This window comes from Eumetopias jubatus, unplaced genomic scaffold (genome assembly GCF_037043125.1).
Source record: "Eumetopias jubatus isolate StellerSeaLion01/CBP00866 unplaced genomic scaffold, mEumJub1_p1.0 scaffold_160, whole genome shotgun sequence".
Taxonomy (NCBI): domain Eukaryota; kingdom Metazoa; phylum Chordata; class Mammalia; order Carnivora; family Otariidae; genus Eumetopias; species Eumetopias jubatus.
In genome coordinates this window covers 165,424-236,415 of record NW_028274966.1, presented here as the reverse complement: position 1 = coordinate 236,415, position 70,992 = coordinate 165,424, and the positions used below count along the sequence as shown (strand labels likewise).

The 70,992-nt window shown below is 39.3% G+C and overlaps 7 protein-coding genes across 8 annotated transcripts; all 7 read right to left on the bottom strand.

Annotated features, from left to right (window-relative positions):
• Positions 1–7,880: 7,880 nt before the first annotated feature.
• On the bottom strand, positions 7,881–13,463 carry KRT40 (keratin 40). Its single transcript, XM_028089901.2, has 7 exons — positions 13,017–13,463; positions 12,217–12,299; positions 11,802–11,958; positions 10,241–10,402; positions 10,037–10,162; positions 8,500–8,720; positions 7,881–7,980 (listed from the first exon to the last, which is right to left on the bottom strand). Exons 1-7 carry the CDS (start codon positions 13,461–13,463, stop codon positions 7,881–7,883), a joined length of 1,296 nt encoding a protein of 431 aa, XP_027945702.2.
• Positions 13,464–25,515: 12,052 nt separating this feature from the next.
• Positions 25,516–25,812, bottom strand: LOC148161555 (keratin-associated protein 3-3). The gene has a single exon (XM_088020776.1). It carries the CDS (start codon positions 25,810–25,812, stop codon positions 25,516–25,518), a length of 297 nt encoding a protein of 98 aa, XP_087876902.1.
• Positions 25,813–32,343: 6,531 nt separating this feature from the next.
• LOC114198377 (keratin-associated protein 3-3) lies at positions 32,344–32,640 on the bottom strand. Its single transcript, XM_028089766.1, has one exon. It carries the CDS (start codon positions 32,638–32,640, stop codon positions 32,344–32,346), a length of 297 nt encoding a protein of 98 aa, XP_027945567.1.
• Positions 32,641–35,248: 2,608 nt separating this feature from the next.
• On the bottom strand, positions 35,249–35,548 carry LOC114198423 (keratin-associated protein 3-1-like). Its single transcript, XM_088020775.1, has one exon. It carries the CDS (start codon positions 35,546–35,548, stop codon positions 35,249–35,251), a length of 300 nt encoding a protein of 99 aa, XP_087876901.1.
• Positions 35,549–40,589: 5,041 nt separating this feature from the next.
• LOC114198512 (keratin-associated protein 3-1) lies at positions 40,590–40,883 on the bottom strand. Its single transcript, XM_028089958.2, has one exon. It carries the CDS (start codon positions 40,881–40,883, stop codon positions 40,590–40,592), a length of 294 nt encoding a protein of 97 aa, XP_027945759.1.
• Positions 40,884–56,675: 15,792 nt separating this feature from the next.
• Positions 56,676–57,101, bottom strand: LOC148161554 (keratin-associated protein 9-3-like). Its single transcript, XM_088020785.1, has one exon. The coding sequence runs from the start codon at positions 57,099–57,101 to the stop codon at positions 56,676–56,678; it is 426 nt and encodes a 141-aa protein (XP_087876911.1).
• Positions 57,102–59,321: 2,220 nt separating this feature from the next.
• LOC114198462 (keratin-associated protein 9-3-like) lies at positions 59,322–59,789 on the bottom strand. 2 transcript variants are annotated; one of them, XM_088020784.1, is made up of 2 exons: positions 59,683–59,789; positions 59,322–59,592 (listed from the first exon to the last, which is right to left on the bottom strand). In XM_088020784.1, exons 1-2 carry the CDS (start codon positions 59,787–59,789, stop codon positions 59,322–59,324), a joined length of 378 nt encoding a protein of 125 aa, XP_087876910.1. The 2 variants fall into 2 exon arrangements, with proteins under 2 accessions (XP_087876910.1, XP_027945686.2); XM_028089885.2 differs by having other exon boundaries at positions 59,322–59,789.
• Positions 59,790–70,992: the final 11,203 nt, after the last annotated feature.

Here is a 70,992-nt window from a genome sequence, read left to right as displayed (position 1 = left end):
TACCTCACACTATATATAAAAATTAATTCAAGACGGATTAAACACTTAAATGTGAAGGTTATAGGTACGGAGTTTTTAGAAGGAAACATGGAAGAATATCTTCATAAATTTGTGCTGAGCAAAGACTTCTAGCACACGGACAACACTAAACATAAAACAATGGATTAGACTTCATCATAGTTAAAATCTTTTGTTGATTAAAATATACCACTAAGAAAAAAATATATATATACCACTAAGAAAGTGAAAGGGCAAGTCATTTGCTGGGTGAAAAGAGTCACTATTTTATAAAGGACCTTCCTTTTGACCCAGCCGTTTCACGACTAGTTTTGTGCCCAAGAGAATTGAGTGTGTGTGTGTATATATATATATATATATATATATACAAAAAAAAAGACTTGTATAAAAGTGCTTGTAGCATTTTTATTCTTAATAGCATCCAAACTGGAAACAACCCAACTGCTCACAGGCAGGACAATGGATCAACAAACTGGTATGTTCATAGAATAGATTGGTACTCAGTAACAAAAAGGAATGAACTATTGGTATTTATGGTGACATGGAAGAACTTCAAAAACATTATGTCAGCCTGAGGAAGTCAGGCACAAAAGGGTACAAACAGTACAATTATATTTATATTAACTTCAAGAACAGGCAAAACTCCTCTATGGCATTATATATCAGAATAGTGATTGTCTCCTTGTGACGGAGGTGAGCTGACTGGGAAGGGGCATGAAGAAACTCTCAAGGTTGATATTTTACATCTCGATATGCTAGGCTATATCTTGATCTGGATGATTACATGACAGTGTATGTTTTCAGATTTCATGGAACTGCATACTTTCCATCGATGCATTTTATTATATGAAAATTAAATCCCAATAAAGTATGGTTAACATAAAAATTTAAGATTTGATACAGTTAAGTCGCTCTAGTAATGCTCACTACTTTATTCATATACCTGAATTACAAATGGATCATAGATTCTCTTGTGAAAAATGGAAGTCATAGATGTGCTAAGAGGAAATATAAGAGAATTCTTTTATAAAATAAGAGTGCGAAATGCCTTTATAACAATGACTCAAAATCAAGAAACCACAAAAAATGGATAAATTTGACTCTAAAAATAACAGCATTTGAAATAGTAATAATTTTAAAAACATATAAAAAAGGACCAGAAGGAAAGATATCTAAATGTTAAGAGTGGACTTCTTTGAATTTTGTAACTATTGATGAATGTTATTTTCTTCTTTATGTTTTTGTACACATTCCACAACTTGGATGTATCACTTTCAGAATCAGAAAGAGAGTTTGATAATTATTTTGTATTTTTGTTTTTGTACCCTTTTCCCCATCTTATTACTTTTCTTCTCTTGTGTGTCTCAGGCAGTTTTTCCTTCCTTGCATGGCTGACTGCTTTATTTGTGCTCTGGAGCTGATTCCTCTTTGATTTCTTCAGTATCACATTTCATCAATTATACTCCTCCTTTCTTGCATCTTGCACATCTTCGGTTCTGCCTGATCAATTTTCCTTTCCCTGTAAGCATGTTTGTTACTTGATCCAAAAATATGTCTTACTGATAACTGTATAGCCCTTCAGGCATGAAGGCAGCTTCTTCCTTCCTTCCTTTTTTTTTTTAAGATTTTATTTATTTATTTATTTGACAGAGAGACACAGCGAGAGAGGGAACACAAGCAGGGGGAGTGGGAGAGGGAGAAGCAGGCTCCCTGCTGAGCAAGGAGCCCGATGTGGGGCTCGATCCCAGCACCCTGGGATCATGACCTGAGCTTAAGGCAGATGCTTAACTGACTGGGCCACCCAGGGACCCCTTCTTCCTTCTTTCATTACCATTTTTTTTTTTTTTGAGACAGCATTGGGTGTCTGTCATTTTCATTTGCTACCACCAGCTCAGTTGTTAACTTTTGGCAATCTGGCTAACCTGTAAACATTGTACGATATAGTCTACCTTGAAGAGCTTCTTTATCTGCCTTAACATAGCACCATTTTCCAGTGCAGAAATGCTTCCTACAAAGCAAGGTGCAAATTCTTGATTGCCTGGCAATTAAGACACTCCACAGTCTTGACCCAGCTGACTCTACCTCATATCCCTTGACTCCTGTACCCACCGCTTACACTCTAGCCAAACTGTATCCCTTGCCATTCTTTAAGCTCTCCTTGCTTTGTTGCGCCAGAACATGTTTACTGTTGAGGGTTCCTCCACCTTTCTTCATCTAGGTGTTTCAAGGCTGCTCTGGGAGAGAATTCAGCACTCACCCATATTTGGTTCTCTTCTCCTTTGGGGCACATGGGAAGATGACTCTTTCTTGTCCCCTTGCATTTAGGAGTAACCAGGCCTTTAATCTCTAGCTCAAGACCCTCAGGCAGTCTCTTTCCCTGCCCCAGGGGCTGGGGAGGCAGCATGTTCCAGATGCTGGAAGAGCAAGTCTGAGAGTGATAGAAAGGAGTTCCCTTCACAGCGTTGTCTTGGCTGGAGGCTTCTGGGAAAGAGGCTGTGCAGGAGAGAGGAAGGATTGGCTTTAGGTCCAGCCTGAGATCAGTAGCTGAGAAGGAAATATCACTTCCATAGGGCCAGCAAGGAATCCATGAGTTGTAAATACCGAATATACACTATGAGGAGCCTGAGTCCTTGAGTCATGAATGCTTCTTGCATTTAGAGCAGGCAAATTTTGAGGTCATTGTTTTATGGTGTGGGCTATACATAGAACCTAGAATGCAAGGCTTTTTTGCTGGTTCTTATAGATGAGTGATGCATTATATTTTAGATTATAATTTTCATGCAACACTAAGTGCTAAAATTACTGGTATCTTGTTTAGTGCATTATTAAAGCTACAAAGATATTATATTCTTTTTTAAAAAATTTTTTATTGTTATGTTAATCACCATATATTACATCATTTGTTTTGGTGTAGTGTTCCATGATTCATTGTTTGTTCATAACACCCAGTGCTCCACGCAGAATGTGCCCTCTTTAATACCCATCACCAGGCTAACCCATCCCCCTACCCTCCTCCCCTCTAGAAACCTCAGTTTGTTTTTCAGAGTCCATCATCTCTCCTGGTTCGTCTCCCCCTCTGACTTACTCCCCTTCATTCTTCCTCTCCTGCTATCTTCTTCTTTTTCTTTTTTCTTAAAATATGTTGCGTTATTTGTTTCAGAAGTACAGATCTGTGATTCAACAGTCTTGCACAATTCACAGCGCTCACTGTAGCACATACCCTCCCCAATGTCTAAGATATTATATTCTTAACTAAAAATTAAGACCCAACTAGATTTTACCGAGGAAGGTCTTATTGTTTCATCCAAAAGTAACATGGACATTTCAGTGCTTGACAACCCAGGGGAATGCCTACTGCATATGAGGTCCACGTGGAAAAGGATGGAATTCCTACATTTTGGAGGAAGGCTTCTCAGTGCTGTTTTAGGATGTCAGAGTTTTCAATGATGGAAATCTTTGCTTTTTGTGTATAATTCAGTCACTTGTGAGTATTTATCATCATCATTAGCAATTAATTTGTTGTGGGTTGTTTGGTTAACTATAGAGTACATAATGATCCAGATTTGTAACATGATAATTTTGGTTTATACTTTTCCAATAACTGAATTTAAAAACATATTTATTGCCATGCAAATATAAATCTATTACGCTACTCCAAAGTAGACATATATTTAATGCTGCTAGGACTTTAGAAGTTTTTATCATTGTTGGAAGATAGAAAGGAAAGGACATTTGGCCAGTACCTGTGCGATATGGTAAAAAAAAAAAAAAAAGCTTGAGGCCTCCCATCCTAGCACCATTTGGAACAGGGTGGCCAACCCAAGAAGAGGTCAGATCTAGAATTAACCTATGTCTTTTTTTTTTTAAGATTTTATTTATATATTTGACAGAGAGAGAGAGACAGCGAGAGAGCGAACACAAGCCGGGGGAGTGAGAGAGGGAGAAGCAGGAAGCCTGCTGAGCAGGGAGTCCGATGCGAGGCTCGATCCCAGGACCCCCGGATCATGACCTGAGCCGAAGGCAGACACTTAACGACTGAGCCACCCAGGTGCCCCTAGAATTAACCTATGTCTTTAACATAATGTTTAGTGCAATAATATGCAAAACTGTAAAAGCAATTGTGATAAGGCTTCAGGTAACATGAGAGCCCCCAAGGCGGCCATTCTATCTTAAAGATATTTTCCTACTTCAGTTCCACTTTGATTTTGCATTAAGCCAGACTGAAAATATTTTTAACTCAGAAAATACAAATAGATGAATGAATCCATGCAAAAATGTTGTAGATCATGGAAGGTAGTTGTGTATTTTTCTGAAAGGAAATTGGATATAGCTCATAGGAAATTATTACAGATGCTGAAGAAACTATTAAATAAATATATACTATTTATATATTCATATAAACTATCAAATAAACAAATATATTTATATTTATAATAAATAAGATATAAGATATATTTATATACAAATATCTATAATAAATATATGTTATATATTTATTTGTTTGTTTATTTATTTGGGTTTTTTTCCCTACAGTTTTGACCAAGGCAGAAAAGAAACCATGGGAAAGGCCGAGAATAGGCGGATGCAGACAGAGATTGATACGGTGGAAACCTCCGGGTGGCTGAGATTTATGATGACACTACAGTATTAGATTTCTTCCTGATTTCATTATCCAGAAGAATAATGGGGTTTGACAAATATTTGTTGGGTTTACTCATCTGTAAAATATTTTAGTTTGAGCATTTTCACTACTTTTTATTGTTAAAATCAAGAAAGTTATTAACACTTTATTAATTAACACTTCTAACATAAATTAATAAACACTTCTAAAATTTTAGGTCTGCAACTTGACTTTTCTTTAATCCTACCCTGGATTGATGATTATTATATGCTTTATTTCTGAGTGTTCACAAAATAGAAAAGTGAAGAGGAGAACTTCCCTCCAGTTTTCCACTATATGTTTTTAAAAAGAACATTTGCATTTTGAAAATTATAGATCCATATATAATGTTATATATATACATATATGTATATATAATATGTAAAATTACAGATCCGCAGGAAGTTGCAAAGATAGTGCAGAGAGATCCCATGTGTCCTAGCTTTCTCCTGTGGTTTTATCTTCCTTGATCAAATATAGTTCAGTTGTAAAGTCAGGATATTGACATGGATACAATGTGTATATAATACACGATGTAGATGTGTATATTTCTTTCACATATGTAGATTCATGTAACCACCACAGTACTCAAAATATGCAACTATTCAGGGGCGCCTGGGTGGCTCAGTTGGTTGGGCAACTGCCTTCGGCTCAGGTCATGATCCTGGAGTCCCTGGATCGAGTCCCGCATCGGGCTCCCTGCTCAGCGGGGAGTCTGCTTCTCCCTCTGACCCTCCTCCCTCTCATGCTGTCTCTCATTCTCTCTCTCGCAAATAAAAAATAAAATCTTAAAAAAAAAGATATGCAACTATTCAATCACCATAAAGAGTCATCATGCTATGCCTGATTTGTTCTCTATCTCTGTAATCTTGTCATTTCAAGAATGTCATATAAGTACAATCATATAATATATGACCCTTCAAGATTGCCTTTTTTTAAAGATTATTTATTTATTTATTTATTCATGAGAGACAGAGACAGAGAGAGAGAGAGAGAGAGGCAGAGGGAGAAGCAGGCTCCCAAGGAGCAGGGAGCCTGATGTGGGGCTCGATCCCAGGACCCTGGGATCATGACCTGAGCCGAAGGCAGATGCTTAACCATCTGAGCCACCCAGGCGCCCAAGATTGCCTTTTTTCACTCAGCATAATGGCCTTGAATCTTGAGAACATTTTGGTTGTTTCCAGTTTTTGGCTATTACAAATAAAGCTGCTATGAATAAGTGTGTATTTTTTTTTCAATACTTTACTTTCAGCCTCCCTGTATCATTGTATTTGAACTGAGCTTCTTGTTGAGAGCATGTAATCATGCTCTTTTTATCCACTCTGCCACCTCTCTCCTTTAATTAGTGTATAGAGACTGTTTCCATTTGCTATAATTATTGATATGGTGGGGCTTAAGTCTATGTTTTATTTTTTGTTTTCTGTTTATTCCTTCTGTTTTCTCATCTCTCTGTCCTATTTTCCTGCCTTCCAGTGGATTCCTTGAATATATTTTAGAATTCCACTTTGATTTATATATAGTGTTTTAAGTGTATTTTTTTGCATAGTTTTTTAAGTAGTTGCTTAAGGTATTACATTATATATATACACACACATATATACCTTATCATGCTCTATTGGTGTTGACATCACTGCAGGTGAATATAGAAACCTTACCTCCCTTCATGTCCCTTGACTATCCTCTTCGTGGAGATTTTTTTTTCTGTTTGCATCTGCTGGTGTTTATGGGTTGTTGGTTTCTCCAGCTCCCAACACAGGATATATGAGGCCAAAAGAAAACCTAGGGAACTTGCCACCATGCTGTTCCTTGGATATGATTCTAGTTGGTTTGGCTTCTTCAACCTTTCAGAGTCAGCTTATATTTGTTTTATATGTAATTTCTCAGGTTTTTAGTCAAACTTAGGAAGAGGAATGAGGAAATATACATCTATTTCATTTTCTGGAGGTGGAGTTCTCTGTTTTGCTTTTTAAATGTGTGTGAATAATTATTCTTATACCCCAAAATGTCCAATAACAGACCAATGTACCTTATGGTATTTTATTTATTTATTTTTATTAAAAATTTTTCTTAAAGGATTTCATTTATTTATTTGTCAGAGAGAGAGAGAGAGAGAGAGCACAAGCAGGGGGAGCGGCAGGCAGAGGGAAGAGCAGGCTCCCTTTTGAGCAAGGAGCCCAGTGCAGAACCTGAGCCAACGCAGATGCTTAACTGACTGAGCCACCCAGGCGTCCCTACCTTATGGTATTTTATGCAGCCACTAAAATAATGGTTACAAGACAATCTTATATGTTTATTGGGATTGAAAATATTTACATGACATAGTGAAAAAATAGGTTACTCAACTATGTGCATATGTAAATATGATTACCACCATATGGAAAAACCTCTTATAAGAAAGAAAGCTAGGGGCGCCTGGGTAGCTCAGTTGTTGAGCGTCTGCCTTTGGCTCAGGTCATGATCCCAGGGTCCTGGGATCGAGCCCCGCATTGGGCTCCCCTGCTCTGCGGGAAGCCTGCTTCTCCCTCTCCCACTCCCCCTGCTTGTGTTCCCTTTCTCACTGTCTGTCAAATAAATAAATAAAATCTTTAAAAAAGAAAGAAAGAAAGCTGGAAGCTCCCAAAATACTGACAAGGATGTTTGGGGTGTGGAATTGTAACTGACTTTTTTCCCCTTTCATGTGCCAAATTGAAAAAAGAAAGAATCCTGTACTTTTATAATTACAAATAAAATAACATATATTCCTAAATTTCCTCTCAGAAAGATACATACAACTGTCTTCCAAGATATATGACATTTTGCATGGATTAGTTAATCTATTTGTATTTGAGGAGTTAAAAATTATTTTCAGCTTCAGTTTGTGCAAAAGGAAACTATTACCATGGGTTTAGGCCATTACCTTGACATCACATGATATTATATCCACAGTTATAAGTCACAAAGCTGTATTTACCATGCTAAAGGAATGAAACACATTTTATTTGGAGATTAGCAAGAAAGTTTTATAGACTCCTAGAATATCACAAATAAGCAGGCAGGAGAGGAAATGATAAAGCAGAAATAGAGTGAGGATGTTTAGAGGTCAATTTTAGGATAGAAATGCCTTCTTGACTTTCAGGCTTGGATGTCTGTGATTGAAGCCACATCTCCTTTCCGGGACACTGTGGCTTTGATTCCTCCATCTGCTGCGCAGGGGGGTTAGGATTCATGTACAGCAGTTTTCGACTGTGCAAATCACATACACCGAGCATGGCTCACAAGTGTTGCTTGATGTGCTTACGGCAGGACACGGGTTACAGGGAAGCCTGTGGAAATTTTGAACTAAGCTTAACAAGGGAAAGCGAGATAAAATTTCAACTCAAGAAAGATCATGCCAAAATTTGCCCTGCAGATGATGTTCTGCACACTCTTTGCCGAGTAACATTTGACTTTAGCCTATTTCAGGCCTGCGCCCAGCATTGCCACTTCATGCGCACGGCAGCCGTGCTAGCTGAATACAGTTTTATGTGTTTACTTCACTTTGCAAATGTCGTCTTATGCATGTTCCTGACTTCCCTTTGGCGGAAGGCAGGAACAAAGGGAGACCCCCCAGCATGGAATCTTACATACGATTCTTGATCTGCTTTAGAACTTAGAATACTTTTAAACACTTCTACTGTCATGTGATTAGCCTCAGCCGTTTTTGTTTGTTTTTTACTCTTGTAAGGAGATTCTTTAATGCATTAGGGATGTTTCACCTCGGGCAGATCTTGAGGAAGCAGGATTCTCCTGCATGAGCCTCTTTGTGACTTGGGGGATTTTGAGAATAATCGTGTGGAGCTTGCCTGCTGTCCTCACTCTCAAGGAGACCCCGGTACGTGTTGATCTCACACTCCAGCCGGGCTTTTGTGTCGAGCAGCAGCTCGCACTCCTGGTTCTGCCGCTCCAGGTCACACCTGATCTCAGCCAGCTGGGCCTCCACATGATCAATCAGGCACTGCATCTGGGCCAGCTGGGAGCTGTACTGGGCCTCCGTCTCTGCCACGGTGCATTCCAGAGATTCTGTCTGCAGAAGGAAAAGAGTGTATTCAGAAGGGCTGTGTCTCATAGTCCGTGGGGCCAGAGTGCCTGTTTTCAAATCCTGGCTCTACCCTAGTGCTGCCATGTGACTTTGAGAAAATGACTTAGCTTCTCTGAGCCTCTGTTTTATTCTATAAAAAATGGGCAATGCAAAGTACCTAACTCATAGGATGGTTGTGAGGATTAAAGGAATTCATATGTGTAAGGCACTTTGAACAGTGCCTGGAAAAAATTTTAAAAGCTGTATAAGGGTTAGTTATTACTACCATCACTATGCCCACTGCAACCTGCAACATACTGGTGTAGCTTAAGGAGGATCAACAGCATTTGAGAGGAGAAACTGAGAATGGGCTTGAGGCAGGGAGGAGCTGTGTAGAAAAGAGGCTCTGGGATTGAACCAGCTGGATCCAGCTTCCACTTTTGCCTCTTAACAACTGCATGACCCCTGCTACTTAATCTGAATCTCAGTCTTCCTCATCTGTATAATGGGGTTAATAAGGGGATTTACCCCATAAAGTTATTGTGAGGCTTTTAAGGCTCTCACAAGATGAAAGTGCAGCTATTATTCACCCACATAGTCTCTATAGGCCCTAACGTGGCACAGACAGTGGTGTTCGACTGAAACTGGCTAGGGTGATCTTCAAAGCATGGTATTCTTTTTTTCTTAAGTTGTTTATTTATTTTAAGTAATCTTTACGCCCAATGTAGGGCTTGAACTCATGACCCCGAGATCAAGAGTCACGTGCACCTCTGATTGAGCCAGCCAGGCACCCCCAATGCATGGTATTCTTGTTGCTTGGTGGAGTGGGGTGCAATGAGGGGTCTGGTTGAGGTGTGGATCCTGGGAAAGTTTAGGGTAATGGTAGAATGCAAAGTTTGAATACCATTCTTTTATATGATGATGAGCTTGGGAAATTGGCCTGAATCCAAAGAGAGTTAAAACCCACCAGAATGCTTGAGTGCCTTTGGCTCAGAGGTTCCGCTCTCATTCTGCTCCTGCTCTCCTGCTCTCTCTCTCTCTCCCTCTGTCTCTGGAAGGTGCTGCAGGATCGTGCTCAAGCCCAGGAGGGAAGGTCAGGGCATCCCGTTGGGGCAGTACAAGCTGTTGACCTATCACTTCTGCTTCTAGTTAGGTAAACAGCAGTATTTGGGAAAGGCAAGGAAATATAATCGTTGCAAATCAGAAATTCAGACTTTCTGCCATGTGAACTGTGGGTCTCTCCTTGGGGTTACGAAAGAGGGGTTAGCATCTCAGGGTCTGATTCTTCAGTGAGAAAAACAGAGCTGTCTTTCCTTCCATACCAGGCTTTGCTGTGCTTGGAGCTCAATTTCCAGAGCATTGGCTGTGCGTTTCAGTTCCAGGATCTCTGTCTGGCAGCCCTGCAGCTGCTTCGCGCTGCACAACTGCTGCTGATTCAGCTCCTCGGTCTGAAACACAGGTATGATTAGAGAATGCAAAGAAGGCAGAAGCCTGGAAGCCTGTCATTTCTTGCTCTGGGTGCTGACCTGAACAGCGAACCATTCTTCCACGTCTCTGCGGTTGTTGGCGAGCACTGTTTCATACTGACAACGCATCTCATCCAGGACCCTGTTGAGGTCGATGGTGGGGGCAGTGTCCAGCTCCACACTGAGTCGGTCACCCAGCTGTCCATGAAGCAAGTTGACCTCCTGGAAGAGGGAATGGAGTAAAGAAAGTCACAGAAGGGTGGGGAAAAAAATCTACTTTGACATCCCAAGGGCATCCCATTTCCGGAGAAGTGAGTAAAAGTGTGGGATTTAGATTCAGATTGCTTAGGTTGAATCTTTTTTCATCACTCAGTTTCTGCATCTGCAAAATGGGTATAATAATTTTGCCTTCCCCAGAGAGTTATTGTGAGAGATATGAGTTAATGTTCATATAAAGCACTTATGAAAGTCCTTGGCACATAGGAAGATCTCAGTAAATGCTATTATGATCAACACATGCTCAAAGGGAAAATATACTGTTACATCATTTAACTACTCACTTTGTAGCTTCATCAACATGAGATAATCATATCCTCATATTTTATGATTTTAAAAAGTTTATAGATGTAGAATATTTTAAAATACTGGTCCAAATATTGCATAAGATGTTATCGCCTTTCTGAAATGGCCTTCACACTCTGTGTTTGTCAGCCTGATTTTCATACCTTATGAATTAGAGTTACATGTGGCATAATGCCTCTAAGGAAGGCCATTTGTAAAGTTACCTCCTTCACAAAAGCAATGGCAGGTGAACAGTTTGGTTCTTTCATGTGATACTGGCCGGGGCCCATTTCACATGTACATCCAAAGCTATGCCAGAGTGATCAAGCTGAACAACATTAGTGCTGTTAGAGGTTAATTGGACGCTTGGCCAGGGTCCCTAATAAGAAAACAGGGAGCTGGGACAGCTAAGACAAAACTACACTAGCATCCTGTTTTATAGCATAGACAAGGCCACAATAGCATCCCATCTAGCAGCCTCTGCAGGAGTGACTTTTGCAAAACATCCTGAAACATAACAATTAACCATAAAACATTGGTCACTATCACAAGTTGAGGCAGTTAGTCTCCAGATGTCAGCCCCAAAGACCAGCAACGTGTGAACAATAACCCTATAGGTAGACAGGTGCATGATCAAAGCCCTGGTTGGCACACCTTAACAGCCAATCCACAGGTGACCCACACTCAGGATGTTCAAGACAGTTCCTCGAAAGAGCTTATAAAAACCGCTAGATTTGAACACCAAAACGGCCACCCCTCTCAGGTCCCCTCCCACTCTGGGAGCTTTATACTATCACTCAATAAACTTTGCTTTGCTGCCCACCACTCTTAGTCTGGCTTACTTCTTCATTCTTTGAAGCGGTGTGACCAAGAACGGTGGGCACTAAGGGCACAAAAATCCTACAGGATTTTTGTTGAGGTGAAGTTACTCAGTGCCTTGAGTAATTTCGTTCCAGCTTTAGCAATATCCGCCCAGTTCAATTTATATACACAACACGAAATCTATCAGTTTGACTTTGTCACTTCTACATTCGTTCAGCAATTTTACCACTTTCCTCACCTCTTGGTGGTTTTTCTTAAGGCAAAGGAGATCTTCCTTCAGAGATTCCACATGGGCCTCCAGATCAGCTTTGCACAGAGTCAGCTCACGCAGGATCCCACGCAGGCCGCCAATGTCTGTCTCTACCAGCTGGCGAAGAGATAGTTCCGATTCGTACCTTTCACAGCAAAAGAGATGCAGACTGTGCTTACTTTGCTAGACACTGTGCACAGTGCTGGGCATGCTGGTGAGTGACACAAGGACTCAGGGAAGCCATATCCCAAATAATAAATGTGAGCTTTGGGAGCATTCTTAGCTTAAAATAAATCTTATATAGAGAATATTTGTGGTATGTGCACACACACGTGTGTGAGAGAGACAGAGAGAGAGAGAGAGAGGCAACCATTAATTATTTTCAAATTCAAATTTAACTTACTTTGACCTAAAGTCATCGGCAGCCAGTCTGCAGTTGTCAAGCTGAACGGCAAGTCTAGAATTCTCTGCCTTCGTGCACAAGATCTGGTGAGTAAGTTAGTTATATGTAATAGAGGGCTCTTTGAAAGAAACCTAAATATCTATTTATTTAATAACTATGCCATTATTTATCTTTTAAAAGTCTTTATAAGAAAGTATAAAATAGCGTTCAGCCTATTTTTCTTATTAACCATGTCGCTTCAGTGAAGAAAAAAGCAGGACCAATTTATAAAAGAAATATAGAAAAAAAAGCGTTCGTTTTTCAGTGGCCTAAGGCATTTTGCAATATTCCTTGGCAGTTGAACTCGGATTTTTCTCCATAGGTAGTTTGTATTATGACTCTGTCCCCATCCATGATGATAAAAATTCATCAGTAAGAAAAGAAAACGATTACTAGGGTGACATTACATGATTAAAAAGATGAAATATCAATATCTGTGTTAAAGATGGAAATATAAATGTCCAGCGTTACATACAGCAAAAACTTTAGGTGTAATGCAGTTTTTTCTCATACTCTGGATGATAGTCTAGATGTGAGTGAGTTTATTTTGGCCACTCAATGATTACTGGCAGCCCGGCAGGTAATACTGATGTTTGCTGACTCTCAGCCCACCACCTGTTGCTCTACATCACACTACCTCTTGGAAGACCCCTTTCCCTGGGAGACTTCCATAGAACAGCCTTTTTTTTTTTTTTTTTGTATAAAGATAAAGCAAATCACAGATTGGGAGGGTGGAGCATCAGGGCAATGAAACACCAGACCTTTTTCTGGAGCTCTTCGATGGTGTCGAAGTAACGCTGATAATCGGGGCACACCAGTGGGATAGCCTCTTCACATTGTTCTCGGATCCTGCATTCCAGCTCTGCATTCATCTCCTCCAGGCCATGCACCTTCTCCAGATAGCTGGCGAGTCTGCCATTCAGGAACTGCATCGTCTCCTTCTCATTGCTGTTGAACACCCCATCCTCACACCAAGCACAGTTCCCCACCAAGCACGGAGTATTACAACTCCCAGCAAAGTAGCATGGTGTGAGGCAACCAGCTGGCAAGCGAGACCTGGGTAGGAAGCTAGGAGTCTGGCGTCTGGATGTAGCAGGGGTGCTGGGGAGGCAAGTGGTTTCCATGGAGCAGGTTGGAGCAAAGGCACATTCAGAAGCCCTGGCACAGGATTCAGAAGAGCAGCACGTGGGGGAACACTCAGAAGTCATCCTGTTAGAAGCGGAGAACAAAGACGAGTTGCAAAACTCCAGCTGACTGGCTCCCAAAGTCTCTTTCCCTCCTGAGACTTTTATACAGCCCGCAAAATGGGTATTTACAGAATGTACCGGATGTTCTGCTTATCATTGTTGGTGCCAGTTTTCATATGAACATTTATTAGTGTTGTTTGTTTGCTGAGAAGAGTTTTATGCCTCATAAAAGAGGCATAACTTCAGGTTACTAAGGAAGGGCCTATTTCCATGTGCCAGTAGGATAAAATGCTTGGTTCAGAAAATCTTCATAGGAAGCATTATCTTTTTTTGGTAGAATACGGAAAAGGCAGAGAAAATTTGGCCACTCAGTAGTTACAGATACAACTGATTACAAATAACGAAAATAATATTCCCACAGATTTTGCTCCTATGTATTGGAAATGGTTTATATATCCTTTTAAAATTCATATTACATCTCATTAAATGCCATTTATTTGTTTGTGCCACCATCATAAAAATGTTCCATGTAGTTAGCAATCTTTGCAATGCTTTTTATGGTCTTGCTGTGCTCATGTGGTAGAGGAGTGAGGTGTATACTGGGTTTAAAGTGTGTGTGTATGGGCGTGTGTGTGTGTGTGTGTGTGTGTGTGTGTGTGTGTGTGTGTGTGTATGAACCATGTCTACCTGTGTGCAAATTGAAAAGTCATTTTATATAACTGATGGGCATAATTTGTACCCTCCAGGCCAAAATACAAATTGGTTATCAAGATCTGGAGCTGTGATCTTCGATCTCCTGAAACTTGCTTTCTCCACATTTCCTATGCCTCATTTTTAGATTAAGGGTACTAAGGCTGGGGATACTATTTTTCACCTGTAATAATAATAAGAGTGAAATACAATTTTTTAAAGATTTTATTTATTTTTTTGAGACAGAGAGAGAGTGCATGCAGGGAGGAGAGAGGAGAGTGAGAAGCCGACTCCCCTGCTGAGCAGGGAGCCTGACGTGGGGTTCGATCCCAGGACCCTGGGATCATGACCTGAGCTGAAGGCAGACGCTTAATGACTGAGCCACCCAGGCGCCCCGAGTGAAATACAATTCCTAAGTTACAGTCTTTTAGTCTCTTGGGAAACTAAACCCTCATGGGTTACACTTCAGAATAGGGGCAAAGAAGCTACAGAAATCTTCTTTTCTGAGATGGAATCTGTTTTCTCTTATTTACTTATTTTTTAAGGCCACAATTTCATAAACATTTGAAACACTGGGACTGGGGAATAAAATTTTATAATGTGAGTTTCAGACCAGCAGTTCCATTGGCTGAAATCCCTGGTGCAATACTGAATGGATAGGGATTTGAGATAACTTTTTTGGATTCTGTCTTGAATTTCATCTCCATTTGTAGCATAATCTCTTTCACTTTGCTTGGCATAATTGTGGTATTTATTTCATTTTCAAAGGTGGGCAAAGAAGATTGCCTCCAGAATCTTTAAGTTTTGGAAAGAAAACACTATGCTGACAAAGTCAAAATTTTCATGATCCAGAAAAAAAACTTAATTTTTTTTCTAACTCTGAACACTTCTTCCTAGGTAGCTGATAATGGAAAAACCAAAACCAAAAACAAACCAAAAGATCTTGAATAGGTGGATGCAAATAGCCTCTTAGGATTTCCTACTCTCCCATCCAAGTAATAACTAGGCCTGACTCTGCTTAGATTCCAAGATTAGAAAGGATTGGACACTTTCAGGGTGGTATGGTTGTAGACTCTTAGGATTTATTATTCATTAAGTGGAGTTGGGTTTGATTTTAGTGACTCTCTTTATAATTCAACACTTAATGCTAAATGCTCTTTTTTTTTCCTTTCAATATTTTATTTAAATTCAAGTTAGTTCACACATGGTGTAGTGTTAGATTCAGGAGTAGAATTTAGTGATTCATCAGTTGCATATAACACCCAGGGCTAATTACATCACGTGCCCTCCTTAATGCCCATCACCCAGTTACCCCATCCCCCCCCCACCTCCCCTCCAGCAACCCTTAGTTTGTTCCCTATCTTTAAGAGTCTCTTATGATTTGCCTCCCTCTCTTTCTTTATCTTATTTTATTTTTCCTTCTGTTCTCCTATGTTCATCTGTTTTGTTTCTTAAATTCCACATATGAATGAAATCATATAGTATTTGTCTTTCTCTGACTGACTTACTTCACTTAGCACAATACACTGTAGTTCCATTCACGTTGTTGCAAATGGCAAGTTTTTTGATGGCTGAGTAATATTCCATTGAATATATACACCACATCTTTTCCAGAGTGGCTGCACCAGCTGGCATTCCCACCAACAGTGTAAGAGGATCCCCCTTTCTCCATATCCTCACCAACATCTGTTGTTTTCTGAGTTGTTAATTTTAGCCATTCTGACTGGTGTGAGGTCCTATCTCATTGAGGTTTTGATTTGTATTTCCCTGATGCAAGTGATCTTGAACATTTTTTCATGTGTCTGTTGGCCATTTGTATGTCTTCTTAGGAGAAATGTCTGTTCTTGTCTTCTGTCCATTTCACGTTCTTGGAGTGCTGATGCTATATTGATACTGTTTTGGAGAGGACATGAGTTCAAGGATTCAAAAACATATTTGAAAATCGGAAATTACAAATCTCTGGAGAAAATTCTAATTTCCACAGTAACCTAATGAATCAAAGGAAGAATTTCTTTGAAGAGAATCCATGTCTTGGTTGTCTATCATAGGTTCCAATTAATTAAAATGCAGCAATATGTCATTATTTTAAAGTAACTGCAGGTAAAAATAAGAAATATTTCCTTGTATCTTGAGCTAATTCTTTTTGTAAAATGTTGATATATGGAAAGAATGAGAGGAGAGAGAGAGAAAAGCAGTGAGAGCACCAAGACACAGGACTATTTTATTTTGGGCTTGATTAATTAGGTAGTGTTGTATGACCATCGATAGCTTTAGTTCCCGTCTTAGAATATTGAAATTGCTGGGGTGCCTGGGTGGCTCAGTTGGTTAAGTGTCTGGCCCTTGTTCTTGGCTCAGGTCTTGATCTCAGGGTCTTGAGTTCAAGGCCCTGTTGGGCTCCATGCTGGGTGTGGAGCCTACTTAAAAAACAAAAACAAAACAACAACAAAAAAGAATATTGAAATTGCCCAGAATTCCTTTTTATGGCAGATCATCCTCAAAAGAAGGGAACATCGGGAATAGAGAAAATAAATAGATACCGTTAAAGGTCATGATAAAATGACATCATTGTTTCTTCTTGTAATGTGCCCGTACCTCAGAATATCCACTTACTGCTGCTGGACTCACTTTAGTAAAATACAAATCTATTTTTTGCCACTTTCCACCTAAAAAAATCTGAACTTCCTGGCTTGGCAAATAACCTTTTCCAATCTGGTGCCAATTTACCCTTCTAGGCTAATTGCCTGATACTTTGTCTCACAAACCCCAGACTGCAGCCATCCTTCAAGCTTTGTAGGTGGTGTTTCCTTGGTCCGCTGCTCTCCTGCCACCCCAGATGAACCCACCTGTTAAGACAGCTGAAATGGCATTCAACTGCCCCACGTTGTGATGGAGGTGTTTCCCATTGCACTCTGCACACACCTCCACTATAGCAATTGTCACATGTCTTAATATTCTCAGTATTTTTATGTTTACTGGTCTTTTTCCTTTTTGGAAAATGTCTCTTTTAAGACTGGCATACCTTATTTGGCTTATCCTCAGCACTTGGGACATAATATAATAGGCCCTTAATAAATGTTTGCTAAAAATATAACCACTTGGCTCAGTAGAGGTTTCTGTTTTGACACATAATTGCTTATGAAAGAAACTGAATGGTGCAGGACAAGGAAGACTGGCAGAGGACAAAGAGCAATGTCCTCCTGGTCATGTCTACATTCTCATTCCAGTGCTGTTACTAACTAGCTGCATTGTCTTCATCTAGTCATGCAACTCCTTTGGGACTTAGTTAGTACTCGCTGCGGGGAAAAATAATAACCTGTCACTTCTACATCGAGTTGTCAAGGCATAAACAATATGGATATCTTTCACTTTATAAATAGTAAAATTTAATGCCAATGTACAGTCTCTAGCTGATCAATCTTGGTCCCCATTAACTCCCTAATTGCCAAATACATATTCTTTTTTTCTTCCAAAATTTTTAAATTGAGATGAAATTTACATATATTGAAATGCAGTTTTGACAAATGCATATACCTATGTAACCTTCACCCCAGTCAAGATATCTACATCTCCACGACACCAGAATGTTCCCATGTATCCTTTTTCACTACCTCCCAAAGGTAAAAACTCCTCTGATTTCTGGCTACCAGAGAGATTGGTATTCTCTCTTTCTGAGTTTAACAAATCACAGAGTGTGCATACTTTTTAATTTGATTTCTTTGGCTCAATGTCATAGTTTTTATTTCATCCATGTTGTCCCTTATACCAGCAGTACAGTATTTCCTTCCTTCCCTCCCTCCCTCCTTCCTTCCTTTGCTTGCTTGATTCCTTCCTCCCTCCCTTCCCCCTTCCTTCCCTCCCCTTCCTTCTTTCCTTCCTTCCTTCCTTCCTTCCTTCCTTCCTTCCTTCCTTCCTTCCTCCTCCGTCCCTCCCTCCTCCTTCCGTTACTTCCTTCCATTCTCTCTTTTTTTCTTTCCTTCTTTCAAAAAAAAAAAAAACCCCACAAAAAACCCACAAAGTTGCTGAGGAGTATTTCATTGTATGAATATGCTACAATATGTCAATTCTCCTTTGGATGAACGTTTGGAGTATTTCTTATTTGGGGCTGTTAATGAATAAAACTCCCATAGATATTCTTGTACAGATATTTTTATGGATATGTATTTCATTTCTTTCTGGTAAATATTTAGGAGTAGAAAGTTGTGTCATACAGTAGGTATATGTTTCTTTTTATAAGAAACCATCAGACCTTTTTCCAAAGTGATTATACCCTTTTATACTCTTACCAATAATGTAGGAGAGGTTTAATTCCTCTATAACTTCACCAACATTTGGTGTTGTCAGATATTTTAATTATAAATATTTTAGTCAGTGTGAAGTGTTCTCTCATGGTTTAATTTACATCTCTCTGATGACTGATGTTGAGCAAATTTCATGCCTTTATTAGCCATTTCGATATCTTTTTCTGTGAAGCAACTATTCAAGTCTTTTGCCTATTTTTCTTGGTTTGTTTATCCAGGAGAAAGTATATGCCCCTTGGCAACACATTCTCTATTATCCCTCTAAATTTACCATTTCCAGTGTTCTTTAATGCTTCCTGTGGTCTGAGATTCCATCTGGTAAAGTTACTATTTTAAACCAAAAGGACTTCCTTCAGTGTTTCCCACATCATAGAGAAAACATTTTATAATCCAAGCCAATCAATTTCAGTGGATGAAAATACCATTAGGGTAAATGCACAGGAGCTACAAAATAAAGTGCCAAGAACATCATTATTTTGCTTAAGATTATCAAAAAGTAAAAATTAAAAGAAAACTTTCTAAAGTGGTTATTACATGCTATAGCATAAATGAAAGTTTTTTCTGGAAGTACTTTGTCTTAGTTGTTTTTCTTCAACTCCCATCTCTTTATAACAGAATATTATTCTTCTGAATTAAAACGAAATTTAAAGCATTTAAGGATTACTGTAGATAATATTTAACTGTGTTAGCATCATGCTGATTATGGGCTAAGACAATTGAAAAAATGGTATTGGTAAAGTTTATTGATGGCTTTTCTACTGTCAGATCATGACAAAAATATATGCTTTTTTATTAGAAGATATGATATTGTCTTTGTTGATTATAATTTTTATTCTGGATTATAAACTTCAAGATGTATTTATTTAGTTATTTCTGTTATATTAAAAAGTGATTTATTTATTTTTAAAATTCAGTTTATTTAAACTAAAGAAACAAAACAGTTCACCCATTTCTTCTACTCCCCACTTCCCTGCCTCTGGCAACCAATCTGTTCTCCATAACTATCAAATTGGTTTTATTTGTTTGTTTGTTTGTTTTTGATGCCACATATGAGAGATCATACGGCATTTATCTTTCTCCATCTGACTTATTTTACTTAGCATAATGCTCTCAAGGTCTATCCATGTTATTTCAATGGGAAGATTTCATTCTTTTTTATGGCTGAATAATATTCCACATATGTATATAGGTCGTTTCTACATCTTGGCTATTGTAAATAATGTTGCAATTAACATGGGAGTGCATATATCTTTTTTTTTTTAAGATTTTAATTTGAGAGAGAGAGAGTGAGAAAGAGTGAGCATGAGCGGGAGGAGAGGTGCAGAGGAAGAGGGAGAAGCAGGCTCCCTGCTGAGCAGGGAGCCTCACGTGGGCTCAATCCCAGGACCCTGGGATCATGACCTGAGCCGAAGGCAGTTGCTTAACTGACTGAGCCACCCAGGAGCCCCTGGGAGTGCATATATCTTTCTGAGTTAGTATTTTCATTTTCTTCAGACAAATACACAGAGGAGGAATTTCTGGATCATATCGTAGTTCTATTTTTAATTTTTGAGGAACCTCCATACTCTTTTCCATAGTGTCTGCACCAATTTATACTCCCACTAACAGTGCACAAGGGTTCCCTTTTCTCCACATCTTGCCACCACTTATTTCTTATTGTTTTGATACTAGCCATTCTGAATGATGAGATGGTATCTCATTGTGGTACTGATTTGCATTTCCCTGACGATTAATGATGTAAACATCTTTTCATGTACCTATTGGCCATTTGTATGTCTTCTTTGGAAAAATGTCTATTCAAAACTTCTGCCCATTTTTAAATTGGATTGTGTTTTTGGTATGGAGCTATATGAGTTCTTTATATATTTTGGACATTTGTGCTTTATCAGATATATGATTTGTAAATATTTTCTCCCACTCAATAGGTTGCCTTTTCATTGTGTTGATGATTTCTTTTGCTGTGCAGAAGCTTTTTAGTTTGATGTAGTACCACTTGTTTGCTTTTGTTGCTTTTGCTTTGGGGATCAAATTTAAAAAATCATAGTCAAGACCTATATCCAGGAGCTTACTGCTTATGTTTTCTTCTAGGAGTTTTATGGTTTCAGGTCTTACGTTCCAGTCTTTAATTCATTTTATTTTTATCTTATTCTTTCATTTGGAAGATATTCCTCTGTTTCTTCATCTTGCTTGACTGTCGGTATTGGTTTCTATGCAGGAGATGAAAGAACCACCTCTCCCAGTCTTGAAGGAGTGACCTTACGTAGGGATAAACCTTGTTGTTCAGCTCTGCTGTGGCTCTTGATTGTGTTTCAAACCCCTGTGCTTGTCCAAGTAGCCTGTTATATTTTTAATAGCTCCCAGCAGTTAAGGCTGTCCCAAGACCTGTCAGTGCCCCAAAGGGGAGGATCTTAGTCAGCATCTAGACTCAGGGTGACTGGGAACCAGACTCCTAGGCATTAGCTTTTTAAAGTATGCAAATATATACTGTGGGACCCTAAGCATAAGTCCCACTGGCCAGCAAAGCCAGGTGATCTGGAGGTGTCCTCTGAGCAGCGGTCACAAAAACTCAAGATGAGTGTATAAGCCCTTTTCTGGGTTATACCACTGAGCTGGAGCAAGGCAGAGAGAGAGCGCCAAAATGGTGTCCACGGTCCCTTGAGAGAAGCTCAACACTAAATGTGTGCTGGGTCTGGAGCCCTCCCTGCAGGCCAAAGCTCCGGGACAAGGAAGAGGTCTCTTCTTCACAGAAAGAGGAGGGGGTGGGGGTGGGGGGGAAATGCATTATTTATGTAGTTCTTTTGGGGTGGCAGCCTGCCAAGAACTGTCTACCCAGTTGCCACAGTCCTGTGGAACCCCAAAGTGCAAAGTAAACAAGGAGTGTCCCTTGGGCACCAGAAAAAAAACAGGGCACCAGATGTATGTAAAGTTCCCTTTCAGGGGACACTGGTGCTCTGAAGTGCTGCAGAGGGTGAAGGTGAAGATAGCGCCCACCGCCGAAGTCTCTAGAAAGGATTACAGTTGTATGTTTAATTGGAAATCTGCCCCTCAGGTGCAGCCATGATGATTAGCTAAAGGCCTCTTGGAAAGACCAAGCTCCTGGGTAAGAACTCTTTCTCCCTTGGTTACAGTCCTCTGGGACACATGAACATAAGCTCCAATGGCCACAATAGGTGTCCCCTTGTAGCACTCCCAAAAATCGGGGTGCCACACAGGGTCCTGAGCTCCTTCCTGGGTGACACGGATTATTACAGTCTCATGGGACCAGGAACACAAGCTCCTCTGGCTTCCAGAGCCAGGTGATCAAGACGTATCGGCTAGGCAGCTGTGGCTGCAAAACCCCGGGCACCAGCTGAGTATAATAAACGCTCGGTTTAGGGAAACCCTGCAGCCGGGGAGCACGAGCGGGAGAACGCCAAGGTGGCGCCCAGCAGCCTCGGTCCGTGCTGTCCCTGAGGTGTGTGTGGAGTAGTGACAGCCCTCAGCCACCCACGCTTTACTATAAGCAGGAGCGCCTCCTCCGCTTGAAGTCTGGGGACCTCGGCTGCCTTGAGCTGGGCCCGGCACCGGTGAGTCCAAGCGCGAGCCCCTTAAGAGCCCTTTCTCAGATCGCTGTCTCGTGGGGCTTGGGGTTCGAGCCCCCGTTGGTGTTCAGGACTGGTTGTTTTGGGGGTTTGTCTTTCAAGTGCGTGTCTGAAAGTTGGGATGCCCGATGTGGGGTTTGAGCTTAGCTGCTCGGGGAGAGGCTCCGGGTTTTGAGTTCTCTCCTGGTTGCGGGTCACCCCTCACCCCCAGAGGTGGGGGGCGGGTGGGTAAGGGGGCTGTTGGCCAGGTTGTGCCAGGGCCTCTCCTACCCGCTTCGGTGGCCTGGTGTGTCGCTCAGCCAGCCGTTAGGTTTCTGTAAGAGAAAGTGGTTCTAAATGTAGCCGTAGACCAGCGTCTCTGGGGGAGGAGGGGCGTTCAGGAGCTGCTCAGTCGTCCTCGTGAACCAGAACTCGAACGTGGTATTTCAGGTGGACACTTCTTATTAGCTTTATCTAGACGTGTTTTCATTTTCCTTCCATTTTGAAAGTGGTTTTTACAAACTATAAAACTCTGAGTTAATAGATTTTTTTATTATTATTTCCAGGACCTTTAAAACGAGATTTGATTGTCCTCTGGCCTCCATTTTTTTTTTCTTTTCTAAATACAAGGCAGACGTTCTTTTTCTCTTCGCTGCCCTCTATTTAATGTGTATTTACTCCTCTTCTTTTAAGGTGTGCTACTGATCTTTTTTTATTCAACCGTTTGTGGTATAGCTAGGTGGTGTGTGTGTGTGTGTGTGTGTGTGTGTGTGTGTGTGTAGGTTGGTTGTGTTACCTATTTGGGATTTGTTGAGAGTCTTCAACTTGCAGTTCAATAAGTTATATCATTAAATTGGGAAAAAATTCAGCCCTTTTCTACCCAATTTTCTGCCCCACTTTCCTATCATTCTGGAACTCCTATTTCATAATTGTTGGGTCACTTGGTGCTGTCCCACAGGAGGCTGCTCAGGTTCTATTCATTTTTTTCAATCCCTTTCTCTGTTTTAGTTTTTTTTTTTTAAAGATTTTTATTTATTTATTTGACAGAGATAGAGAGAGAGCACAAGTAGGCAGAGCGGCAGACAGAGGGAGAGGGAGAAGCAGGCTTCCTGCTGAGCAGGGAGCCCGATGTGGGGCTCGATCCCAGGACCCTGGGATCATGACCTGAGCCGAAAGCAGCCGCTTAACTGACTGAGCCACTCAGGCGCCCCTCTGTTTTAGTTTTGATAATTTTTATCTATCTTACGATTATTTTGAGTTATCTTAATTCACTGAACTCACTCCTAATTGGCAATTTCCAATCTGCTTTTAAGGCCATCTATTGAATTCTTTATTTCAGATTGTACCCTTTAGTTCTATAATTTTTATTTGCTTTTCATTTAATTTAAATAATTTAAATTTAATTTAGCTTGTTACTAATTTGTTAAAAGTTTAAAATTTCACTTTTCTGATGAGTTTCTTCATCTTGTTCACTGTTTTCCTTTCACATTGCGTTCATCTTTCCCTAAGTCCAAGAAAATACTTACAATAACTTTTATAGTAATTGTTATAAAATTCTTGTCTGTTAATTCTAATATCTGTGTGTCTATGGACCTGTTTTTATTGGCTGATTTTTTTTCTTTATTATGGATGACATTTTCCTGCTTCATATGTCTGGCAAATTTTGTGGGGTTTTTTTGGTTTTTTTTTTTTTTTAGAGTTATTAGAGTGAGCATGCCTGTGAGTTGGGGGAGGGGAAGAGGGAGAGGAAGCAGACACCCCACTGAGTGTGGAGCCCACAACCTGAGACCACAACCAAGCCAAAACCAAGAGTCAGTTGCTTAACCGACTGAGACACCTAGGCACCCCTGTCTGGCAATTTTTAAGTATATGTTGTTGATTCTGGATGATGTATTTTAGGAAGTCTTGATATGTTATAGAGTGCAGCGTGTTGAGTTTTGTTCTGACAAGAAGTTAAATCACTGGAAGATTCTCTTGATTCTCTCAGACTTGGTTTTAGACTTTCCTAGAGCAAGTATAATTTGGTGTGTTCTTTACTCAAGGTTGTGATTTTTCCTCTTTTGGTGTGTCCTTCTGGAACATCAGTTGAATGCCAGAGGTACTGAGAGCTTTGTCATCTCTGGATGTGCTGGAACTTCGGTGTCTGTTAGTATTGACTGACTGCTGGTATCCCCATTCAGCTCTTTATTCCCCAGTAGCCACTCTGTTAGCCTCATGGAATTTTATCCTGCATGCATACAACCCAGCCCATTGCAAGTACTTGATAAGAACTTTTGCACAGACTTGTGCACCTTCCCTCATATTCCTCTCTAGAACACTGTTGTGCAAATTTTAGCTCACTAACCTCCCATTTAGATGCAGAATTGTGCCTCAAACTTGACAGATCTAGAGCAGAATACAAATTTCCTTCTTTAATTCTCTTTTCCTTCTCTGCTCCGTTGGTGACATAACCCCACTGCCTAATCTCTCTTTGACACCTTCCTCTCTTTCATATCCCTTTGACACCAGCTCTAGTTAGTCTTTGACTATGTCTTTCTCCTGTTTATCACTATGGCAACAATCTTAATTTCTTAATTGTCCTCAATTTTATGGTATCACAGCACTTTACTAATACTACTAGTAGAACACTTATATTTTTTATTATAATACAGTGCCCAGCATTCAATAAATAATTGTTAATTGTACAAAGGAATGAATGGGTATTGTGTTTGTATCTGCCTGACCTGCTAAGACAGTCTACTCATTTTGACCAGGGACAATAAAATATAGGGCACATAATTAGGTATTGAATAAATGTTTACTGAATGAATAATGACATTATAAAGTTACTATTTTTTTTTGCATAAACCCATCAAGTCATTGGGACTTGTTATGTTATGTCTTCATATCATGTTCAGTTCTTCCCAATTTACCTTAAACCGTTTTTTGGGAGGACAAGTCAGGGAAAGTCTATTTGCAAGTATGCTGATATAGCAGACCTTCTTATATGCAAAGCCATTTAGTTTTCTTTAAAAAACAAGAACAATAAATGCAAGAAACATTTGTACAGTCACTATTTTTAGTTTTGCAGATGTTCTCAGTTCTTAAAATGCTGACTTTTGGAGGTAAGTACATTTAATGAATTGATAGGAATAAACAAACATAATTGTAGACATTTGTGCTATGCCAGAGATGGAAAATTTATTAGTATGATCATGAAGAAGCTCCTCAGTTTCCAGAAAGTTACCACCCAGCACTGGAAACAGAATTCCCAAAGCACCCAAAGAAAGATAAACTTTAATAGGGTGGAAATGAAAAACTTCGGAAGGCAATAGCATCCTCCTATTCAAATTGCCCTTGATCACTACTATCTACCACGTGGCCATTGAAAGTCTCTTGGTTTCTTTTTGAGCCAGAGTTGTCAGGGATAACGTCATCCTTGTTTCAACTTGGAAAGCAGAGGCAATTAGTTGCAGGTACTGAAATAGGTGAACGCTAAACCTTCCGGGTCCTTCATTGTCAGGCACGGAGCAAAGCAGCCATCATTCAGCAGGAGCTTGGGATGCAGGGCTCACAGGAGGGCTGAGTGAAGGTTGTGAGGTTGATGGTCTCCAGGCCTGGGGTGGGGTGGCTGGAGTTGAGCAGGAAGCAGGTGGGCACACAGGGCTGAGGAATGTGGCAGGGTGGGGGGCAGTTGTCACAGCAGGTTGGCTCCAGTAACCAAGTCGTGTGTGGGCAGGTGCTGGGCAGGCAGACTCCACACCGGCAGCATTTGTCAGAGGAACAGATGGTGGTGGCGGGGCCGGTGGGGACGCTGCAGCAGCAGGGCACACAGCAAGCCATGACGTTGGGAATCTGTGTTTTTAATTGCTTTGGTTGTAACAACAGATGAGGCTTCTAAGGTGTGAATGTCTCCTCTTGCTTTGAGGCTCTTATATACCCTCCCCAGTGGGTGTTGGTCCAACCAGAAGGCTTCTTTCCTGGTTCTTGTTTATATTAGTGTACCCATAATCCTTTGATTGGTTTGACATTTAGATGCTTGTAAAGAGTCTCTATTCTCCTAATTAACATTTATTTGAGTTCCTTGCTAAATCTGAACTGATTACTCTTGCTATTTGTGACTGGAACACAAGCTTTATGACGTATCACCAAAAGCTTCTATTATAATTCCAACACCAGAATTTCTGGGGAATATTGCACAGTAATATACCTGTAGTCATAGGTCTTATCTCTAGTGCTGGTCTAATGTTTAGTCTCTTTGCCTTTATCTATATCAGTTGACCTGATGATATATTCTTGTTTGAAAAAGTTGAACTTAAGTTTAGTAACTTTCTTTTAGCTTTGGGACTTTAAAAAAATTAATTTTTTGTTGAGATATAATCGACATGTAACATTGTATTAAGTCTTGGGACTTTTGAAGATCACACCTACATTAATATGGAGAAATACGCTATTGAGAAACATGGGCAGAGTTTTAAAAGAGACCTATTATTCCATTTTTGACTATAAATATTATATACTTAAAAATTTGGGGTAAATACCCAGGAGTGCAATTGCTGGGTCGTACAGTAGCTGTATTTTCAACTTTTTGAGGAAGCTCCATACTGTTTTCCAGAGTGGCTGCACCAGCTTGCATTCCCACCAACAATGTAGGAGGGCTCCCCTTTCTCTGCACCCTCATCAACATCTGTTGTTTCCCGACTTGTTAATTTTAGCCATTCTGACTGGTGTGAAAAAAAAATTTGGACAAAAGAAGTATAAAGAAAACTCACTTGTAATCTTATCATCAAGAGAAATTCTCTATGAATATTTGTGTATATCCCTGTAGTCATTTTTCTATACATTTGTTTATTATTTTTTATGTTCCTGGAATCATACCTACTCTTCTATAACTTGCCTTTTTGCCTAAAATATATATTTTCATTATCTTGTATTCTGAAGTATATTTGATAATGTTATTCTTAATGTTTCCTAGCATTCATCAGTTACTTTAAAATTTTATATGATTAACCATTTAGGTTATTTGCATGGTGGTAATTGTGGCAGTAGTAACAACTGTGGATGGAAATCTTGATGCACATTTCTGATCATCTCAGGAACAGACATAATTATTGGGTAGAATTATTGGAACAATATTTTAAGGCCTTTGGTATTCATTACCATACTACGCTTCAGAATGGTTCTTTTTGCCTCTATTTATGTATTCCCACCAGCTGTATTTGAGAATTGCCATTTCCCTATTCTTTTTGGTGGCTGTTTTAAGTGTTTTGCCAATTTAATGAGTGAAAAATGAAATTTTGTTGTATTTGTATTTCTTTTATAACTAGTTGAGACATTCCTTCATGTGTGTATTGGCTGTTTATCTCTCTATTGAGAACTAGCTTGCTTTGTTTCCTTCATTCACTGCTAAGTATGAGAAAGTTGAATTTGTAGCTTATGTCTACATGCTAAGTAAAAGAATAATTCAAGACCACGCTACTAATATTCACATGAAATTACTACAAATAGAAAGTGAAGTTAAGGGCCTAAGCTAATCTGTATACATTTGATTTTATTCTGTTTTTTTTTTTTTCCCAATGTAGTGCATTTTCTCCCCAAATCAAATGTATCTGTAGTAGAAAGGACCTGGACTCTTTAGTCCCAATACACCATTTAGGCTTCAGGCATGGTTCATATTTAAGAGGGAACACAGAGTGGGCTTCTGTGCAGGATCATTCTGACCTTCACACCATTTCCAACTCAACTTTGACTCACTCACTCTTCAAGCCATGATTCTTCTCGCTTGCTTCCCACCTCCTCCTTCAAGTATACCTGTGTATCTGTGCATGGTGGGGGAGCATGTCTGTGTGGTTTTCCTGGAAGGCTTTCCTGTAGATTCAAGAGGACCACATTAGGAGTCAGAAAGCTCTTTACTGGTCCCAGTCCTGCTCATTGCCTTCCTTGTTACGGCAGCTCATTCACATTTTAGAGCTTCATCTTTCTCCTCTGCAAATAAGGATCATAATATCTACATTCTTCTACTTGGAAGGTTATTGTCCATAGACAATCATAAAGTGCTACGCAAAGATAATCATTATCCAAGTAAGTTGCAGATAAAATTCAAAGTAAGGAAAAGGGAAAATAAACAGTCTAAAGAAGAAAAAATACAGCTGCAGATAAGTAAAAGAACAACCTTATAGGAAACAGCAAGCATTTATCTGAAGGTTCATACCTACAGTTAGAGAAAACAGCTGACACAGAAATTCATAAACTTCAAATTTTAAAAAAGTTCTTTATGACTCTGCTTGGAAGAAAGGATTTGTAATCTCTGCTGATGTCCCTGGACTTCAAACAGATTTATCTTTGAGTGAATACCTGCCAAATTGCTCACTCTTTTATTTAGGACTGATTAACATTTTCAGTATTTTAAAAATAATTTAATAGACATTTATTGAGCAGTTGCCATGTGCCAAGCACTGTGATAAATTTTGGATATACAGCAGTGAACAAAATAGACCTTGTTTTTGCTTTCGTGCAACGTGGAGTCTGATGGAAGGTTTATCATGCACATATTATTATAAGTTGCTGTTATTATACGTTATGATAGGAAGGGTTATAAGAGCATAAAAATGATAAGCAGAAGGAAATTATTTTGACATTTTAAGAAAAACCGTATAAAGGGGTTTGCAGATTCTCACAGGATTTCATGGCAGAAAGAGATCGCTCTCTTATTTAGAATGCAGTGTTACTTTGAGTCAAGCTTATAAGGATAAAGAAATTGTTACTGTTCTGTGTAGAATGTTTCCATAATTATAAATAATATTTAGTTATATATTAGAAACAGTTGTAAAGTAATAAGTTTATCATAGTAAACTCGTCTTTTATTGAAAAGACTTGTGGTACTTTATTAAAAATTTTTCTTTTCATGGTCTAAGAGACCTGGCAATAACTCTCCTTTGTTTGTAAATTAGGACAGTGAATCCTAGAGAGGTGAGCTAATTTGCCTTAGTTGGCCTGGTGACTGACTTGTTATAAACTAAATATAGGACCTATTGAGATTGTGCTACCTCTTTTGTGGTTTAACATGCAAGTTTAACGTATGTGTCAGATACTAAACGTTTTATTTTTAGAAACAAAGGTAACTTTTTCCTTTAAACAAATGCAGGAAAAACATGGTGATTCTGATTAGATGGTAGATTTTCAAATTGCTGAAAATACATACACACACATGCATGCACACACACAAGAACTTGCCTAGCTTTAATTATACCATCTGTAGTCAATGGGGGTGTGGGGAAGGAAAAATTCTTCCTCTCCCCTTGAGGGTCTTCCAGCTGGCCTAAGAATTAAATCTGACATGAGACAGATTAACAGGAGAAAACACCAAAGTTTTATTATGTGCACGTGGAAGGCCAATAATGAAATTGAGACCTAAAGAAATGACCAAGGCAGGCAGTTTTTATACTTCTGAGGCAAAGAGAGAGTATGTGAGGAATTGGCAGGTCAAAGAAGACTTAACTTTGGGAGCTTCAGATAGTAAGGAATTGTAAATGGAATTTGGGCTGTGGTAGTAAATTAGTAAAAGGTAGCAAGGTTTGTTTATACCTCCTTCTCAGCTCTACATTCCCTATCTCTGGTGATAATGAGGATGTGTCTTTACCGCCTAATACAGGGAGGGTACCTTTCACATTGGAGATTTATTTTCAGCTCTCATAGGGACAGAAGAGGGTCTGAATGTCCTTGCATAGGCTGTCTCTTAAGTAATTTTTATTTAAAATAATCAGTATGATAAAAAAATTAGTATGCCAAAGTGACACATATTGGGGTGGCCTGCCCTTGGCCCTACAGGGGTATCTGTGACAGTGAAGACATAAATGTTGATAATAAAAAGAGACAAAATAGAATTGTTATTTTCTTGCTTCAAATCTCTCTTGGTTTGGAGGTTTCGGTCTTAAAACCCTTTGCTTAGGGAGTCCCAGCGTCAGGGTCTTTGCATTTCTTCTCTCCTCCTTCCCTCACCTCTTCTCCCCATCTTCAATGCATTCAATCCATGGGTTAATAAGTTGCTGTTGTGTGTGGAACAGCTTCTCTCCACCTCTCCTGCCTTGTCATCTTTTAACGCTTAGCCTGAATAGCGTGGAGGCTTTCCATAACTATCCCTCACCCTGACACTGAATCACCAAATCTGGGTTTTAGTTCCTCTGTGTACCTGCATGCCATGCTGCTCACATCTGCCCGCAGGAACCACATGCATTATAAATATATTCATAGCTGTGTGTAGACCACATGTATTGTGATTATAATAGCTTGTCTGGCTCAGTTGGTTGAGTATCCGACTCCTGGTTTTGGCTCAGGTCATGGTCTCCTGGGTCATGAGATTGAGCGTATATTGGGCTCTGCACTCAGCAGGGAGTCTTCTTGAAGTTTCTCTCCCTCTGCCCCTCCCCCCACACTCTCTCGCTCTCTCTCAAATAAATAAATAATTAAAAAAAATAACTTGTCTGTCTCCCTCACCAGATCCGAGAGAAACTTGAGAGCACTCTAGGTAATAACATTTCTTTTATCTTTATAATCTTAGCACAGATATGGTGCCTGGCACAGGGGGAGCCCTCATGAAATACTGGCCAAATGAATGAGTGAATGGACTAAATCCCTTGTTGGCAGTGTTGCAGGTTGTTATGCATGTACCCCATGGCTGCTAAGTTCTGTTCATTCAAACCACTAATAAGCCTGTGAGATCGTCTGAGAAATCCCTCTCTGGGGAGACTGGCAGGCACGCTAAGGACATTGAGAAACATGTTTATTCAAAGGCATTTACTTCTTCCCTTCCTTGCCCTGCCTTTTTCTTTTTTGCCTATATTCTTTTGGTTTTGGCTCAATGCTTTTCAAATTCTGACTTGTGCCTTTGTATATGAATGACACATAGATACATTATAACATGTATTGTACATGTATACTTCATGATATGTATTATATATGTATTCTCTCTTTAAGGCTTGTAAAGGATAATCTCAAGATAAAATTAAGTAGGTTGGTAAAAACAAGTAAAATTAAGCCATAGATTAAATCATTTTTTAAAAGATTTTATTTATTTGACACAGAGAGAGAGAGAGAGAGCACAAGCAAGGGGAAGGGCAGAGGGAGAGGGAGAAGCAGGCTCCCTGCCGAGCAAGGAGCCCAATGTCAGGCTTGATCCCAGGACCCCCGAGCTGAAGGCAGATGCTTAACCGATTGAACCATGCAGGTGCCCCATTACGTCGTGTTTAATCAAGACTTTAGCTCTAGTTCACAGCTCATCATCTGAAGAGTTTTGGCATTCTGTTGATCACTGGAGTTGAATTTCTGTGCTAAGGACGGTGGCAAGTAGAGATATATTCCTAGTGCCCTGCTTCTAGAGTTGACCACTTGAGTTCTCTTTAAGGGAAAATGAAGTTGAAATTGGTAGGCCCACTAAATGACCCAGATCTTAGAACTGAATACCTGCCACTTTTAATCTGTGAGCCAATAGATCCTTTTCTATTACAATTGGATGTGATGATTTTGTTAAAGATTCTTACATTTTTTTCTCTTGCACGTTTGAAGTTGGTGTCATAACTGTTCACTCAGCTTCTGGCTCTTAGTATTGGAGCCTCTGTCATATGGTAGAAAGAATTGGGCTTTAAAGTCAGACATATGAGGAGCTGAATTCTGGGTTTCTTACTAAGTAACTTTGGGAATGTTGAATAATTCTTGAAGCTTAATTTTCCTCATCTATGAATGATATTTTAAGGATTATGTGAGTTAATAATGTGATTTACCCAGCAAAGTGTAGGTAAATAAATATTGGCTCACCTCCAAATTGTATTTGGCTGAGGAAAAGGAGAGAACATAAAAGATAACCAATTTGAAGTTAGCAAGCCTAGGAAGCTAGCTAGTTCCAAGCATTCTTCTAATAGATTCTTTTTTTTTAATAAAATAATCATCTTATCTTTACCTTTTTTTAAATTAAAGAAATATACCTGAAACTCTAACATACACAAACAACATAGCTTGCCAGAGAAATGACGTTTATTGGAAAACCCATCAAGAATTTTTTTCCTCTATGAAAATATCCAATATAAGAAATGGGATCCAAGAAGCAACGTGACCAGAAAATATAGTCTGAGCTCTTAGAGATTCCAACAGTATTTTGATAATAGATGATGTTCACCTGCCCAAATGAACCAAATGGTTATTCAGCCAAATAACCATAAAAAATGTCTTGATTTTTTTTTCTTTCCATTAAAACGAAAGGTAGGTTTTCAGATCTGGGCCATCTGGTCTGCCTCAACATCTGATAAACTGCTGAGGCAAGTGAATACTGAATAGACGCTTCTGGGTCCTTCATTGTCAGGCACGGAGCAAAGCAGCCATCATTCAGCAGGAGCTTGGGATGCAGGGCTCACAGGAGGGCTGAGTGAAGGTTGTGAGGTTGATGGTCTCCAGGCCTGGGGTGGGGTGGCTGGAGTTGAGCAGGAAGCAGGTGGGCACACAGGGCTGAGGAATGTGGCAGGGTGGGGGGCAGTTGTCACAGCAGGTTGGCTCCAGTAACCAAGTCGTGTGTGGGCAGGTGCTGGGCAGGCAGACTCCACACCGGCAGCATTTGTCAGAGGAACAGATGGTGGTGGCGGGGCCGGTGGGGACGCTGCAGCAGCAGGGCACACAGCAAGCCATGACGTTGGGAATCTGTGTTTGCTCTTGGTTTCTTGGAAAGATGAGGTTTCTGAGGTACAAATGTCTCCTCTTGCTTTGAAGCTCTTATATACCCTCCCCAGTGGGTGTTGTTCCAACCAGAAGGCGTCCTCCAATTTTTGTTTACCCCACCCCTCCTCACTAAGATTCTCTAATCAGTTTGGTATTTACTTGTCCATTAAGAGTCCTGCCCTTATTAAGGTAAATCATGTTTTTGACTCATCATGTCATTTTTGTCATAAGATGATTACATTTTATCTTCACAGGGTCCTGGAATGCCAAACCTTATATGAATTAAGGATAATCAGTGTGAGAGACAATTTAGCTATAGTCTCAGAGGCTATATTCATGTCCTTGTTTTTCTCCCCCTTAATTTAAAATAATATGCATAATGTACAATTTTTAATTACTAATTTCAGTATATATAACTCATAGTTAATTGGACCATTCTCTCAATAAAGTCAACAAGGACATGGCTACTTATAGATGAATGTTGCATATGGCTATATGCATCTCAGACATATTTACTTTATTTATTGAGGCTATAATTCAGGTTCTATTGAGCAAGTGGGGTGATAGCCAGAATGGAATACGATGAAACTCCTTTTCGTTATTTTTACCCTATTCCAAGTTTCCAGAGGTTGTATTACTCTGTTGTTTTTTTTTTTTTAAACAGTCTTTACTCAAAGTTATGCCAATCTTCTAGTGAGTCAAAATGTAAATTCACTGGGAAGAAAGATCCACCCAGTTGCTGACTTTTGTTAAATGTACCGTTAAAAGAAAATCACCTCATCTTATTCATTTTCAGATGAATGCTGTACACTAAATCTAAAATAAGTTGAAACAAGGTCAAAAGCGTAAGTCATAAGATTCACAAAACAACAGCGGGTTCAGGAAGTGGATCTGATCCAATGTGATTTAGAACTATAGAAATCTTTTTTTCACGGGCTTACTTCCTACTGTGCATGTTTATTTGTTTTCATATCTTGGATCTTCAGTTAGGTTGTAAATTCCTTTGAGGAATGCCTTATACAGCATTCTTCACCTCAGTTGGCCTTGATTTGCTGGAGTCTTAGGTTGGCAGATGAGGAAGTGGGACTGAATAATCTGTAGGTGTAATATCCTGATTCCAGCATCTTCACATACTTCCCTTTGATCAGCACAAAACTATCCAGGTAGTAGAATCTAAATTACATAATTTGTCGGTTAGCAAGTTGTTGTTGAGGAAACACGAAGTATGGATTCTTTGGTGGGGTGTTTCTGAGGGGACATTACTGAAAACCAACTTGGCCTGTTTAAAAGAGAAGCAACCTGGCTGAAACAAATGGAAAATTTAGTGGAAAATACTAAATGTCATTGGTAAATAAGCCTCATGCATTTTATGAGAAGAAAAACTCGTTAGTGAAGTTGGCTTGATTTTTGCTTAAATATTGATATGTATCACAAAGCTTATCAAATAAAAAAATTAGTGCCCTCTAGGTACTTTGCATCTCTGTGTGATCATACTGTTTCTTGCAGTGTCCTTCCCTGCTTCTCTACTTCTCAAATCCTGTTCATTCCTCAAGCATCAGCTCAACTATCTCCTTCACAGCAACCTTTAGGTGGTTCTTCTAGGTGTTTTCATTCTTTGCTTTCACAAAGTATGCCACCAGTCTTTTCATTTAGACCTCGTTTCAGTCTGTTATATATTATGGCTCATCATTTATATCTGTCTTCCTCATTCCAATGCAAACTCTCTGAAAGTGGGAATTATGTCTTCATCTTCTTTGTCTCTGTCAAGTACCTAGGTCATAGTAGGCATTTGATAAATGTGTATTGAATTGGATTAAATTACAGATTAGAATGAAAAAGATACGTATTTATTTTAGAATAGCTCCTTATAATAATAATAATAATTTAAATAAGCAGAACAATTCATTTCATTTGTGCCTTTACACCTGGTCAAAAACGGTTTTACATTCAAAGCTTCACCTAAATGAGTTAATGAAAAAAATATGGCTCAGCTCAGTCTTTGGGGTTTCTTCTGTACGTGGATGTTTAATTGCCAGTTTCTCAGAATCTTTTAAAAGGAGATATGTGAGATAGTTACTTAAGAGGCAGGGGAAACATTAAAATTAAAAGTAGGTCCTGACCTTGGAATTTAAAATGATGTTAAGCTTAGGGCTTAATATATTTGACTATTCAGGCAATTTTCTTCAAGTATGTACATATCCTTGTGAGGCCTCCTTTTGCCTATGAGATTTATGTTGATGTCATCAGACAGTGTCATTCTGCTGGACATATTTATAGGTTTATGATGTACATACATGTGTCAAGAGTTGTTTGGTAATTACAGCATTAAACACAAGACACCACATGGTTCAGGGCGCAGTGGTGTTTAGTTTTAAAGTGAGGAGGTCCATGACAGCATTTATTTGACTTCTCACTGGAAATCATCATTCAAAACATAGAACAGTTCTGCAAAACTGAAGACACAGGGTCAGAACATTTTCTTCCAGAGCTTTTAATTAAAGACCATTTGCTGAACCGCCCTTAATGACTATTGTTGTCCCTTGGGGCAATGTGGGCAAGCTCTCAGACCTATCTTTGGCTAACAGCCTGGTGCTTCACACTTAGTGGGCTGGACACAGGTTGTGACAGAGATCCCGCTCAGGTTTGGAGGAGGGTGGCCGCTGTTGAGCAGCCAACATGATGGCATGTAGGAGTCAGGCTCACAGCAGGGTGGGGGGCAGGTGTCGCAGCAGGTGGGCTGAAGGAGGCTGATCTCGTGCGGGCAGGTGCTGGGTAGGCCGACTCCACATTGACAACATAGGTCAGAGGAGTCCATGGTGGTGGCAGGGCCAGTTGGGATGCTGCAGCAGCCTTGGAGACAAGACTCACAGCAAGACATTTTGTTGCAAAGGAAGATCTTCTACTACAAAGTTGTTCTCTGTGAGTCTTTTATATCAAGCTGTCTCAGGGAACACAGCTTCTGTCCATCAGAATGTTTCCCTATTATTGTTTGTATAATCCCATACAAATAACTCACTACCTTCTTATTTATCAGCTGCAGGATGAGCTCTCCTTAAGTTTTATTTGGTTGTGTTGCTACATTTCAAACGTGCTTCCTGTTGAGGTTTCAAAATGGTATCAGTGTAGGTTCTCCACTTACTCCATCGTAGGTAAATACTTCACTGTCTTTTCTAACTTTCTTCTTTTTTACCAACCAGAATTTGTTCTTACAAATGATCACTGCTGAGTGTAAAGAATCGAGAGTGATTTCCCTGGGAAGTAAGAAATGATCCTTCTCAAAATGTGTGCCCTCATATATTTGGGAAGTCAAAACCTCCGGGACTTTTTTCCTGCCAGATTCACCTTGCTGTCTTTTCATGGATTTGAGGGAATAAATGAATATCAGAAATAAAAAAAATCATCTTGGGAAGTTCAGAGCCTGCTAGATGATTTTCTGTATCGATCCACTACATTATCTGTGTACACAATTATGTATAAATATTTAAATAAGCTCTCAAAGGACATTGTGTTTTTTTTTTTAACCAGGAGTCTGAACATATTAAAACATAGTTCCATAAGACTATATATGGTCTGAAAAATGAGCTTGCAACATGAAAAGTTCTTTCTTTTCAGAAAAACCAACTGCTGACCTGCCTATTTCATTTTTCAAAACTGTCAAAGCTGGTAGTCACTTCCTATCAAACATTTAAAAAATTCCTTCCACTTTAATTCAGTGATAATATTAACATATGTCCAAAGCTAGTACATATCTACAGTAAAGGATGCTGGTAAGCGAATCCACTCATTATAAGTCAAGTATTTACTCAATCTCTAATATATTCTGAAAAGTGTAGGAGAGATAGAAAAATAGAAGGCGTGATGCCTGCCCTCCAAGAGTACAAGGTCTGATGGAAAAGGCTAGAAATCCCTTTGCGTATGATTCAAACAATGTATAATTAAGTACAGGACAGGGTAATGGGAGGAGTTCTGGAGCTAGGTTTGAATCCAGATTATAAGTTACATGTTGTGTACCCTAGATGAAGTTATTTGGGCTTTAGTTTTCTCAACTACAAACTACAAACTACTACCCCTCACTCGATTTCCCTGAATGATAATGTCTTACAATACCATTGTGCGTTTGTCAAAACTGAAAAACCAACATTGGTACATTGCTGTTAATTAAACTTCAGATGTTATTCAGATATCACTAGTTTTTCCATTACTGTCCTTTTTCTGTTCCAGGATCCAATCTGAGATCCCACAATACATTTAATCATTATGTCTCCTTAGTCTCCTCTGATCAACGACAATTTTTCTCAGTCTTTCCTAGTTTTTCATGACCTGAACAGTTCTGTGGTGTACTGGTTAGGTAGGGTACAAACTACTTTTAATCTTATTTGACAGTTGAGGAACCTGAGGCAGGAAGTTAAATGACATGACCAAGGACACATAGCTAGTAAGTGATGATTTAAAGCAAGGACCGTCTGGTCGAGGAGACTGCTCTCTTGACTGTCATATAGGGGACATTGCTCTGACAAGAGTGTAGGCTGCACTTTGCCTCACGATTAGTAGCAGGTAAGATTTGGTAGAAATTACTATACCAGATTACTGGGGGTCTTGACAGCCACACTGAAGAATTTAGCCTTGATTCAGTAAAAATAATAAATAAATAAATTGAGTTATTCTAGAGTTTTGAGCAATTCAATTTAGCCATATTTATAGTAGGGATAGAAGCCTTGGTCTGACAGAGGTATAGTTTGGATGAAGGGAGAGGCATGGTCTTACTGAACCAAGGTTAACTAGGAGGCTGTGATCAGGCGTCTAATGATCAGTGTCTAAATTAGGCTAGAGTCAGTGAAGATGGAAAGAAAGGCCTGGAGGCCAGGAGAAATTTGAAAGAAAAATGATATGACTTGGTTTTCTGTTCTATTATCAAGGATAAACAATTATTAACTTTACAGGTAGTTTGTTTTTGCCTTGAACTGGGTTATTGAAACTCATCAGAAAATCGAAAATGTGGTTTGAGTTGCCATTCTATATTTCAGTGCAGGGTTAATGACCCAGTCAATGTTTTTCTTGTGCTGAGGCTGCTAATCAGTATTTAAAGTCTAACTTTAAAAAAACATAACTTGTTTTCACCTTAGAAACATAAACAATTTTTCCTAGACTCACTGTGTATACTCATTTTGTCTTAAACTGTAATCACCTCAGAGAAAGTGAGTTATTATATACCACCAAATATACAATTTAGGGGGATAGTGGAAAGTGTATTGTTAAGTGGCATATACTTTCTCCTGGATAAAGAGAGCCATACGTAATCCTATTTGTCTTGGACATACTGCTGTCTGCAAAGGAGGTGTGTGCTTTCGTGTAGTGGAAAGAGAAGCGGCTTATGGATTCAGGCAGTTTTAGGTTTAATCCCCTCTCTGTCACTTACTATTTGTGTAACTTTGGGAGTCTCCGTTTTCTCTCCTGTAAGGTGTAGAGAATGATGGTAGTTACCTGTCTTTGTTTTTTGTTAGAAATAAATGAAACCTGTACCTCTGAAACAAATAATACATTAGATGTTAAAAAAAAAAAGATAGTGGGAAGGGAAAAATGAAGGGGGGGAATGGGAGGGGGAGACGAACCATGAGAGACTATGGACTCTGAGAAACAAACTGAGGGTTCTAGAGGGGAGGGGGTGGGGGGATGGGTTAGCCTGGTGATGGGTATTAAAGAGGGCACGTACTGCATGGAGCACTGGGTGTTATACGCAAACAATGAATCATGGAACACTACATCAAAAACTAATGATGTAATGTATGGTGATTAACATAATAAAATAAAATTTAAAAAAAGAAATAAATGAAATAATGCCCATGAAGCACAAATTAGAATGCCCAGTAGATATTCACCAAATGTTAGCTATTATGAATAAAGTAGCAAAAGTGATAAAGTGGGATGGAGTTGATTAGTGGCATGGAGTACTTGTTACTTGAAATGCTTCTGGACGATCTAGAACCATAGACTTTTAAAGCTGAAAGTGTCTCTAGAGAGCTTCTGGTCTACCAGCCTGTTTAAGTGATTTAAGACCGGAGACCCACAGAGCTCAAGTGACTGGCTCAGGGCCACAGAGGCAGCTCAACCACAGAGCCACACATTTTCTGGGTTCCATCTGGGGCATTTTAACTAGAACCAAGGATCTTCGAATGCCTAAAGATCCACAGTGGTAGTACTTGGACACTCAGACTTATTTTCAGTATTAAAAATAAAGTCTAAATATTTATCTCTTACAAACATGAATGAAAATGTCAAACTTCTTTGCTTTTGACTAAAAAAGAGGTAACTTGGGTATATTAATCCTAAAATTCTCACTAATGCTTATAAATGTACTTATGAACAAACATGAAGGAAGCAATGAATTATAATTTTACAAAGGTACATGGGGAAAATAATATTTTTCAGGAAATAAGGGGATGCCTTTTGGTGAGAAAGGTAAGAACCATAGTGTGGCAGTAATGGCGAGTGAGCATCTCTCACCATCCAGAGTGGGGCTCTGTTGGGTCGTTTGATTCTCACAGTAATCCTGAGACACAAGCAGGGATAAGAGTATCATTTCTGCTGTGATAACAAGGAAACTGATGCTGGAAGGGAAGTGAATGGCCCAAAGTTCCAAGGCAAGTCCAAGAAAATATGAGATTGCACGTTGGGTACTTTCTGTAAATACCTTACACACTTGGAATTTTCCAGGACAACTAAGGAGATGAATTAATGGTCATCATAAAAGTTTTGTTCTAAGAGGAACTGTGTGTTTTTGCTTCCAGAATTGTGTGCCTATTTCTTGTGGATGGAGACTACTGCTCTATAGCCTGATATTTTCAGTTCATTTTAATGCCATGATATTATATGTCACTTGGATTAGTAAACTTTCAAAGATCATTCTGACTCATGTAAATCAAGCCTCATTTGAGGGAGCAAGGAATACCCAATGAATGCTAATATTCAGAATTGATTTTTCTAGAAGACGGACTATATCAAGAAATAGGTGTTTGTTCTTCTCCAAATTACATTGCATTTTGAACTTGGAATTTCACTAATGACTATAACTGAGGGAATCAAAATTATTTCTACATGACAGCAAAGTGATCAGTTTGTTTAGTCAGTTAAGGAAGAAAGAAGTCAATTTTAGGGACAATGGAAATTAAAATAAGTAAAACATTTAAAAAACGTATTAATCTCCAGGTTCCAGCATAGGGCTTGGCATAGTGGTTGTCTTCAAAAAATACCTATTAAGTAAAAAGATCCTACAAAATGACCTAGTGAATTTTTCACTTTTCAACCCGTCACAAAGAGCTGGTGTCTAATTTTCCTTTTTTTTATTAAAGATTTTATTTATTTGTTTGAAAGAGAGAGAGAGTGAGAGAGAGCATGAGAGGGGAGAGGGTAGAGGGAGAAGCAGACTCCCCGCCAAGTTGGGAGCCCGATGCGGGACTCAATCCCGGGACTCTGGGATCATGACCTGAGCTCAAGGCAATTGCTCAACCAACTGAGCCACCCGGCACCCCAGTATCTAATTTTTCAATGATTCCACCACAAATGCTCTCCTTCTGCTGCGATAAATCTTGGATAAGATGACCTGCTATTCAGGTTTAGGTAGGCACTCCACTTTCCCTGAGAGGAAATATGAGAATAAATCATCACAAAGTCACATTTGCTAAGCCAGAATAAAGTTTATTAAGGAATAGTCAAAATGGTTATTTCTCAAAGAGCAATGAAATGGCCTAAAAGACCGAAAGAAGGTCTCCAACTCCACTCAAAGGAGGAGAGAAGAAGTTGGGTGAATTCATGAAAACATGGCCCAGGGACTTGGGATTGATTTAGCCTGACGTAGGTAGTAGCAGGTGTTGAAGGCCTGCTGATGAGCCCCACATTCCTGAACCTGTGCAGAGACGTGTTGCTTAGCAGGGCTCACAGGGACTCTGACAGCCAGGCTGAACATAGGTGGTCAGGTTGATCCCACTCATTCCAGGAGTTGGGTAGCAAGAATTGAGCAGCCAGCAAGTTGGCACATAGGTGTCAGGCTCACAGCAGGGTGGGGGGCAGGTGTCGCAGCAGGTGGGCTGGAGGAGGCTGATGTCATGGGGGCAGGTGCTGGGCAGGCAGACTCCGCACCGGCAGCATTTGTCAGAGGAGCAGATGGTGGTGGCGGGGCCGGTGGGGATGCTGCAGCAGCAGGGCACACAGCAAGCCATGGTGTCAGGAGTTAGGGTTTTGTTGGGTTGGGAAGAGAAGTCTATTGGTGTCTCAATGCTTCTCTCTTCTGCCTTGGCTCTTATATACTCACCTCCCTGGGCGTCAGCCTATTACCAAGATTTTTTCCCCCTGTGTTTCAGTTTATAGCTATCTCCATTAAAACCATCTAATTACTTAAGTGTTTATTACCTGAGACACACTCTTTATCTCATAAAAGGGGCTTAGGTTGTTTTGTTGTCAAATTAGGACTCTTCATGTTGGGCTCTTTGTCACTTTAAGGACATTTCATTTCAGTCTTCAAAGGCACCGAGTCATCCTCTAATCGTTATACATCATTAGTGATGGCCTGGTATGCTAGGTATCTGCAAATCATCCCCACATTTCTTTGTCTACTTTCAGATGATGAGATAAGTAGGCTTTTTGATTGCTAGTCTATCAGCAACCAAAGATTCTATATGATAATTTAGGTCTTCTGCTTGAAAAAGTGCTAAAAGTCTTAGATTTATTTTTCATGGCTCCAAGAAGCTGAATTAAGATGAACAGATGGGATCTATAGAGAAGGAGATTCTGATTCTGTGTAAAGAAACACTTTCTTAGAGAGCTATAGAAATAATTTGCTTTCTGTTCCCTCCATGCGTGTGGTGAACGATAACCTGTCAGGGACAGGCAGATGGGAGTCAGGAACTGTACAGTGACGGATGCCCTTTAAAACTCCATCCAACAATGTCATGGATTAAGATTATTTGTGACCCAAAGAACAGGCATATGGGGCCATTTAGAGACAAAACAGTGCAGTATATCCTAAAATGAGTTCCATGAACATCTGTTCGAAGGAACATTAAAGGGTTCTCTGGTAAATACATTTGGGAAATAGAGTTCTTCATTGGTGGACCTTCCAGAGCCTTTAATATGCTAAAGCACTCTGTGACTTGCCAATAAAGAGATAGAACATGTATTTTTCTCCAAACTTACTTGGCCATGGAATCATTTTGTTTGTTAATTTCCATAGGTTAGCTTCATAAATTAGTGTTCTATGGAGCACACTTGGGGAGATTTCCAAGTTACATCTAAACTACTAAAGCCCTAATGATAGAATTATTTAAATAAATAAAGGCATAACACTGTGATGTTTTAGATGCTTTGGAGTAGGAAAAAAAATATATATATTTAAAGATTTTATTTATTTATTTGACAGAGAGAGACACAGTGAGAAAGGGAACACAAGCAGGGGGAGTGGGAGAGGGAGAAGCAGGCTTCCTGCAGAGCGGGGAGCCCGATGCGGGGCTCGATCCCAGGACCCTGAGATCATGACCTGAGCTGAAGGCAGATGCTTAACGACTGAGCCACCCAGGCGCCCCTGGAGTAGGAAAAATATTAAACTAGTAAACCTTCAGAAATATTTTACTTTGAAAGTCTTAAAGAATGTTTTCTTGACCCATCTTCATATAAAATGGCTCAGGCTTTAAAAATAAGTAGAAAATTGTACATGATAAAGGTGTCAGAAGCCAAAATCAACAAGATGATGGATCCAAATGATGCTTAACATTAAAACTGCTTTCGTTTTAGCCATCTTATCCCTGTTAGAATGATTTTGTGGTTTTGGATTCTTCTGCTAGAATTTTGCTTGTTGTCCACGTTACTTTCATAGATATCTCTTAGTTCAGTCAAACCCTCATTGGCTGAACACCTGCTGCAAGTCAGACATTGCGTAAAAAAAGGAGCAAATAGGAGCCTGCCCTTGAGGATGTTGTAGAGGAGACACAGAGAAGTAAACTGGCAAATGACAAGATAGGGTTGTACATTCAGGATTTTTAGGTGAGGTGTGGGAGTTTGGAAGTAGGTATCACTGACTTTACCTGGAAGATTCAGGAAGTACTTCATGAAAAGGGAACAATAGGGTGGGTAGGGAAGGATGATTAGGAGCTTAGCAGGTAGAAAGGAATAGGAAGGGAATTTCAGCAAGTGAAGCAAGGAAACAACATGCCACGGGTGCGTTCGTGGGATGGCAAGTGTTGATTGGGGGAAGCACAAAGCACAAACTCTGGATCTCCCTTTCTTAGGGAGGCTGTGGAGGAGAACAGTGGGAGATGGAGTTGGAAAGGTGGGTTAGTGCCACAGTAGGAAGAATTTGTTCTGTACCTAGAATGCTACACTCAGGATTTTGAACTTCATCCTCTTGGCAGTGGACATTAGTTAAAGGTATTGAACAAATATGGGACATGTTTGGATTTGTTTTTAGAAAGATGACTAGTTTTGAGTAGAGGCTCAGTAGCAGCATCACTTACTAAGTATTAGGCCTTGTGCTGAGTGCTTTATGTGTGGTACAGTTCTCACCACGAGCTTATGATATATGCAAAGTTGCTATCCCTGCCGTTTTACAGATGAGGAACCTGGGGGTATAAACAGGCTAAGTAAATAGTAAGGGAGTAAATGATGGAGATGGCATTTGAAGCCAAGCAGTCTGGCTCCAGAATCTGCGCTCTCAACCACGATGTTATATTCCCTCTTGGTGGGTGGGTGGGTGGGGGTATTGTTCTGACTAGAGTGAAGACAATCCTCAAGATGAGTTGTTGTGAGATTGGTGGAAAGGGTGGGATCTGGTTATTGAAGGTCTTGAGACCATAGAAAGGGAGCTGATTTTAGAACCTGTTTTCTTAACTAAAATGCTAGCGGTAGGAAGGAGATAATTTGAAGGCAGGGACAGTGAATGGGAAGGTATTTGGGTGTTCTACGGGGATGTTGAGGAGGGTGTGATTTCTGTCTTAGAGGGTATCATAGAGAAGAGGGGATATATCTGGGATTTCTCATCACATTATTCAATTTCCTGGGGACCACTAGTGGCACATCAGTTTCCACAACAAAACTAATATTCTTGTTTTAAGATGACTACAACATGGTCATCTTATCCTCAGCTAATAGGTAGCATTTATTGAATATATATACCATGTGCCAGGCATAGTGCATAGTATTTTATGCACATTTTCTTCCTTACTTCGTACAACCCTATAAGGCCAGGACTGTTACTACACCAACTTCCCAGAAGACAAAACTGAGAGTAAGGGTATTAAATATGACTTAAAGTCATATGGCTAGTGAATGGCACCTTGTCTAATAGCAATTCCTCACACTTATTAATAAAAATCAGCATTTTTCTGGGATTAAATTTTACATAACTAAATTGTGTACATTTTTTTAAAATTAGTTAGTTCATTCAGCAGAAGACCCAGCACTGTGAGAGACAGTACTGTATCTGAGACCCAGATACAGAAGTTAACAGGTAAGGTAAGGTAAGGTCCTTGCTGTCAAGGTGTTCATTCTAGCAGGGGAAGACAGACAATAAAAAAATGAAAGAGTGGGGGCGCCTGGGCAGCTCAGTTGGTTAAGTGTCTGCCTTCGGCTCAGGTCATGATCTCAGGGTCCTGGGATCGAGCCCCGTGTCGGGTTCCCGGCTCAGCGAGGAGTCTGCTTCTCTCTCTATCCCTCCCCACTGCTTGTGATCTCTCTCTCAAATAAATAAAAAAAATATTTTTAAAAAAATGAAGTAGTGACCACAACAAGTGACAAGTGCCAGAAGAAAATGGAACGGTGAAGTCACAGAGTGGTTGGAGGTGATGCGGGGAGTACACTCCACTGGTCAGGGCAGTCAGCGACAGCCCTTGCCAGGTGGCTGGAGTGCATGCAGCAAAAGACCAGTGTGAAAGTAGATGAGGTTCACGGAGGTAGGCAGGTGCTGGGCCGTGTAGGATTTTGTAGGTTCAACAGAGTTTAGGTTTTATTCTAAAGGCACTGAGAATGCACTGGATGCTTTGCAGCAGGGGGTGAAAACATGTGTTATGTTCTGGGGAAAGGGAGGTGCTGCAGGTCCATAGTGGAAACAGAACAATCTGTGGTCCAGACGAGAGGATGAGGCGTGTTGCCAGCGGTGGATGAACTGGTAAGAGGTGGAAGAGTTGGGGAGACATTTTTGAAAGTAGAGATGGTAGGTTGTGCTGATCAAGAAGATGTGTGGAGAGACAGACCAAGGACCATGTTTAGGTCTCAGATTTACTCATAGGCAAGAGGGGAGCTGAGTCACAGAGCTGCCATCTGGGTTGGTGGAAAGGGGTGGATGATGAGGTCAATGTGGGGTGAGCAGCCTGAAGCCCATGAGAGGGAGCAGGGCTGAACACACAGGAGGCTCCACCACCCAGACACAGAATGTGCTTACTGCCAAGTTGTTGGTCTGGGATGAAAGGTCACTTTTATGTGTGTTAGTCACAGTTTGTTGTGAGCCTTTGTGAGCTTTACCAACATCCTGGATTTCTGGGGTGCTGTCGGGAAAATCCTCCCATGATGGCACCTCCCGAGTCAGCAGGAATGTCAGTGTGGTGAGATTTCACACTTCGAGGCAACTCAATTTTCTTTAAGCCTGATGGAACACTTCATCCCTTCACAAAAGCAGGCTATAGGAGCCTTTTCAGTTTGTCATCCTAATAAAAATGCCTGTAAGTAAAAACATTCGGTCTTTGTTTTCTGAATTGCATGATCTTTTCAATTTCTGGGGAACTCCTTTATAATATCAGTTGGAAGAAAACATAGCTGGCATCAGGACTGCTATGGACATCAGTCCTTTCATTGCATAATGTCCACTTTATTCTTTGCTGAGCAGGCAGGCAAAAGATTCTGGGTTTGGGTTAAATGGTGGACTTTGGGGGCCTTTTCCCGATATTTTCTAGTGTGTGGTTATAGCCCAGACAGATATAATGCTTGCCAGCTTATTAGCCGTGTTGTTTGGGTTTCTTTTAAATGGAAGTAATGTTTTGTGACTTGAAGACCGCTGATATTGACTTAAAGGGAGTGAGTGAGCCCTTCCACTTTGTCTCACGTGGACATGTATGATCCCGATGCAACATGCCAGAGCAGGTCTCACAGTACTATGGCACATGCACGCTTCACCCAGCTTCTGCTGGCTGGCAGTACTGCCTATTTTTCTTGGGGGGTTCTCATGTGTTATTGTGGGCTGTAGAATGTGCAGATAGTAACAGGAGATTATACACAGTTAAGGTATAAAATATGTGTTAAGTAAAATTAACCTGGTTGGGAAAATGGATGTTCAATAAAATTTGAATCCCTAATATATGCCAGGCACTGGGAAAATCAAATTTTCAGCTGTTCACTGTGTGAAATCTAATATTGAGACAGTTAAACACAATTATTCTATAGTAAACTTAGGGTTTTACATCCTTGGAATTATTTGCTAACAATAGTTATATCTTATAATTTTATTAAATTGGATGCTTTTGCCCATTGATTGGACAAATCTGATTACTGGATTGAATTAAATAGCTACTGAATTTTCAAAGAATTCCTGTAAGTAGTTGAAATTTTTTAAAATTAAGATGATTAAATGCTTATGTATTTAAATATTAGCTGACATGATGACTTTAAAATATATTTTGAGTTGTTTAATATACAGCTGATTTTATAACAACAGCAAACCCTCATATAGCATTTACTATGTAGCAGATGCGGTTCTATGCTTTACATGTATTATGTCATTTAATTCTTACAATAGCCCTATGTGGTTGGTATTGAAGGTATCCTTTATTTTATAGATGAGGGAAACTGAGGCATAGGGAGAGTAAATGAGTTGATCAAGGTCAGCAACTGGTAAATAGTAGAGTTGGGATTTGAACCCTGGCTATCTGGCTCCAGAGTCTGTGTTCTTAATCACTGTATACTAATCCACAATCTCTCCATTGTTGATTATTATATTTTTGAAGAGAAAATATGTAATTTAGTTTATTTCAGCCAGGCTTTGTTGATACCCTGCTATTTGCCTTGCACTGTGCTAGGAGATTTAGGGGACTCAGGGATGGTTTAGTTTCTACTGGGGTTCGTTGGGCACTCAGGACTTTAAGCAGAGTAGGAAAGTCATTCCAATTGTAGTGAGCAGCTTCAATAAATGCACAGATGTGGAAAAGAACAAATTGTCATTAGGAGGCAGTGAATAGTGAGTGCACTATGTCTAGACAATAGTCATGTGAGGTAAAAGCTAGATGGAGAGTCTTGACTCTCAGGCTGAGGAGTTTGAACTTAAGTAGGTAGACCATTGAGAGCCACTGGCATGTTTTTCTAAAGCAGGGAAATCACTTCATTAATCTCCCCATTTGTAAAATACCACATTGCTAGAATGTGTAAGGAATAAATTAATGCATTAAAAATGTTTAACACGGTGTCTGAAACATAGTGCTCAATAAATGGTTCTAAATAAAGGGTAGTTATTGTTAAGTAAATGTTCTTTTTCCATCATTCACAGGTGAACACCTGTGAATTCTATTTAACAATGGGGTGATCTAGGGGTAAATCTAGGAGTTTAGCTTTCCAGTCTCTCAGTGTCTGGAAAGTCTTCTGCCTGTTCACAGTCTTCAACTTTGCAACCAGTAGGGGCTCCACCTCTACAAAGGAAGGACTAAGTGGCCCTTAGCCTTGCTTTGCTGGAACCCTGTGAGGCTACTGGGAAGCAGTGTCTCCTTCTCTAGTACCTTCTGCCATGTTGCCATTTTGTGGAGGTAGTCCAAGCAAACCCTCAGTAAGATTTATTACTTAGAGGGGACTGAAGCAAATCTGTCAGCTTGAGTATGGATTTCTCCATTCTGCATTTCTCATCAATATCTGTGGTTTATGGGAAGTGATGCAACTCACATTGAAATTCCGTTTGAAATTTTAACTGGAGAACCAAGATGTATTAGGATAGCTTATAATCATAGTTGGTCAGCATTCATCAGTAGGAATTTGGCTTCTTGGTCCATTGGGAAGAAGTATGTGAAGAAAAGAATAGAAAGGAGAGGAACATCATATGCGGGAAAAAATTCCCACAAATTAAAAGTGTGCAGATGAGTTGGATAAAGAAGGAACAACCACCCAAATGGAGTAAAACATCACCCTGGGCAGCCCTCATTCTAGTTTTCTCAGCTTTATCCTCCACTCTTGTGTATCTGGGTGTTGTTAGCCTCCTAATAGTCCACAGGGTTTTGTACTCCTAAAGATGTACAACTGAATGGAGAGGAGGAAGAGAAAAAATTATTAATTTTTTACATGCCAAGCATATTGCTATTGATAAACTTATTTGATATAGGGACACTGTGAGGTATTAGAACCCCCATTTGATAGGCAAGCTAAAACTGGGTAGATTTGTGATTTTCATCTTAGGTCTTCTGATTCCTTTTTTTGTCCCTTCCTACAGTTAAAAATGTCTTTAGAGTGATCAAAGTGTACAACCTGTACTCAAATACAATATAACAAGATATTTGGCTTACTTCCAGTCTCAGCCCCTGGTCCACACTAATTTCTATTCTTAACCTTTGTATGCTTCTCTGTCATTTTTGTCTCTTTTCAATAAAACAGTAAGTGTTGGGGTGAAGTTTCAAAATTCTAACCTCAGAGTTTCCTGAATTCTATCTTTAGGATTCATTATATTGTCTCCTTCCTCCCTCATGGTGCCCCCTAGGGGAGAACCATGAGTTCCGCCTGCTTCAAGATCTTCCTGGCTGTTACTCTAGATAAACCTCTGTCATCTTGACTCTTCTCAAACTTTCTCATGGCTCACCACCTCAGTGGCTCTGAAAATCCAGAGTTCCTTCACTTCTCCATCCCACAATGTTATAAACCTACTAGGATCTTTTCTGCAGGTCTACAGGTCTCATCTTTTGAACAAATGAATACTATCTTTACTTTATTCTGGTTCCATTCAGACCAAGATTCCTCCCATCCTTTTGAGAAAAGATTTAGTTTGTCTCTTCCACCTAAGATAAATACTATATTGAAAATCTTTTAAAAAAAAATGAAGAGCCCCAATATGACAAATATTTGGTGCTTTGGATTAGTCTCTCTGAATCTCACAAGAACACTTTTACTTAACTCTCAAGTCCCCAGGCTCACCCTATGGCTTTCATGCTTCAGTTGATGTGATGATTCAACATTTTCTCCCTTGAAGTTTCTCAAAATCCCTTTGTATTCTTGGGCTTTTAAAACTAAGTTTGCCTATTAGCGTTTAATAGAATAACCATGATGGAAAGCAGGTCTCTCAAGTCAGAGTTATGGTTTTGGGGATAAGTCAGTAATTAACAAAGGGCCATCTGTTGTCAGTTCTCCACGGCACAGCCCACTTTGTGTAGAAGGTTTTTAATAGAAATGGTAGAGCTTTCTTAACTACAGAGCTAAATGGTGCTGAGTAATCTTTCTAGTTCCTCAGTCAGATTCTGTCAGGCCTCCAATGTAATTCTCTGGCTGCCACCTCCAAAGCTCGGAGACATTTTTTCCATAGTCAGTTCCTAGGGTTAACCAAAGTAAGTGGGAAGTCTGAACAAATGGTTCAGTAAATAATCTGAATTTTTAAAGGCAATAAGAGTGTTAACAGTGAGGATCCCTTCAGGAAACAAGAACCACGCCCATTATTTGAATCAAGTGAATTTTATATGGAGAATTTTAAAATAAGTTCTTAGGTAACTAAAAGGGTTAAAAGGGGATACTAAGATGTTACAAATGTAAGAACTGCAGAAAACCCTGGGAATGATAGTTTCTTTCAACGGAGGAGGGAGGGAATTAACACTTAGAAATTTAGAGAGGGGGCTGTCCTGCAGAGCCAAGACTCAGATGTTTCAGTTAAACTAGCTGGCTGGTGACTCTGAGTGGGGTGTGCAGTGAAGCAGGTTCTGCAAGTGTTGAGAAAACTGCAGACAGGATTTAGGTGCTTCTCTGGAAAGGATCTGCAGCTGCTGGAGTGAACAAGTGTTATTGGGAGATAATCCTGGGAATTGTCAGCAAACAGGAAGTCCCAATTAAGCAGAAGGAAGCAAAAAGGAAGGAGCTCGTTCCTTCTTCCTCTTCAGCTTTGCAGCTTTCCTCTGTCACCCCCTGGTGGTAAAGCCCGACAGAGTGGTTTCCAGAGCATCACAGGGCGGACAACAGCAGGGAGGGCATGAAGCTGGGACAGTAACTTAACACCTGGCACAGAGGAGCTTACTCTGAAAGCCCACAGCTTCCCAAATAGGCATCTTTGAATCAGCTGAACCAACGAAATCAGAAAGGGAGACAAACCATAAGAGACTCTTAACTACAGGAAACAAACTGAGGGTTGCTGGGGGGAGGTGGGTGGGAGGATGGAGTTATTGGGTAATGGGCATTAAGGAGGGCATCTGATGTAATGAGCACTGGGTGTTATATCAACTGATGAATCACTAAACTCAAGCTCTGAAATTAATAATACACTATATGTTAATTAATTGATTTTAAATAAAATAAAAAATAAATCAGGTGAACCTCCCCACACCATTCTTTATTTACAGTTCCTTAATTTCATTGTCTCGTTATGAGTTTTGGAGTCAGAGTTGGGTTCATATTTTAGTTTTTACTTCTGAGCAGTGTGACTATAAGCAAGCTATTTAATTTTATTCATTAAAAAATATTTTGAGATATGATTGACATACAAAACTATTTAAATTTAAATAACTTGATGAGTTTGGAGATAAGTATATACCAGTGAAACAGCACAATCAATGCCATAAACTCCCAAAGTTTCCTCTTCTTTTTCTTCCTTTTTTGTGATAAGAACACTTAATATACATCTTTTTAGCAAATTAAGTATACAATACAGTATTGCTAACTATAGACCCTATGGTACACAGTAGATCTCTAAGACTTACTCATCTTGCATAACTGAAGCTTTGTACCCTTTGACCATTACCTCCTCAATTCTCCCCACCCCTGAACCTCTGGTAACTGATGTGAAATATTGGGGTTCAGGAGCAGTCAATAAAGAATTCGTGAAACATCTTTGGTGCAAAAAGCGTGGTTTTATTAAAGCACAGGGACAGGACCTGTGGGCAGTAAGAGCTGTAGTGGGGTTGTGAAGAGTGGCTGATTGTATACTTTCAAGTTGAGAGGGCATTAGGGATAGCATGAGTCTCTAAGGAACTTTGGAAGCAAGATTTCCAGGACCCTGAGGGGCTAGTAGTTAGGAAAAGTCCATTTACTACTATCTAGTAAAACCTTAATCATGAGACCCTTCAGGTAAATATCAGTGTTCCATATACTTGGAGGATGATTGCTAACATACATCTTCGGTGGGGGTAGAGATAAAGGAAGTTTCCAAAGGGATTTTTGCAGGATCCTGGAGATCTGGCTAATGTCAAGCTAAGGTTGTCTTTTGCCTCTAGCAAAGTATTAACATCAAGGCAGTTGAGTTCCTGGAGAAAGGTTACTTGGCCTGTATCAAATACTTGTTAATGGGCTGTAAGTTGTAAGGAAGTTTAATTTTTTTTTTTTTTGCCTTTTTCTCCACATCAGTAACGACCATTCTATTCTCTGCTTCTATGAGTTTGACTATTTTAGATTTCTCATAAAAGTGGTGTCATATAGGATTTGTTCTGTATCTGGCTTATTTATGTTAGCATAATCATCCATGTAAACAACACGATTTTCCTTCTTTTTTAAAGCTGGATAATATTCCATTGTATGTAAATACCACATTTTTTTTATCCATCATTCATTGTTGGAAACTTACTTTGCTTCCATGTCTTGGATATTGTGAATAATGTTGCAGTGAACATGGGAGTACACATGTCTCTTTGAGATCCTGATTTCAGTTTGTTTAACCTCTTTCAGATTTAATTTACTCATCTTACAAAACCAAGATAACTGTTTCACAGAACTGATGGAATATTAAATGAAATTGGGTTCATTTGAAGTTTAGTCTGGGTACAGCATATGGCACTAAACAAGGGAAGGAGAAAGAAGAAAAATAAGGAATATAGTTTTTAGATTATAGAAATATAGTTTCTATAATCCTTCTAATTGGTCATAAGACGGTAGTTGATATTTATAACTCTCTTCCTCCACTACGCATTTTATGTTTTCCTTATGCTCAATCAGGACTTCAACTGGTTGAGATTCTTCACCTGATAGGGGATGATTTAAAACTTCATTTCTGAAAGGAAAATCTACAATGGTCCTTTTTCAGGTTGTCAGTAGATGGGTTACGCTAGTACACTCAAATATAGTATATATTGAATTCAAAATGCAAAAAAGCCCACCAAGAGTTGTGCTTTTCCTAGCTGAAGATAGGTCAAGGGACAACAGGTTTTCTTTCACTTTAGAAAGGAGATCTCAACATGTTCTAGACAATTTGACTCCAAGAAGTTTCACTGAGGTGGTGACCTCCTAAATTTTTGTGGGGTTTATTTCCAACCCGGGAGTTTCACATGTGTTTACTAAGACATCTAAAGTACTTGCTACTTCCTGCTCCTCAGAAACAATTAGCATGATGTCATCACTATAGTGGACTGATATGATGTGTGGAATGTCAAGATGGTTAAGATCTCTGCTGAGTATATTATGACAGAAAGCAGGAGAGTTGACACAGCCCTGAGGCAATATTTGTAAGGTTACTGTTAGTCATACCAGTTAAAAGCAAACTACTTCTGATTGTCCTAGCAAACTGATATGGAGAAAAAGACATCTTCATGTCAAAAACTGCATACTTCCAGTTGCCAGGGGCTATGTTGATTTGTTCCATGAAAGACACTCCATCTGGAACATCAGCTCCAATTGGGACCATTACCTAAATTAGTTTAAAATAATGTAGATAATTACTCTTATATTCTGATTTGTCTGCTTTTTCCATAGGACAAACAAGACAGTAAGTGGGGAGATGCTAGGTATCACCACTGGGCTTTATTCAAGTCTCTGAAAATGGCACTCATCTTCACAGTTCCTCCAGGGATCTGGTATCATTTTTGATTTACTACCCTTGTAAGGAGGGGAACGTCCAGTGGCTTCTACTTGGTTCTTCCTACCATTTGAGCTTTATTCCTCAAGCCAGAGTGCTAAATGTGGGGATTCTGCCAATTGTCAAGAAGATTATCCCAGTTATAGATTCACAAATTGAGGAATTGATCTCTGGACCTACTGGGTCCACTGTGATTAAAATGAGTGGTAAGACTCCAACTATCATCTGGCCACCATCAGCCACCACTTTCACTGATGGACTGGAGTGACATTTTGGGTCTTCAGGAATTAGTGTCAACATAGTGTCTGGTAATCCCCTGAGTAGGCAGAATTTGGGGTCCTATGACCTCTGAGCCCTGGTGTCATACCCATCAATATGTTACAGGACAAAAGGGACTTTGCTCTTGTAATTAAGGTTACTAATAAGTTGACTCTAAAATAAAGAGATTATCCTGGACTATCCAGGTAGACTGAGAGACAGTAACTTAACTGACACAAAGAGGAACTTATTCTGACTTCCACAGTTTCCAAATAGCCATTTTTAAATCTTCTGAACCTCCTTACACCTCCTTCAAGTCTAGTTACTTAATTTCATTCTCTGTGAGTTTTGGAGTCAGACAGATTTGGGTTCAGATTTTAGTGGTTTGTTTGTTTACTTACTTACAAGAATATGTGATTTAAGCAAGCTACTTAGCTTCATTTAGACTTACTTTCCTCATCTACAAGCCAGGATAACAATATCTATTTTAAGGATTGATGTAAATGTTAAATGAAATAAAGTGTGCAGAAAGTGTAATTAGCCCATAGGTCACAGTGGTTCTCCACTCTCTCCTTCATGCCTGTCTTCCCTATCATTTCCCCCCTTTTCTGCCTCTTGTCCCTAGTCTTTTTCATTGTTTCTTCTGTCTTTTCTCTATTTTGTGCTTTTCCTTTTCATTCTTTTCTCCATCATTTATTACCTTAATCCCCCCACCTGATTTTCTTCTCTCCCTTTTGTTATCCATATGCCCATATTATGGTCAATGAACCTCAATTAAAAATTCTCTCTTTTCCTTTAGAATTTGTGATTGATGTGCTTTTCCTATCACTTAACTGTTTTATGCATCTCAAGTCCTCATAGGTGTCATATATAGGAAGTTTCCATTTTGAGAGCTTACTGCAGTCTATTGCATAGTGTATTGGTTAGAAATGTTCTAGGTTTCCAGTTTTGGAAAAACCAACAGATATTGGCTTGATCAAAGGACTTTTCTCACAGGTAGGCAACTGCTAGCAATGGTGCAGAGGCTCAGCTATGTCAGGACCAGTGTCCCTTCCATTCTCTTGGGATTTTGTAGTTCCAGGAGTCATATCTGTGTTTAAAGTGAAAAGAATAGTCTGGGTGAAGAGGAAGGAGAAGCACCAGCAGTATATGTCCCTTTTATCAATAAAAGGAAGGTTTCTTAAAAGCCCATAACTGACTTCTGTTTAGATTTCACAGGCCAGTCCTGTGTCTATTTCTATAACTTTATTTTTTTTAAATCTATAAGCTTGTTATTTTAATGCTGGACTACAGGCATCTGCGGGGCATAGTCGGCAGAACATTTTGGCAACATTTTAATGTTTCTATGGTTTTGTCTTTTTCAGAATGTTCTATAGTTGGAATGATATAGCATGTAGCCTTTTTAGATTGGCTTATTTCATTTAGTAATATGCATTTAATATTCTTCCATGTCTTTTTGTGGCTTGATAAATCATTTCTTTTTATCACAGAATGGTATTCCATTGCATAGATGTAATACAGTTTGTTTTTCCATTCACCTATTGAAGGACATCTTTGTTGCTTCCAATTCTTGGCAATTATGAATTAAGCTGCTATAAACATTCATGTGTAGGTTTTTGTGTTTTGTGTGGACATAGTTTTCAGCTTATTTGGATAAATACATAGGAGCACAATTGCTGGATTGTATGATAAGCCTGTGTTTAGCTTGATAAGAAACAGCCCAACAGTCTTCCAAAGTGGCTGTGCCATTGTGCATTCCTACCAGCAGTGAGAGAGAATTCTTGTTGTTCCAGCAGCATTTCACCAGCATTTGGTGTTGTCATTGCTTTGGATTTTAGCCACTCTAATGGTGTGCAGCTTGAACTCTTTTTCACTCTTTTCCTGCCATTTAGAATGATCTTCAGGACCCCAAAGATTGCTTCCCTTCTGAAGCCTTTCCAAATGCTGCTCCTGACATAACCCCTGCTGGTCCCAAAGTGATCTTTTCCTTTTTGAAATCCCGTTTCTGGCCCTTCCATCTTCTTTTTTGCAGTCTACATAACCAAGATATTACTTTCCACAGCAGTGGCTATCCAGAGCCTCTCCACAATTTCTGAGTGTTCCTGAGGCATTACTTTCTTGTAGTTTCCCCTGCTCTGTCTGGGTCCTGGGTTGTCTCTAACTCCCTTTGAATCAACCCAGACATGAAACTCAGCTCTTTCACTGGTATTCGCAGGAAAGTTGACCTGCCCTAAGGATTGTGTGAGTTTGTAACTTAACGGGGTTGAATCATAGAGTAATATTCATGACCTCCTGACTGGGTCTCTCCTTTCTTCTTTCTTCTTCTCACTCCCTTTCTGGAGTAAAAAAAAAAAAAATCCTCCTCTCTGCCTCATGTGTAATTATATTATCTTACATCCTTCTCTTAGGCTTTTATGTTTGCTGACATGCATGTCACATGTGATGCACCTATTATAAGTTGGACCATCAAGGCTATTGGCCACAGAAGCATCTCCCTAAAGGAGAGGGAGATTTTCTTCTACCAACTATTAAGAGAATACAGTTTATCTTGTTAAATTGTTTGTAGCTATTTTCACACATATACTTTTTCTAAGCTTGTCCATCTGGCAGCAGCTGGAGCCACAGTTCCCACTGGTGGAGCAGGTGGGAAATCCACAGAAGCTAGTGGAGCAGCAGGCCATGGTCAGGTGCTGGGTTGAGAGTTGGGTTGCTTGTAGGTGTTTTGGTGGTAAAGTCTATGTCAGGCACGCCTTTTATATATCTGAGCCAGCTTCTACTTATAAAATTCTTAACATATCTTCCTTGTTTTTGTTTAAATTTGTTCCTCATTGGTTCTCTGATTGGCTTACATTGAAATACTTATGACCCATTATAGGCAGCAGTTTAGAATAGCAAAGTCCTGGATAGCAAAGTCCTCAAAGATAAGAGTTAAGTCTTAATCTTTCTGATCTCCATAGTCCCTGCTTTAGAAGTGGTGGTCAATAAATGTTTATAGAATGAATGAATGAATAAAAAAAAGAAAAAAAAAGTGAATGAATACACTATATATGATTTCAGTTTCTTTTAAAAAGAAATAAATGTATTTCTTTCAGGTAGGCATTCACAAATTATCACAGTTAATCCATTTTAGGTACAAGTAGAAACACAGACTATGGTTTGTTTGCCCAGTTATAGTATTTATTAAGAAATGACAGAAAACACTGTATCATAGCTGTAATTGAAATAGCCAATAGACAAGATCATTATGATCTCACCCTGCAAAAAAAGGGATGGAATCAGTTGTTGAAAGTTGAAAAAGTCTAGCCTACTCCTTAGAAAGTGAATGTTGAGTGAAGAGTCCATTCTCTCTGGTGACAACTGAGGAGAGTCACTTGACTATACTCTGGTGCCTTTGATGTTAGAAAAAAATGTTAGGTAAACAGAGCTAAAAATAAATTATAAAGCAGGGAAGAATTAGATTTGTGGGTAGTTCTCAAGAATTAATTCCACAGTATATCAGTAATTTTCAATCCTGCAGAAAAATCAGAAATAGTATATCCAAAACATTTTGATAGTCAGCTGGTGGGTTCACAAGCATTTCTGTGTCGGCAGTGGACAGTCAGGGTATTCACTGCAGAATGAAATCAGATAAAACTCATATACTTGGTAGCCCCCATAACAAAAATGCAAATGGAAGTCTAAGAACTTGTGGTGGTCCAGGGGTGGTTGAGGAATTACGCTATTCAGATCTTGTGTCCTGGGCAACTGGAAATCAGCAGCCTGGCTTTCAGCAGGTGGGCTCACAACAGGTGGGCTGGCAGCAGTAGCAGCAGCAGGCTGGGCGGCAGCAGGACTGTCCACAGTAGGATGGGCGGCAGCAGGGGGCCTGGGCATGGTGCAGCTGGCAGCAGGTTGGGGGCGTGCAGCTCACCACACAGCAAGGGGGCAGGCAGGTGTCCTCCACGCGGCAGTCAGGGCGGCACCACCTGACTCGGCAGCTCACAGCTCCGCAGCCACCCTCCTGGCCACCATCAGTGCCACAGCTGGTCCCACCGCAGCTGGGCTGGCAGCAGGTTGGCTGGCAGCAGCTGGTCTGGCAGCTGGGCTGGCAGCAGCTGGTCTGGCAACCGCTGGGCTGGCAGCAGCTGGAGCCACAGTTCCCACTGGTGGAGCAGGTGGGAAATCCACAGAAGCTAGTGGAGCAGCAGGCCATGGTCAGGCGCTGGGTTGAGAGTTGGGTTGCTTGTAGGTGTTTTGGTGGTAAAGTCTATGTCAGGCACGCCTTTTATATATCTGAGCCAGCTTCTACTTATAAAATTCTTAACATCCTTGTTTTTGTTTAAATTTGTTCCTCATTGGTTCTCTGATTGGCTTACATTGAAATACTTATGACCCATTATAAGCAGCAGTTTAGAAATTACTTTGTTTTATAGTTTCATTTGGACTCCTCATATTGGTCCTTTGCTCTTTGGAATACATTTGTGGTTTTCCATGTTCAAAGAGTCCTTCCATTTTAGTCCACGTCAACACCCTCATTTTGTAGAGGTGGTTATTTCACGTGACACTCTGTCCATATGTCTAAGGCTAAGGCTAATTGTGCTCTTAGGTTTAACTATTATTTTTTCCTTCTGTCTGTACAGACTGAATTCTGTTGAATTTAGGCCTGTGGAACATCCCCTGAATTGAAGAGTACCTTTGGTCATACATAATTAAAAGCTTCCCACTAATTTACTCCAACATCAAATCAAATTACTATTATAGTTCCTTTGATTTCAATCAGTTTGAAATATGTAAATATTATTCATATTCTAGGTCAGAAATCTTTTCTTGTGGACAAGTGACAGTTTATATAAAGGTATCTTGCAGAGTGCTTAGCTTCAGGTAGAACTTTAATAAATGCTTACCAAATCTGATTTTGAATGGGTGGAGTAAAAGACATGATTCATGGACACATGTACTGCTTGTAAATGATTTAATAGAACTTTCAAGCTGTAGTGCCTCTCATGGAGGAGTCTTTGTTATTGTCAAAAGAGAGTAGGAAGTGATGAAATATTTCTCTACTGCTGGAATAGTTGAAGCAAGTCTCAGGGAAAAGCATCTGGGAGTTATGACATTTTGAAGAATGTACTGCCATCTACTACTATATTCTTTGAAATGCATTTGATCTAGCATTGTCGATTATGTTTGATCTGTCATTGCTAGCAATTAAATGATAGAGGTAAGTGCTGGGAGCTTGTAAATAACTTGAAAAATATTTTTCATAAAGTGTCCTATATTTTGTTCTATTGTATTTTATATATTGCACTAAAATACTTAATGTGGAATTAAAAAATTAAATGGCAAAAGTATTTTTTTTTTGTTCTAGATTTATGTTAACTTCCTAAGAGAACATCTTTCAAATTGGGTTGCAAAGTGCAACATACATAGTTTGAGATTTCTAATGCATGTGTCTGACCAATGGTGATGGTAGAACTCACAGGGTATCTCCCTGGCTCTTTGTTCTACCCTCATTTAGACCAGAGATATATTTTATAAGAACTCAAGTAAATGGAGATGAGCGTTGGGAGTTGAAACTTGGAGAACAATTTGGGGATGAGTGTGAAGAATATAATAGGCTAAGACATAGGAATTAAACCTAAATGCTTTTGGAAAATAGTATCTAAAAGATAGTATCTGGTAGATGTTTTAAAATTTACTTAGTAAGTAATATAATCTTTAGATATTAGGCACACATGAAGGAGAACATCTAGTGTATAAACTGGAAGGAGATTAAAATGGTAGAGGTAGGTTAGAAATCCCATAGATTTGAGCAACCTGAAAATTTTAGCCAAAAGTTACTTTACTGGTTTAGACCTAATCATAATAGGTTAGAACATTTTAAGTATTTGAATAACAATGAAGATATTTAATGCATGGAGCATTTTATTAACTGATGGATTTAAGCATAATGTAATTAGTATTTAATCTTTCTGATTTAGACTTTATGTTTATGCTTTAGGATTATTATCAAAATGCAAATCCACTCTTCTTGAATTCCAGCTAAAGATGGACAAGCTTAGAGGTAGAGGGAAGAAAATAATTCAGTTTGCTTTACACATTTAAACATTTTATTTGAAATTAAAGGGATATTCAAGGAGAAAGCAGGTCTGAAAATACATGGGGATCAAGAGATAGGGAGGAGACCAGAGATGTCACTGAATTGAAGAAATACCCTACGCTGGTGCCTTTTCCAGCAAGGCAGGATATCTAGATACTCTGATACATGCTTTTAGTGTGCTAATTCAACACATCCAAGAGGGTCCTAAGACCCATTATTTCTGAGCTTAGAAACATCATGATACTTAGCATGGGAGTAAAATTGAACCCTTCTTCAGAGATCAGAGCGGATTGTTTAGTTTCCCCTTTCATTCTTAATTAATCAGCAGCCTGGCTTTCAGCAGGTGGGCTCACAACAGGTGGGCTGGCAGCAGTAGCAGCAGCAGGCTGGGCGGCAGCAGGACTGTCCACAGTAGGATGGGCGGCAGCAGGGGGCCTGGGCATGGTGCAGCTGGCAGCAGGTTGGGGGCGTGCAGCTCACCACACAGCAAGGGGGCAGGCAGGTGTCCTCCACGCGGCAGTCAGGGCGGCACCACCTGACTCGGCAGCTCACAGCTCCGCAGCCACCCTCCTGGCCACCACCAGTGCCACAGCTGGTCCCACCGCAGCTGGGCTGGCAGCAGGTTGGCTGGCAGCAGCTGGTCTGGCAGCTGGGCTGGCAGCAGGTTGGCTGGCAGCAGCTGGTCTGGCAGCTGGGCTGGCAGCAGCTGGTCTGGCAACCGCTGGGCTGGCAGCAGCTGGAGCCACAGTTCCCACTGGTGGAGCAGGTGGGAAATCCACAGAAGCTAGTGGAGCAGCAGGCCATGGTCAGGAGCTGGGTTGAGAGTTGGGTTGTTAAGAGAAGTTTTTGAGTTTTGGCTGCACCTTCTACATCTGGCTTTTTATATATTTCCTAGAGCTGCATATTTCCCTGACATTCAGTATTGTTCCTTGATACCATTTGCAAAGTAAGTCTCTGATTGGCCGATCCCTGAGTTGTTTAGAAAGTTATTAATAGCATTTCAACAGCCTACTTTGGTCATTATTCAGTTACGTCTCATTATATTTCTTCTTTGCCCTCTGGATCATTATGGAATCCAATCAGTAACACCTCTTTATGCAAATCACATGACAGACTAGAGTTGGGCCAACCCTGGCTTGCTTTGTCATACCTTTGTTAACCTGTAGGCCAAGTTTATCTAAATTGAGCATTTTCTTCCTAAGTAGTCGCTAAATTAAGGATCAGGACTTCATAAATAGAATTTGTTAAGACTTGGAATGACTAACATTAGTGTCATCAAAACATGAGCTATCCAAATTAATCAACATCCAAAGCACTATGCCTTTCTAGAATCTGTTTGTGCAAGTTATAGGATACTAAGAGCTCTAACCAGTATTTTTGCCTTCAGCCATCAGTGTACATATTCCCAGTTGAAACCCTTAATGACTTTTGCTGGTAGCTTGTTTTCTGACTCTACTAAATTAAAAATATATGCTAGTAATGAATACGTGTTTTAACAAGTCAAACAGTACACAGACATATAAAGAAATTTAGTATTTTTTCCTCTCTTCCCCAAAACACCCATCCCCTCCACAACTAGTACTTCAGAAATAATAAATATTAACAGTTTGGTGCATATTCTTTGACACGTTTCTCCCTGCTTTTACGGACATAAACCAGCATAGATAGATAGATAGATCATCTAAGTAAAAGTTGGGGTCTATATGTATTTTTAAAAAGTTTTAATTATACTAAAATACACATAATATGAAATTTACCATCTTAACCATTTAAGTGCACTGTTCACTAGTGTGAAGTACATTCACATTGGTGTGCAATCTCGAGAACTCTTTTTAACCTCCAAAACTGAAACTCTTTGTCCATTAAAGGACAACCTTTCCATTCTCTCCTCCCTAGGCCTTTGGTAACCACTTTTTCACTCTTTGTTTAGATGAATTTGACCAACCTATGTGCCACATATAAGTGAAATTATCCAGTATGTCTTTTTAATGAATGGCTTATTTCACTTGGCATACTGTCCTCAAGATTCATCCATGTTATAGAATGTATGAGAATTTCCTTCCTTTTTAAGGCTGAATAATATTCCTTTGTTTGTATATACCACAATTTGTTTATCCATTGATGGACACTTGGGCTGCTTCCAACCTTTTGGCTATTGTGATTAATGCCCATACTACTCAAAGCAATTTACAGATTTTAAGTTTTCTGGGTAACAGCCATACTATTTCCCATAGTGGCTGCTCATTTCCATCAACAGTACACAAGTGTTCCAATTTCTCCACATCCTTGCCAGCACTTTTTGGGTTTTTTGAGATTAGACATTCTAGTGGGTATGAGGTTGTATGTCATTGTGGTTTTGATTTGCATTTTTGTAATGACTGATGATATGAAACATTTTTTAATATGCTTGTTGGCTGTTTATTTATCTTCTTTGGAGAAATGTCCATTCATGTCCTTTGCCCAATTTTTAATTGTTGCGTTGTAGGAGTTCTTCATATATTCTAGATATTAGCTTCTTATCAGATATATGATTTGCAAATCTTTCTCCCTTTCTGTAGATTGAATTTTCATTTTGTTCATTGGTCCTTCGCAAAATTAATTTTGATATAGTTCAATTTATGTGTTTTCTACTTTTGTTGTGTATGCTTTTGGTGTCATATCCAAGAAATCATTGCCAAATCCAATGTCATGAACATTTCCCCCTGTGTTTTCTTCTAAGAGTTTTACAGTTTTAGCTCCTAACTTTAGGGTTTTTATCCATCTTCAATTAATTTTTGTGTATGGTGTAATGTAAGGGTCCACCTTCATTCTTTTGCTTGTGGATATCCGCTTTTCCTAGCACCATTTGTTGAAAAGACTGTGCTTCCCCATTGAATGGTTTTGACACTCTTGTTGAAAATTATTTGACTGTACATATAAAGGTTTCTTTCTGGGCTCTTTCTCCTATTTCATTTGTCTATATGACTGCCTTTATGCCAGTACCATGCTGTTTTGAATACTGTAGCTTTGTAATATAGTTTGAAGTCAGGAAGTATGATGCCTCCAGCTTTGTTCCTCTTTCTCAAGATTGATTTGGCTATTCAGAGTCTTTTGTGGTTCCATACAGGTTTTTGGATGTTTCTTTTTTCTATTTCTGTGAAAAATACCATTGAAATTTTGATACAGATTGCATTGAATCTGTAAATTGCTTTGAGTAGTATGGGCATTTTAACAGTACTGATACTTCTGATTCATGAGCATGGAATACTTTTCCATTTATTTGTGTCTTCTTTAATTTCTTTCATCAATGTCTTCTAGTTTTCAGTACACAGATCTTTCATCTCCTTGGTTAAATTTATTACTAAGTATTTTTCTCTTTTTAAAATTTATTTTATTTATTATTTTTTAAGAGAGAGAGCAGTGGGGAGGGGCAGAGGGAGAGGGAGAGAGAGAGAATCTTAAGCAGGCTCCATGCCCAGTGCAGACTCTGATGTGGGGCTCGATCTCATGACCCTGAAATCACGACCTGAGCTGAAATCAAGAGTCTGGCAATTAACTAACTGAGCCACCCAGCACCCCTTAATTTCTCTTTCTGATAGATTGTTGTTAGTATATAGAAATGCAGCTGATTTGTATATTGATTTTTGTATCCTACAACTCTATTGAATTTGTTTAGTTTAACCATTTTCTTATTCTTTTTTTTTTTTGTGGAGTCCTTAGGATTTTCTATATATCATATCATGTCATCTGCAAGTAGGGACAATTTTACTTTTTTCTTATTTGGATGCTGTTTACTTCTTTTTCTTGCCTAATTGCTCTACCTGGGACTTCTAGTACTATGATAAAGAGAATAAATAAAAGTGGGCACCCTTCTCTTTTTCCTAATCTTAGGGGAAAAGCTTTCAGTCTTTTACCACTGAGTATGATGTTAGTTTGGGCTTTCATATTTGGCTTTTATTAGGCTGACATAGTTTCCTTCTATTCCTAGTTTGTTGAGTGTTTTGTTTTCTGTTTTTTTTATTATGAAAGAGTGTTGAATTTCATCAAATTCTTTTCTCCATCTATTGAGATAACCATGTGTTTTGCCCCTTTATTCTGTTATGTGATATATTACACTGATTTTTTTTCTGTTGAACCATCCTTGCATTCTAGGATAATATCCCATTAGGTCGTGGTGTGTAACCTTTTTAATATACTGTTGAATTCTGTTTGATAGTATTTTGTTGAATATTGCATCAGTATTCATCAGGGATATTGGTCTCTAGTTTTCTCTTCTGTAGTGTCTTTGGCTTTGGTATCAGGATAATGCTAGCCTCATAAAGTGAGTTTGAAAGTGTTCCCTCCTCATTAATTTGTTGGAAGAATTAGAGGACGATTGATTTTAACTTTTCTTTAAATGTGGGATTTACCAGTGAAGCTTCTGGTATTGGGGATTTTATTTGTTGGGAGGTTTTTTTTTATTATTATTACTGATTTAATCTTGCTAATTATAAATCTGTTCAGATTTTCTATTTCTTCCTGATTCAGTTTTGATAGGTTATGTGATTCTAGGAATTTATCCATTTTATCTAGGTTATCTAATTTTTGGCCTATCCCATATGTATTAGTCATTCTTTTAAAAACTATGCAGTATTCCAGAATATGATCATATCATACTCTGTTCACGTCCCCCTATTGATAAAATCCTCAATTGTTTTTAGTTTGTGCTTTTGAATTTAAAAAAAAATCAGAATTTTAAGCTAAAAGGGACTTTAAAGGAGTCCAGCTTTAGGTGATTATGAGAATTAAATTAAGCTAATTAAACTAAACAGGTTTCTCAAACCAGTTCTACCATTAAGTGATTCTGTGACCTCAGAAAAGTCGCTTGATTTCCCTGAACACTGTTTTATTCGTCTGTAAAATGAGATGATCTCTCGGACACTCCAGGGCTAAAATTATGTAATTGCTCTACCAGATCATTCATTCCTTAAGGGTATGATCTGCCATGTCTGATTCATTTTGGTATTCTACGCAGTGCCTTCTGCACAATCTTGAATGTAGGCACTCAGTAAATGCTTGTTGAATCAAGAAGGGAATGAATGATTGACAGTGTATTGAAATGATAAAGAGCCAATTTTGCATTTTACCCAAGTCACTTGTCATTTTATTTTCTAATTTTTTCTCAGTAGGAGCTCTTAGGTAGTGATACCTGAAAGTGTTCAGTAGTTAAAATTAAAGGAACAAGAGGACAAAACATGTTTCCATTTTTGTTCTGTTGTGCAAGGGTGTCTTCTGGGTTGGATCAGGTCTCTAGAAGTGTTGGGGAAACTGATTCTTTGCTTACATGTTATCCCTTATTCATGCTTTATAATTTCATGATTTTCATTAACTCTTTAATGAATAAAGCACTATAATCTTTTTCTATTAAAGCATTATAATCTTTTTAAAAAATTTTTATTGTTATGTTAATCACCATATATTACATCATTAGTTTTTGATGTAGTGTTCCATGATTCATTTTTTGTGCATAACACCCAGGGCTCCATGCAGAATGTGCCCTCTTTAATACCCATCACCAGGCTAACCCATCCCCCTACCCTCCTCCCCTCTAGAACCCTCAGTTTGTTTTTTAGAGTCCATCATCTCTCATGGTTCATCTCCCCCTCTGACTTACTCCCCTTCATTCTTCTCCTCCTGCTATCTTCTTTTTCTTTTTTCTTAACATATGTTGCATTATATGTTTCAGAAGTACAGATCTGTGATTCAACAGTCTTGCACAATTCACAGCGCTCACCATAGCACATACCCTCCCCAATGTCTATCACCCAGCCACCCCATCCCTCCCACCCCCCACCACTCCAGCGACACTCAGTTTGTTTCCTGAGATTAAGAATTCCTCATATCAGTGAGGTCATATGATACATGTCTTTCTCTGATTGACTTTTTTCACTCAGCATAACACCCTCCAGTTCCATCCACGTCATTGCAAATGGCAAGATCTCATTCCTTTGGATGGCTGCATAATATTCCACTGTGTATATATACCACTTCTTCTTTATCCATTCATCTCTCGATGGACATCTTGGCTCTTTCCACAGTTTGGCTAATGTGGACATTGCTGCTATAAACATTGGGGTGCACGTACCCCTTCGGATCCCTACATTTGTATCTTTCTGGTAAATACCCAGTAGTGCAATTGCTGGATCGTAGGGTAGCTCTATTTTCAACTGTTTGAGGAACCTCCATACTGTTTTCCAGAGGAGTTGCCCCAGCTTGCATTCCCACCAAGAGTGTAGGAGGGTTCCCCTTTCTCCACATCCCCGCCAACATCTGTCATTTCCTGACTTGTTAATTTTAGCCATTCTGACGGGTGTGAGGTGGTATCTGATTGAGGTTTTGATTTGGATTTCCCTGATGCCAAGCGATGTTGAGCACTTTTTCATGTGTCTGTTGGCCATTTGGATGTCTTCTTTGGAAAAATGTCTGTTCACGTCTTCTGCCCATTTCTTGATTGGATTATTTGTTCTTTGGGTGTTGAGTTTGATAAGTTCTTTATAGATTTTGGATACTAGCCATTTATCTGATATGTCATTTGCAAATATCTTCTCCCATTCTGTCGGTTGTCTTTTGGTTTTGTGGACTGTTTCTTTTGCTGTACAAAAGCTTTTTATCTTGATGAAATCCAAATAGTTCATGTTTGCCCTTGTTTCCCTCGCCTTTGGCGATGTTTCTAGGAAGAAGTTGCTGTGGCTGAGGTCGAAGAGGTTGCTACCTGTGTTCTCCTTTAGGATGTTGATGGACTCCTGTCTCACGTTTAGGTCTTTCAACCATTTGGAGTCTATTTTTGTGTGTGGTGTAAGGAAATGGTCCAGTTTCATTCTTCTGCATGTGGCTGTCCAATTTTCCCAACGCCATTTGTTGAAGAGACTGTCTTTTTTCCATTGGACATTCTTTCCTGCTCTGTCAAAGATGAGTTGACCATAGAGTTGAGGGTCCATTTCTGGGCTCTCGATTCTGTTCCATTGATCTGTATGTCTGTTTTTGAGCCAGTACCATACTGTCTTGATGATGACAGCTTTGTAATAGAGCTGGAAGTCCAGAATTGTGATGCCGCCAGGTTTGCTTTTCTTTTTCAACATTCCTCTGGCTATTCGGGGTCTCTTCTGGTTCCATACAAATTTTAGGATTATTTGTTCCATTTCTTTGAAAAAAGTGTATGGTATTTTGATGGGGATGGCATTGAATGTGTAGATTGCTCTAGGTTGCATTGACATCTTCACAATGTTGGTTCCTCCCAATCCATGAGCATGGAATGTTTTTCCATTTCTTTGTGTCTTCTTCAATTTCTTTCATGAGTATTTTATAGTTTTCTGAGTACAGATCCTTTGCCTCTTTGGTTAGATTTATTCCTAGGTATCTTATGGTTTTGGGTGCAATTGTAAATGGGATCAAATCCTTGATTTGTCTCTCTTCTGTCTTGTTGTTGGTGTATAGGAATGCCACTGATTTCTGTGCATTGATTTTATATCCTGCCACCTTACTGAATTCCTGTATGAGTTCTAGCAGTTTTGGGGTGGAGTCTTTTGGGTTTTCCACATACAGTATCATATCATCTGCAAAGAGTGAGAGTTTGACTTCCTCTGCCGATCTGGATGCCTTTGATTTCTTTTTGTTGTCTGATTGCTGTGGCTAGGACTTCTAATACTATGTTGAATAGCAGTGGTGTGAGTGGACATCCCTGCTGCGTTCCTGACCTTAGGGGAAAAGCTCTCCGCTTTTCCCCATTGAGAATGATATTCGCTGTAGGTTTTTCATAGATGGCTTTTATGATATTGAGGTATGTACCCTCTATCCCTATACTCTGAAGAGTTTTGATCAAGAAAGGATGCTGTACTTTGTCAAATGCTTTTTCTGCATCTATTGAGAGGATCATATGATTCTTGTTCTTTCTTTTGTTAATGTATTGTATCATGTTGATTGATTTGCGGATGTTGAACCATCCTTGCAGCCCAGGGATAAATCCCGCTTGGTCGTGGTGAATAATCCTTTTAATGCACTGTTGGATCCTATTGGCTAATATTTTGGTGAGAATTTTTGCATCCATGTTCATCAAGGATATTGATCTGTAATTCTCCTTTTTGATGGGGTCTTTGTCTGGTTTTGGGATCAAGGTAATGCTGGCCTCATAAAATGAGTTTGGAAGTTTTCCTTCCATTTCTAGTTTTTGGAACAGTTTCACGAGAATAGGTATTAATTCTTCTTTAAATGTCTGATAGAATTCCCCTGGGAAGCCATCTGGCCCTTGGCTTTTGTTTGTTGGGAGATTTTTGATGACTGCTTCAATTTCCTTAGTGGCAATAGGTCTGTTCAGGTTTTCTATTTCTTCCTGGTTCAATTTTGGTAGTTGATACATCTCTAGGAATGTACTCATTTCTGCCAGGTTATCTAATTTGCTGGCATAGAGTGGCTCATAATATGTTCTTATAATTGTTTGTATTTCTTTGGTGTTGGTTGTGATCTGTCCTCTTTCATTCATGATTTTGTTGATTTGGGTCATTTCTCTTTTCTTTTTGATAAGTCTGGCCAGGGGTTTATCAATCTTGTTCATTCTTTCAAAGAACCAGCTCCTAGTTTCGTTGATCTGTTCTACTGTTCTTTTGGTTTCTAGTTCATTGATATCTGCTCTGATCTTTATTATTTCTCTTCTCCTGCTGGGTTTAGGCTTTATTTGCTGTTCTTTCTCCAGCTCCTTTAGGTGTAGGGTTAGGTTGTGTATTTGAGACCTTTATTCTTTCTTGAGAAAGGCTTGTATTGCTATATACTTTCTTCTCAGGACTGCCTTTGCTGTATCCCAAAGATTTTGAACAGTTGTGTTTTCATTTTCATTGGTTTCCATGAATTTTTTAAATTCTTCTTTAATTTCCTGGTTGACCCATTCATTCTTTAGTAGGATGCTCTTTAGCCTCCATGTATTGGAGTTCTTTCTGACTTTCCTCTTGTGATTGAGTTCTAGTTTCAAAGCATTGTGGTCTGAAAATATGCAGGGAATAATCCCAATCTTTTGGTACCGGTTGAGACTTGATTTGTGACCTAGGATGTGATCAATTCTGGAGAATGTTCCATGGGCACTAGAGAAGAATGTGTATTCCGTTGCTTTGGGATGGAATGTTCTGAATATATCTGTGAAGTCCATTTGGTCCAGTGTGTCATTTAAAGTCTTTATTTCCCTGTTGATCTTTTGCTTAGATGATCTGTCCATTTCAGTCAGGGGGGTGTTAAAGTTCCCCACTATTATTGTATTGTTGTTAATGTGTTTCTTCACTTTTGTTATTAATTGCCTTATATAATTGGCTGCTCCCATATAGGGGCATAGATATTTACAATTGTTAGATCTTCTTGTTGGATAGACCCTTTAAGTAGGATATAGTGTCCTTCCTCATCTCTTACTACAGTCTTTGTTTTAAAATCTAATTTGTCTGATATAAGGATTGCCACCCCAGCTTTCTTTTGGTGTCCGTTAGCATGGTAAATTGTTTTCCACCCCCTCACTTTCAATCTGGGGGTGTCTTTGGGTCTAAAATGAGTCTCTTGCAGACAGCATATCCATGGGTCTTGTTTTTTAATTCAATCTGATAGCCTGTGTCTTTTGATTGGGGCATTGAGCCCATTTACATTCAGGGTAACTATTGAAAGGTATGAATTTAGTGTCAATGTATTTCCTGTAAGGTGACTGTTACTGTATGTTGTCTGTGTTCCTTTCTGATCTATGCTGCTTTTAGGCTCTCTCCTTGCTTAGAGGACCCCTTTCAATATTTCTTGGAGGGCTGGTTTCGTGTTTGCAAATTCCTTTAGTTTTTGTTTGTCCTGGAAGCTTTTTATCTCTCCTTCTATTTTCACTGACAGCCTAGCTGGATATAGTATTCTTGGCTGCATATTTTTCTCGTTTAGTGCTCTGAAGATATCTTACCAGTCCTTTCTGGCCTGCGAGGTCTCTGTGGATAGGTCTGTTGCCAATCTAATATTTCTACCATTGTAGGTTACACATCTCTTCTCCCGAGCTGCTTTCAGGATTTTCTTTTTGTCTCTGAGACTCGTAAGTTTTACTATTAGATTTCAGGGTGTTGACCTATTATTATTGATTTTTAGAGGGGTTCTCTGTGCCTCCTAGAGTTTGATGCCTGTTTCCTTCCTCACATTAGGGAAGTTCTCTGCTATTATTTGCTCCAATATACCTTCTGCCCCTCTCTCTCTTTCTTCTTCTTCTGGGATCCCAATTATTCTAATGTTGTTTCGTCTTATCGTATCACTTATCTCTCGAATTCTGCCCTCGTGATCCAGTAGTTGTTTATCTCTCTTTTTCTCAGCCTGTTTATTTTCCATCATTTGGTCTTCTATATCATTGATTCTCTCTTCTGCCTCATGTATCCTAGCAGTTAGTGCCCCCATTTTTGATTGCACCTCATCAATAGCCTTTTTGATTTCGACTTCGTTAGATTTTAGTTCTTTTATTTCTCCAGAAAGGGTTTCTCCAATACCTTTCACGCTTTTTTCAAGCCCAGCTAGTATCTTTAAAGTCATGATTCTGAACTCTAGGTCCAACATCGTACTAATGTCCGTATGGAGTAGGTCCCTGGCAGACGGTACTACCTCTTGTTCTTTTTGCTGAGGTGATTTTTTTCGTCTTGTCATTTTGTCCAGAGGAGAATAGATGAATGAGAGAACAAAATGCTAACAGATTAACAACGTCCCCAGCAAATATACTGTATACAAATCAGAAAAGACCTGAAACCAGGGGAAAAGAGAGGGAAAGAAAGAAAAAAGAGAAAAAAAAAGAAAAAAATATAAAAACAAAAACAGAACAATACAAAAAAAGCAGAATATGATCAAATATGATCAAACTAGTGCATAGATCAGTGCCACACTAGATTTTGGGCGTATTTTGGTCTGTTAGAAAAAAGTGCCTCCTAAAATTTTAAAGGAAGAAAGACATATATGTACAAAATAAGGGTTGATGCAATGAAGGGATGGAAGATGATTGTAAAGATGAAAATTATAAAAGATTTTATAAAAGGATTTGATAAGTTGTTTGAAAAAAGAAAGAAGAAGATTTAAAAAAAAAGAGAAAAGAAAAGGAGAGAATGTGATCAGGCAGTAGACTAGAACAAAACCATACACTAGTGATTTAGGGTATATTTTGATCTGTTAGAAGAAACTGTATCTCAGAATTTTAAAGAGAGAACAACCTATATATATATGCCAAAAATAAGGGTAACTACTATGAAGGGATAAAATATGACTCTAAAAATGAAAAATAGAAAATATTTTTTTAACAAAGGGATTGATATGATGTTGGTTGAAAAGGGGAAAAAGAAAAATTCAATAAAAAAAGTTAAAAAAATTAACTGAAAAACGAATGAATCATGGTAAAAAAAGCCATGAATTCTATGTGCAGTATTCCCCTAGCAGTGGAGTTCTCCCGTTCTCCTTGATCGGTAAACTTTGTCTTGGCTTGCTGGCTGTTCATAAAGCACTATAATCTTAACCAAAGTAAAACTTTTAATAAAAAAGAATTATCTTCAGCTCCCTCCAGTTCTTTTTTTAAAAGGTTATTTATTTATTAAAAAATTCATTTTTTATTTTAAAAAGTTTTTGATTATGTTAGTCACCATACAATACATCATTAGTTTTTGATGTGGTGATCCACGATTCATTGTTTTCGTATAACACCCAGTGCTTCATGCAGTACGTGCCCTTCTTAATACCCATCACTGGGCTAACCCATCCCCCCACCCCCGTCCGTCTAAAACCCTCAGTTTGTTTCTCAGAGTCCATAGTCTCTCATCGTTCGTCTCTTCCTCCGATTTCCCCCCCTTCATTTTCCCTTCCTTCTCCTAATGTCCTCCATGCTATTCCTTATGTTCCACATATAAGTGAAACCATGTGATAATTGACTTTCTCTGCTTGACTTATTTGACTTAGCATCATCTCCTCCAGTCCCATCCATGTTGAGGTAAAAGTTGGGTATTCATCCTTTCTGATGGCTGAGTGA

Coding starts and splice junctions, on each gene's coding strand:
- KRT40 (XM_028089901.2), bottom strand. CDS start 13,463: ATGACTTCTGAGTGTTCCCCCACGTGCTGCTCTTCTGAATCCTGTGCC. Junction 10,163..10,240: donor AAGAATGGTTCGCTGTTCAG/GTCAGCACCCAG, acceptor CCTGTGTTTCAG/ACCGAGGAGCTGAATCAGCA. Junction 8,721..10,036: donor TCCAAGCACAGCAAAGCCTG/GTATGGAAGGAA, acceptor TTCCTTCTGCAG/ACAGAATCTCTGGAATGCAC.
- LOC148161555 (XM_088020776.1), bottom strand. CDS start 25,812: ATGGCTTGCTGTGTGCCCTGCTGCTGCAGCGTCCCCACCGGCCCCGCC.
- LOC114198377 (XM_028089766.1), bottom strand. CDS start 32,640: ATGGCTTGCTGTGTGCCCTGCTGCTGCAGCGTCCCCACCGGCCCCGCC.
- LOC114198423 (XM_088020775.1), bottom strand. CDS start 35,548: ATGTCTTGCTGTGAGTCTTGTCTCCAAGGCTGCTGCAGCATCCCAACT.
- LOC114198512 (XM_028089958.2), bottom strand. CDS start 40,883: ATGGCTTGCTGTGTGCCCTGCTGCTGCAGCATCCCCACCGGCCCCGCC.
- LOC148161554 (XM_088020785.1), bottom strand. CDS start 57,101: ATGGCCTGCTGCTCCACTAGCTTCTGTGGATTTCCCACCTGCTCCACC.
- LOC114198462 (XM_028089885.2), bottom strand. CDS start 59,789: ATGGCCTGCTGCTCCACTAGCTTCTGTGGATTTCCCACCTGCTCCACC.